Genomic DNA, 72,089 nt, shown 5'->3' on the forward strand with positions numbered 1-72,089 from the left:
GCTTCGGAGATTCGGCCGGACTTCGATACGGGTTCAACTTGGTTAGGTGGCTTCCTGAACATTGTTGTCGCGAAGGAGAGTGCGAGTCGTGATATCCACCTGTCGCAAGTGGGTTGATCGTGCGTGTGGGCACATTTGGGCACCCCTGCAGGGTTAAATCTTATCGATAAGTCGTGTCCGCGGTTATGGACGACTTGGAGCTGTATGACTCGACCATAGACAACTTACACTTGTTGGTCATTCATAATAACTTGCGTAGTAAGTTAGCACAACTTCAATAATAAATGGTTAAAACTTGTCTACCGTGTGAGTGCCCTTATAAGTACTTCCTTGCGAGGGGGAAACGCATCGGCTGTGTTATGTTTGCAGAGTATAGAACTGCTAGTTATGCGCTCTCTCACCTTCTCTGTTTAGACGAATGTTGTAGAGTGTCTCTATAGGTTTTTAGTGCTTGCGCGCTGCCGCTTAACCCCACCATATTGCCTATGACGTTCCTCTTGCGTCCTCTAAGTCCCCTGCGTGCCTCAAGTACAAAGGACGACTGGTTGACGAATGCTTATACGTCTTGAAGTCTTGTTAAGTACGAACCCGTACTTATTGCTGCTTCTACGGGATATAACCGGGCAGGTGTGAAGATCGATACGATGAAGACGACGCTAGCAAGGTTACCCTTCCGGCTTGGCCTGGGCAGGGTTATGGACGCCACTGGTTATCTTCAGGACTCTTAGTCCAATTTGTATCTTGTCCGTACTCGGATGTATTTGATCTTCTGTATGATTTGGATCTTTGTATTGTATATTTGTATCTTGACTCGTTGGAGTCGTTGTTGTAATATATGTTTCTTGTGGGCTCTATTGTAATCCTGTTGTAATGTTACCTCTCGTGATTGATTCCACCCGCATCGCGTGCATGCTTCGGCGTGTACGAGGCGCTTGGTGGTGCGTCTCCTAGAATCGATATCGTGCGGATTTCGGCGGATTCGCTGGGATCCTCATGGTACCGGTTTTAGGGCGTCACAGGGAGGCTCTTGAGATTTGTGAAGAACAAGGGCTTACTCCTTTGATGACTTTCTCCCACAACTACTCCAAGGAAGTGATATGCCAATTCTATGCCACCGCTGTGTTTCTTGAGGATGAAGGTGGCTTCCGCACCTTGAAGTGGATGACTCGGGAGCATGTGATGGAGGCCACGTGGGAGGACTTTGCTAGGGGCATTGGATATGAGCTTCCCGACTATGACATCAACTACTTCCGGATTCATCTTCAGCCCAAGCCGATGGCCAAGGAGAAGATGGCCAACCTCTACATCCCCGGAAGGATGTTGTGTGGAAGTGCTTACAACCTCCTTCCCGTCTACGACATCATGAAACGCATCTACCGCAGCACCATCAACCTCAAGCACACCAACCATGATGAAGTGCATGGGTTTCTTGTGAACCTTCTTGTGCGCACTGATGAGATGAGGGGCCGCGGCAAGCAGCTGGACGTCATGGACTACATTTGGCATGAGATGCGTGATTGTGCCTTTCTACGCAAGCTTCCTCAGTATGCGCCCTACGTCATGAAGCTCATTTGTCTCAAGTGGGAGCAAGAGGGCCGTGGAGATCTCCTAGAGCAATGTCGCCCCAACATCACTATCCATAAGGAGAAGAGCCCACTTGTCAAGAATCATGATCTTCCAAGGTTTGGCAAAAATGCCCCCAAGGACAAGGAGGAGGAGGAAGCCGATAGTGATGACTCCGACTTCGTGCCCAACTCCGTCAAGACCAAGGGCCTCTTCGCCAAGCTCACCGCTCGCCTCAAGAAGTCCTTTTGCTTCAAGAGGGACCTCGAATATAGGATGTACCAAGCCCACCATGACAACAAGAAGATCCGCCAACGCCAAAAGGCGATGATGAGGCACATGCAGCTTCCCATCTCCGAGGGCTCCGAGGACAACATCACACTTCCCGGTGAGTGGACGTCGAAGCTTACTTGGTCAAGTTCCGAGGACTCCATCCCCGAGCCACCTCATGGAAAGGGCCATGCTCAAGATGAAGACGAAGATGAAGAGGAGGAGGAGGACGATGATGACGAGTGATCCCCTTGGGGCGTTAGTATGCTTCTTCTCCCTTTTTGGTGTTTGGATGCCAAAGGGTGAGAAGTTGATCTATTAGGACGGGTATTTGCATGGGGATGCCAAGGGCTTGGTGCTTCATTTTGGTTTTTCGGCCTTGGCATCATATCTTATCCCTAGTTATTTGGAACTCTATTCGTATGTGTGCTTGCTACTCTATTTGTGGATCTCCCGATCCCCCGGTTTGTATTAAGACTTAATCGTTGGTAGCCCATATTGGTCTTCACTATTTATCTCTTTATTGGCTACATCAATTCTATGGAGGCACTTATTGTGAGTTTGGGTTTTTCTCAAGGCAAAGGTAAGAAAAATTCACCCAAAGCTTCTTATATGATCTTGTGTTGCCTCCATAGTTTGCATATGCTATATGTTCTTGTTATATATCCTTCTTAGCATATGTGCATGGTTTGTAGAATCTAGGGGGAGTTTTCCATCTAGGATGTGTGCATTTGTATACAAATGCATATTCTAAATATGCACACATCTAGGGGGAGCTCCGTCTACTTTTGCAAATCAAGAACCTTATCATAATATCTTATGCTTTATTGCAAATTCTTGTGTTGTCATCAAACACCAAAAAGGGGGACATTGTAAGAGCAAGATCCATATCCCGTGTTTTGTGTGTTTGATGACAACACTTGAATGAATTTAACCGTGCGCAAAGATTGTCTTTGATAGATTTGCAAGTGCACGGTGCCCTCGCTGAACACATTATGATTGGAAGACTGAAGCGTAGCTCTTAGGTATTCTGGTTTTGTGTGTGTGTCGCGAGGTAACAAGGTAGGAGAGGAAAAGAGCAAAAAACAGTATCAACCAAAGCGGTACTATCGGTACCAGGAGCGGTAGTACCGCTACCCTACTGGTACCGCTCAGAAGTACCGCTCTGGAGGTTTCTCACGCAAATGTCTCACAGAACAAGTTACGGTACCTCTATGGTACCTTGAGCGGTAGTACCGCTTGAGAGCGGTAGTACCGCCCAAGGTACCGCTTAAATACCGTAACTTAAGTTACGGCAGTACCGCTGTGGTACCGCTTGGGATCCAGTAAGGTTTGGAGGCCATTGCGGCACCTCGGGCGGTACCGCGAGCGGTAGTACCGCTATGTGTCCACGTGGATAAGTTCTGTGGGGATTTCGAATCCAGAGTGGTAGTACCGCTTACCAAAGCGGTAGTACCGCTTAGGCAGAAACTGCACATAACGGTTGGATTTGAGGAGACCTATATAAAGGCCTCTTCTTCCCCAGCTCGTTTTTAGCTCTTCTCTCTCTCTCCTCCATTGTTGCTGAGCTCAAACTGAGTTGATCTCCCTACCTACCCAATCAATCTTGCTCATACTTTGAGGAGTGGTGGAGGAGACCCCGATCTATCGTTCTACCGAGAGAAATTTCACCAATTCGTGGTAGTCCTTAGTGGATCTTGGTGATAGGGTTCCTATGGTGGGTTCTTGGAAGAAGTGCACCTATGGAGGCTAGCTTGGTGTTGTGCAAGCCCCATAGGTTGTTGGGAGCCTCCTTGTGTTGTGGAGCTCGCCCCAACCTTGTGAAGGAATCACCGCCTCGACCGGTGCCATAGTGGAGAAGGGGGAGCACCTTCGTGGAGCTCTCTCGAGGAAGAAGGTGAAACCTTCCTTCGTGGTGTGGCCGCCTAGCCTCTTGTGTGAGGCTAGCACCTCCTCAACGCAGACGTACTCCATTTTGTGGGAGGAACTTCGGGAAACAAACCTCGCCTCGTCTTCGCGCCCTTCGGTTGTCCCGCTCCTTACTCTTACTATCTTGTTTGGTTCCTTTACTTGTTCCACTTGTCTAGGATCATACTAGGATCACCTTGAGCATCAAAGCTATCACCTTTACTTCCGTTGCACTAAAAATTGAAAAAGGCTAAAACTTGGCGTAGCGTCCATTCACCCTCCCTCTTGTTCACTACAATCCATTCACCTTATGATGAATGGGGAAAGAAAAGACCAACACTCTCCTACCTACGAACTTGGGGATGTTTGGCTAAAGTGAATTTTCCAATCACCAAGAAGCGAAAGCTTGGACCAAAAACCGTGGACTGTGTCTTTCTTGGCTATGCTGCCCATAGCATTGCTTATAGATTTCTTGTGGTGAAATCTGGAGTGGACGACATGAATGTTGGCACCATCTTTGAATCAAGAGATGCTACATTCCTTGAGGATATACTTCCTATGAGAGATATGCATGGCATATCTAGTTCGGAATCTGATCCAATACATGAAACTCCTATGGAGTCTGATGAGGAATCTGATGATGAGAGTTCAGATTCTGATGAAGATGACAATGAAGCTCCCACAAGGATCAAGAGACAAAGGATTGCAAAGTATTTTGGTAATGATTTCATTGTGTATCTTGTGGATGATACTCCCACTACCATCTCAGAAGCTCTCGCATCTTCTGATGCAGACTACTGGAAGGAAGCGGTTCAAAGCGAGATGGATTCCATCTTGGCTAATGGAACATGGGAGTTAACTGAGCGTCCTTATGGGTGCAAACATGTAGGATGTAAATGGGTATTTAAGAAAAAGCTTCGAGCTGATGGTACTATTGAGAAGTACAAAGCTCGGCTTGTAGCAAAAGGCTATACCCAAAAGGAAGGCGAAGATTTCTTCGATACATACTCACATGTGGCGAGATTGACCACCATTCGAGTACTACTGTCATTGGCTGCCTCACACGGTCTTCTCGTTCATCAAATGGACGTTAAGACGACATTCCTAAATGGAGAGTTGGACGAGGAAATTTACATGACACAGCCTGATGGTTTCGTACTAGAAGGTCAAGAAAGAAAGGTGTGTAAATTAAAGAAATCTTTGTATGGTCTCAAACAAGCACCCAAACAATGGCATGAGAAGTTTGAAAGAACTCTGACATCTGTGGGCTTTGTTGTTAATGAAGCTGACAAATGTGTGTACTACCACCATGGTGGGCGTGAGGGAGTTGTCCTATGCTTGTATGTGGATGACATACTAATTTTTGGGACAAGTCTCAAAGTTATTGAGGAGGTCAAAACCTTCTTATCTCAGTGTTTCGAGATGAAAGATCTTGGAGAAGCTGATGTTATATTAAACATCAAGTTACTGAGAGATGGGAATAATGAGATTACACTTGTGCAATCTCATTATGTTGAGAAGGTGTTGAGCAGATTTGGCTATGCTGATTGCAAATCTTCTGTCACACCTTATGATCCTAGTGTCTTGCTTCGAAAGAATGAAAAGGTAACTGATACGTCTCAAACGTATCTATAATTTCTTATGTTCCATGCTAGTTTTATGACAATACTCACATGTTTTATACACATTTTACATCATTATTACACATTTTCCGGCACTAACCTATTAACGAGATGCCGAAGCGCTAGTTCCCGTTTTGTGCTGTTTGTGGTTTCAGAAATCCTACAAAGGAAATATTCTCGGAATTGGGCGAAATTAACGCCCAGAGTCTTATTTTTCCACGGAGCTTCCAGAAGACCGAAGAGGATACGAAGTGGGGCCACGGGACGCCCAAACCACAGGGCCGCGCGACCAGCATGGGGCCCGTGCCTCCCTATGGTGTGGGGCCCTCGTGCCTCCACCGACTCTGCCCTTCCGCCTACTTAAACTCTCCGTCGCGAAAACCCTATCACCGAGAGCCACGATACGGAAAAAGTTCCAGAGAGCCGCCGCCGCCAATCCCATCTCGGGGGATTCAGGAGATCGCCTCCGGCACCCTGTCGGAGAGGGGAATCATCTCCCGGAGGACTCTACATCACCATGATCGCCTCCGGACAGATTTGTGAGTAGTTCATCCTTGGACTATGGGTCCATAGCAGTAGCTAGATGGTTGTCTTCTCCTCATTGTGCTATCATGTTAGATCTTGTGAGCTGCCTATCATGATCAAGATCATCTATTTGTAATGCTACATGTTGTGTTTGTTGGGATCCGATGAATATGGAATACTATGTCAAGTTGATTATCAATCTATCATATGTTGTTTATGATCTTGCATGCTCTCCGTTGCTAGTAGAGGCTCTGGCCAAGTTGATACTTGTGACTCCAAGACAGAGTATTTATGCTCGATAGTGGGTTCATGCCTCCATTGAATCTGGGATAGTGACAGAAAGTTCTAAGGTTGTGGATGTGCTGTTGCCACTAGGGATAAAACATCAATGCTTTGTCTATGGATATTTGTGTTGATTACATTACACACCATACTTAATGCAATTGTCTGTTGTTTGCAACTTAATACTGGAAGGGGTGCGGATGCTAACCCGAAGGTGGACTTTTTAGGCATAGATGCATGCTGGATAGCGGTCTATGTACTTTGTCGTAATGCCCTAAGTAAATCTCATAGTAGTCATCATGATATGTATGTGCATTGTTATGCCCTCTCTATTGTCAATTGCCCAACTGTAATTTGTTCACCCAACATGCTATTTCTTATTGGAGAGAGACCACTAGTGAACTGTGGACCCCGGTCCATTCTTTTACATCTGAATACAATCTACTGCAATCATTGTTCTCTGCTGTTCTTCGCAAACAAACATCATTTTCCACACCATACGTTTAATCCTTTGTTTACAGCAAGCCGGTGAGATTGACAACCTCACTGTTACGTTGGGGCAAATTATTTTGATTGTGTTGTGCAGGTTCCACGTTGGCGCCGGAATCCCTGGTGTTGCGCCGCACTACACTCCGTCACCAACAACCTTCACGTGGCCCTTGACTCCTACTGGTTCGATAACCTTGGTTTCTTACTGAGGGAAAACTTGCTGCTGCACGCATCACACCTTCCTCTTGGGGTTCCCAACGAACGTGTGCTTTACGCGTATCAAGACTATTTTCTGGCGCCGTTGCCGGGGAGATCAAGACATACTGCAAGGGCAGTCTCTCACATCCAATCTCTTTACTTTGTTATTGTCTTGCTTTACTTTACTTTATTTTCTGTTTTGTTTGCTTTCTATATCAAAAATACAAAAAAATTAGTTACTTGCTTTACTTTATTTACTGTCTTGTTTACGTTCTCTATATTAAAAACACAAAAAAATTATTTACTTGCATTTACTTTGCTTAATTTAGTTTGCTTTACTTATTTTTACTACTGCTAAAATGGGTACACCTGAGAACACTAAGTTGTGTGACTTCACAAGCACAAACAATAATGATTTCCTATGCACACCTATTGCTCCACCTGCTGCTACAGTAGAATTTTATGAAATTAAACCTGCTTTACAAAATCTTGTTATGAGAAAGCAATTTTCTGGTGTTAGTTCTAATGATATTGCTGCCCATCTTAATAATTTTGTTGAACTTTGTGAAATGCAAAAGTATAAGGATGTAGATGGTGACATTATAAAACTGAAATTCTTTCCTTTCTCCTTAAGAGGAAGAGCTAAAGATTGGTTGCTATCTTTGCCTAAGAATAGTATTGATTCATGGACTAAATGTAAGGATGCTTTCATTGGTAGATATTATCCTCGTGCTAAAATTATATCTTTGAGAAGTAGCATAATGAATTTTAAGCAATTGGATAATGAGCATGTTGCCCAAGCATGGGAAAGAATGAAATCTTTGGTCAAGAATTGCCCTACCCATGGTCTGACTACTTGGATGATCATCCAAACCTTTTATGCAGGATTGAATTTTTCTTCGCGGAACCTATTGGATTCAGCTGCTGGAGGTACTTTTATGTCCATCACCTTAGGCGCCACAACAAAGCTTTTTGATAATATGATGATCAACTATTCTGAATGGCACACTGAAAGGACTCCACAAGGTAAGAAGGTAAATTCTGTTGAAGAAACCTCTTCCTTGAGTGATAAGATTGATGCTATTATGTCTATGCTTGTAAATGGTAGATCTAATGTTGATCCTAATAATGTTCCTTTGGCTTCATTGGTTGCTCAAGAAGAGCATGTTGATGTGAACTTCATTAAAAAATAATAATTTCAACAACAATGCTTATAGGAATAATTCTGGTAACAACTATAGGCCATATCCTTCTAATAATAGTAACGGTTATGGTAATTCTTACAACAATAATAGGAATGTACCCCCTGGTCTTGAAGCCATGCTTAATGAATTTATTAGTACACAAACTGCTTTTAACAAATCTGTTGAAGAAAAGCTTGGTAAAATTGATGTTCTTGCTTCTAAGGTTGATAGTCTTGCTGCTGATGTTGATATTTTAAAATTGAAAGCTATGCCTAATGAAACTAAAGATATTAAGTCATTTTTAACAGCAAACGCTATACAAGTTCGAATTAATGAAAATATTAGATTGATGGCTGAATTGCATGCTAGGTGGGAAAGAGAAGAAAAATTTGCTAAAGAGAATAATGTAGATAAAGTTTGGACTATTACCACTACTAGTAATGTTGATGCTACACATGTTGCTAAACCTCCTACTATCAATAGTAAAATAATTGGTGTTGGCAATGTTTCTACTCCTAATGCAAAGTGTGCAAAACTGCACAGCTGCTAAAGCTACAAAGCGCTTGTGATAAAACTACTGAAATTTTTCAAAATATTGGGGACAATGATCTCATTGCTTTAGATCATAATGGTTTAGATTTTGATGATTGTCATATCTCTAAAGTTATTAAATTCTTACAAAAACTTGCTAGAAGTCCTAATGCTAGTGCTATAAATTTGGCCTTTACAAAACATATTACAAATGCTCTCATTAAAGCTAGAGAAGAGAAACTAAAACTTGAAACTTCTATTCCTAGGAAGTTAGAAGATTGTTGGGAGCCCATCATTAAGATGAAGGTCAATGATTTTGATTGTAATACTTTATGTGATCTTGGTGCAAGTATTTCTGTTATGCATAAGAAAATCTATAATATGGTTGACTTGCCACCATTGAAAAATTGTTATTTGGATGTTAATCTTGCTGATAATTGTATAAAGAAACCTTTGGAGAGGATTGATAATGTTCGCATTACGGTTAACAATAACCTTGTCCCCGTTGATTTTGTTGTCTTGGATATTGAATGCAATGCATCTTGTCCCATTATTTTGGGAAGACCTTTTTTTGAACTGTTGGTGCTATTATTGATATGAAGGAAGGGAATATTAAGTATCAATTTCCTCTTAAGAAAGGTATGGAACACTTCCCTAGAAAGAGAATAAAGTTACCTTATGATTCTATTATTAGAACAAATTATGATGTTGATGCTTCATCTCTTGATAATACTTGATTCACACTTTCTGCACCTAGCTGAAAGCCGTTAAAGAAAAGCACTTATAGGAGACAACCCATTATTTTACTTCTGCACTTTTGTTTTATATTTGAGTCTTGGAAGTTGTTACTACTGTAGCAACCTCTCCTTATCTTTATTTTATTGCATTGTTGTGCCAAGTAAAGTCTTTGATAGTAAGGTTGATACTAGAATTGGATTACTGCGCAGAAACAGATTTCTTGCTGTCACGAAATTGAGTAGACCCCTCTGTAGGTAACTCAGAAAAATCTACCAATTTACGTGCGTGATCCTCAGATATGTACGCAACTTTCATTCAATTTGAGCTTTTTCATCTGAGCAAGTTAAGTGCCGCTAAAAAATTCGTCTTTACGTACTGTTCGGTTTTGACAGATTCTGCCTTTTATTTCACATTGCCTCTTTTGCTATGTTTGATGGATTTCTTTGTTCCATTAACTTTCAGTAGCTTTGTTCAATGTCCAGAAGTGTTAAGAATGATTATGTCACCTCTGAATATGTGAATTTTTGATTATGCACTAACCCTCTACTGAGTTTGTTTTGAGTTTGGTGTGGAGGAAGTTTTCAAGGATCAAGAGAGGAGGATGATACAATATGATCAAGAAGAGTGAAAAGTCTAAGCTTGGGGATGCCCCCGCGGTTCATCCCTGCATATTTCAAGAAGACTCAAGCATCTAAGCTTGGGGATGCCCAAGGCATCCCCTTCTTCATCGACAACTTATCAGGTCACCTCTAGTGAAACTATATTTTTATTCCGTCACATCTTATGTGCTTTACTTGGAGCGTCTGTATGTTTTTATTTTTGTTTTGTTTGAATAAAATCGGATCCTAGCATTCTTTGTGTGGGAGAGAAACACGCTCCGCTCATTCATATGAACACTGGTGTTCTTAGCTTTACTTTTATTGTTCATGGCGAAGGTTGAAACTGCTTCGTTCATTGTTATATGGTTGGAAACAGAAAATGCTTCATGTGGTAATTGGTATAATGTCTTGAATAATTTGATATTTGGCAATTGTTGTGCTCAAATAGATCATGTTTAAGCTCTTGCATCATGTACTTTGCACCTATTAATGAAGAACTACCATAGAGCTTGTTGAAATTTGGTTTGCATGATTGGTCTCTCTAAAGTCTAGATATTTTCTGGTGAGGTGTTTGAACAACAAGGAAGACAGCGTAGAGTCTTATAATGCTTGCAATATGTTCTTATGTAAGTTTTGTTGTACCGGTTCATACTTGTGTTTGCTTCGAACAACCTTGCTAGCCAAAGCCTTGTATTGAGAGGGATTACTTCTCGTGCATCCAAAATCCTTGAGCCAAAAACTATGCCATTTGTGTCCACCATACCTACCTACTACATGGTATTTCTCTGCCATTCCAAAGTAAATTACTTGAGTGCTACCTTTAAAATTTCATCTCTTTGTCTTTGCAATATATAGCTCATGGAAAATAGCTTAAGAACTATTGTGGTAAAGAATATGTCGCTTATGTATCTTATTTCTCATAAGTTGCTTGTTGAGCGGTAACCATGTTTCTGGGGACGCCATCAACTTTTACACCTTTGTTGAATATCATGTGAGTTGCTATGCATGTTCGTCTTGTCTGAAGTAAGGGTGATTTATCATGATCAAATGGTTTGAGTATGCATATTGTTAGAGAAGAACATTGGGCCGCTAACTAAAGCCATGTATCATGGTGGAAGTTTCAGTTTGGACATCAATCCTCAATCTCTTATGAGAATATTATCTGTTGTTGAATGCTTATGCATTAAAAAGGAGTCCATTATCTGTTTTCTATGTTGTCCCGGTATGGATGTCTAAGTTGAGAATAATCAAAAGCGAGAAATCCAATGCGAACTTTCTCCTTAGACCTTTGTACAGGCGGCATACAGGTACCCCTTTGTGACACTTGGTTGAAACATATGTTATGCAATGATAATCCATGTAAATCCAAGCTAATTAGGACAAGGTGCGAGCAATATTGGTATTCTTTGCCTGAGGCTTGCAACTTATAGGATGTCTTATGCATAACACATATGAATTATTACTACCGTTGACAAAATTGTTTCTATGTTTTCAAAATAAAAGCTCTAGCACAAATATAGTAATCCATGCTTCCCTCTGCGAAGGGCCCATTCTTTTACTTTATATTGAGTCAGTTCACCTATTTCTTTCTATCTTAGAAGCAAACACTTGTGTCAACTGTGTGCATTGATTCCTACATACTTGCTTATTTGCATTCATCATATTACTTTGTGTTGACAATCATCAATGAGTTATATATCCATGAGATATACATGTTGAAGTTGAAAGCAACTGCTGAAACTTATATCTTCCTTTGTGTTGCTTCAAAACTTTCTACTAAGAATTTATTGCTTTATGAGTTAACTCCTATGCAAGTCTTATTGATGCTTGTCTTGAAAGTACTATTCATGAAAAGTCTTTGCTATATGATTCAGTTGTTTATTCATTGTCTTTACCATTGCTTCGAATCACTTCATTCATCTCATATGCTTTAAAATAGTATTGATCAAGATTATGATAGCATGTCACTTCAGAAATTATCCTTGTTATCGTTTACCTACTCGAGGGCGAGTAGGAACTAAGCTTGGGGATGCTTGATACGTCTCAAACGTATCTATATAATTTCTTATGTTCCATGCTAGTTTTATGACAATACTCACATGTTTTATACACATTTTACATCATTATTACGCATTTTCCGGCACTAACCTATTAACGACATGCCGAAGCGCCAGTTCCTGTTTTGTGCTGTTTTTGGTTTCATAAATCCTACAAAGGAAATATTCTCGGAATTGGACGAAATCAACGCCCAGGGTCTTATTTTTCCACGGAGCTTCCAGAAGACCGAAGAGGATACGAAGTGGGGCCACGAGGCGCCCAAACCACAAGGCCGCGCGGCCAGCATGGGGCCCGCGCCGCCCTATGGTGTGGGGCCCTCGTGCCTCCACCGACTCTGCCCTTCCGACTACTTGAACTCTCCGTCGCGAAAACCCTATCACCTAGAGCCACGATACGGAAAAAGTTCCAGAGACGCCGCCGCCGCCAATCCCATCTCGGGGGATTCAGGAGATCGCCTCCGGCACCCTGCCAGAGAGGGGAATCATCTCCCGGAGGACTCTACATCACCATGATCGCCTCCGGACTGATGTGTGAGTAGTTCATCCTTGGACTATGGGTCCATAGTAGTAGCTAGATGGTTGTCTTCTCCTCATTGTACTATCATGTTAGATCTTGTGAGCTGCCTATCATGATCAAGATCATCTATTTGTAATGCTACATGTTGTGTTTGTTGGGATCCGATGAATATGGAATACTATGTCAAGTTGATTATCAATCTATCATGTGTTTTTTATGATTTTGCATGCTCTCCGTTGCTAGTAGAGGCTCTGGCCAAGTTGATACTTGTGACTCCAAGAGGGAGTATTTATGCTCGATAGTGGGTTCATGCCTCCATTGAATCTGGGACAGTGACAGAAAGTTCTAAGGTTGTGGATGTGTTGTTGCCACTAGGGATAAACATCAATGCTTTGTCTAAGGATATTTGTGTTGATTACATTACGCACCATACTTAATGCAATTGTCTGTTGTTTGCAACTTAATACCGGAAGGGGTGCGGATGCTAACCCGAAGGTGGACTTTTTAGGCATAGATGCATGCTGGATAGCGGTCTATGTACTTTGTCGTAATGCCCTAAGTAAATCTCATAGTAGTCATCATGATATGTGTGTGCATTGTTATGCCCTCTCTATTTGTCAATTTCCCAACTGTAATTTGTTCACCCAACATGCTATTTCTTATTGGAGAGACACCACTAGTGAAATGTGGACCCCGGTTCATTCTTTTACATCTGAATACAATCTACTGCAATCATTGTTCTCTGCTGTTCTTCGCAAACAAACATCATTTTCCACACCATACGTTTAATCCTTTGTTTACAGCAAGCCGGTGAGATTGACAACCTCACTGTTACGTTGGGGCAAAGTATTTTGATTGTGTTGTGCAGGTTCCACGTTGGCGCCGGAATCCCTGGTGTTGCGCCGCACTACACTCCGTCACCAATAACCTTCACGTGGCCCTTGACTCCTACTGGTTCGATAACCTTGGTTTCTTACTGAGGGAAAACTTGCTGCTGTACGCATCACACCTTCCTCTTGGGGTTCCCAACGGATGTGTGCTTTACGCGTATCAGCAACTAAAGATCAATTAAGATACTCTCAAATCATTGGTTCACTCATGTATTTAGCTTGCGCTACGAGGCCTGATATCTCGATTGCTGTATGCAAACTTAGCCGGTTTGTGGCCAACCCGGGAGATGATCATTGGCATGCTCTTGAGAGAGTGATGCGCTATCTAAAGGGAACCATGAGTTATGGAATTCATTATACCGGGTATCCAAGAGAACTTGAAGGGTATAGTGATTCCAATTGGATTTCAGATGCTAAGATGAGGGCCTCAAGTGGATATGTTTTCACTCTTGGTGGTAGCGCTGTTTCCTGGAAGTCTTGCAAGCATACCATCTTAACGAGGTCAACTATGGAAGCAGAACTCATAACATTAGATAGAGCTACTGTTGAAGCGGAATGGCTTCGTGAGCTCTTGATGGACTTGCCAATGGTTGAAAAACCAATACCGGACATCCTCATGAACTGTGCTAATCAAACTGTGATTATCAAAGTGAAAAGTTCTAAGGATAATATGAAAAGTTCCAAACATATCAAGAGGAGATTGAAGTCTGTCAGAAAACTGAAGAACTCCGGAGTGATAGCATTGAATTATGTCCAAAGTGCGAAAAATCTGGTAGATCCTTTCACAAAAGGACTATCAAGAAACATGATAGACCTTGCATCAAGGGAGATGGGTATGAGACCCACCTGAGTTGCCGAGGGGGTAACCCAACCTATGTGATCGGAAATTGTAACACCCCAAATTTCAATAAAAAGAAAGTTAGAGAAATCCAGAAAGCAAAATTTCAAACCAACAAAAACTTTTCTATTTGCATATAGTACCATGCATAGGACTTGTGCATTTGAGTGATATGCCATGATGATTGTTATTACTTGTATTTGCTATGCTCTAAAACCCTATTGTGATCATATGAAGATCACCAACCAAATAAATCAAAGAGGAAGAAAATCCATAAAATGCAAAACCCTAAAAACCCTCACATATGCCCTATGGCATTTTTATAAATTTTGACCCTAGACCTATTTGGTCTTCACAATTAGTTGAGTAATGTTATTAAACACTTACTACAACTTTTGGAATCAAAGTTTCACAATTCAAATGGATTTCAAACACAAATCCCACTCACATATGATAATGGTCAATTTTGACAATTCTAGTCTGATCACCACTTTGAGCCCTTGCCATTCATTTTTCCCAAACCAATTCTTGCTAACTCTTTGCACCATTTCAAAGTCAACATCAAGGTGAACAACTTTGATGAAGATCACCATGCCAAAATCATCTTGGATCAAGAGCCATGCTCATCCAAAGTCCCCACTTTTTAACATATGGAACATTCCTCACTTAGCCATTTCGGCCAATTTTTGAATTCTAACAATTCCACCACCACCTCAAAGCACCTCTGGTCAAATACAACTTATATCAACACTCACTTTTCAAACACCTTCACCTTTTGAATTATTTCAAATTTGGACAATTTTGTAAATTCCAAAATCGGGCACTATTTGCAACTATTGCAAATAGTGATCTACCTCACCTAATCTACCCCAACTCTAATCTACCTTGTCCCCTGGTCCCCTCTAACCCTAAGTGCTGCATAGAAACCCTAGGGAGAGAGAGAGAACAAGCAAAGACATGGCCATGCCGGCCCATGCCGGCCATGTTCTTCTCCCCCTCTCATCCTTGTACCCCTGCCCTGGCCACCTCGCCACCGTGTGCCACCGCATCCCCTACGCCACCTAGCACCGGCCATTGTCGAGGTAGACGCCGTAGCTCGCCGGAGATCGTGCGCCCAAAATCGCCCGGCATGCCGCTCGCGTCGCGACCATGCGCGCCATGGACGCGCACTGGCCACGCGCCGCGTAGCCACCTCGCCCACGCCCTGGACCCCCTGCGAGCACCTTGAGCATCGCCGTGACACCGCAACAACGTTGGACAACAGCTCGACCACGACCCGCGCCCGCCGTCGCCGGAGAAGCCAACCCTGGTCCGCCGCGGACGCGACGGACATGGAAGAAACGCGACACCGCCAGGCCCTCCCCGACCAAGCTGTCGCCAGCCAGAGGACCGTGGCGACGCCACGAACACACCTGCGCCCTCGCCTAGCTCGATAGCTCGCCGGAGCAGCCGCGCCCATGTCGCCCACCTCACTGCCCCGCAACCCTCTCTCGATTCTATAAATAGGAGGTTCCCTGGACCAAACCAACGACACTAGCTCACTCCCCACCTCTCACTGCCACTCAACCACCCCACCGTTCGTCTGATTCACGCCGGAGAAGGGCCAATCGGAAGCTCACCGCCGCGGAAGCCCTGCAGCAATCGCCGGTGATCCCGACCACCTCAGGCGACGCCACCTGTACCAGGAGAACCGCCGTCGTCCACAACTTCGTCAAGCACACTGCCAACCCTAGCTGGAGCCGCCGTAAGCTCTCCGACCCCCTACTGCCGCCACTGCACCGTCGGGTTCTCGTCGGAGACGACGATGAACCACGGCCGTCCGATCCCCTTCTAATCCAACGCCTCCCATTCATCCATACCGCTTCGGGTTTTAAGACTCGCTGACATGCGGGACCCCCTGGTCAGGCAGCCCACGCGGGCACAGACGCGTGGTGGGCTGGCCTTGGGCCGTTTAAATTTAATCTGGCCCGTTTAGTTTTCCCGCCGGCCTGTTTAATTCAAATCCTTTTTAAACATTTCCAAACTTTCTCAATACTGCCCAAACTTTGAAATTCAATAGATTCAAATTGGCTAAACCAAATTTAGTGAACTTTATATGGTTGGAAAGCTAGAGAAATTATCTAGCCAATGCCACTGGCCTCATGGCCAGATTCTTTGTAGAATAAATGTGATAAAAATAACAAGACAGGGACTTTTCCCTATTCAAACAATTATTAAAAATCAACCAAAATAGATATTAAGTTAATTCCAACTCTAATAGCTCACATTTGACTTACACTAATTGTTTATGCAATAAAATGGTGTGGTCACCTTGCATGATCATGCCCTAGTTTAAGTAATGGATCATTTGACTAGTTTAACTAGTTGATATTGTCCAAAACTATTAAAGTAAATTATGTGGAGTCTTACACTTCATTTAAAACTTGTCTCACATGAATTCATGGGATGTTTGGACCCCTGGTCCCAAACTCTCTTATATGAATTACTTGAGATTTAAATCAAATGTAGGGTTATTTAAATAGTATGAGGTGATCTACCTCATTTAAATCCTTTTCACAAATGATGATGATGAACATTTGACTTAAGTCAATATGAGTTCATACATGATTGTTTGAGAAATTAAATCTTAAGAAGATTTCAATGAGAGGAAATTATTTCTCAAGAACCCTATGGAAACTATCATTTACATATGAAATGCAAAGAAGCGAATTCTATTTAACCCCCACAACCCATGCACCTAAGTAGATTATTTTGTGTGCATAGAATAGTTTGTGTGTTATATGTGATGTATGGAATAGCCATTGAATTAGTGAGTAATTATACTCGTATTCAAATTTAGACGGTAGCACCGGAGAGTACGCCGAAGAAGAAGGTTGCTACCAAGAGGAGGAGGAGGAACAGTTTGAGAACTACCAAGGCAAGCTACTACCAATGCAAGCTACTATTCTTGCAAAGTGCAAAGCTCCTTGGGGCAAGGCACCATGTTTCTTATCTTTTCTTATATGAACCCATCCCAAGTTTTTACTTTACAAGTTTTTACTTGTTTTCTAAATGAGTTACTTTTATAGTTAACTTTGGTCAAAGTACAAGTTGATTACTAGAGTAGTGAGTTAGTCTCTCCAAGCAAAGCAAGATAGCACCCCTCATGAATTAGAGCTAGTGCTAATGAATTAAAACTTGACTACTCTAGATGGGAACAATGTGATTTTTGAAATGGATTTGAAACCTTGGAATGAAGATGCATTCCATTGAATGATTTTTGAAGGTGAATGTGAACAAGAGAAGATGGTGATTTTTGATAAAACAATGGTGTTGGTTTGAATGCGATACCTTTCCAATTATTGAGTACCCCCACAATACCTGATTATGGGTAGGGCTTAACTGGAAGTTTATGCGTCTTAGTATGGGTTCCCTCTAAACAAGCGTCATCGGGGTTATGCCGAAAGCTGCCTCTACCACAAAAGAAATGATGCGAAATGAGGTGAATGTCCGGCCCAAGCCCTGTGCAGTTCCCAGGCTGACCGTCTGTCTTCACTGGGAGGCCAAGCTCATGGGGAGAGGTGCTCATACTAGGATTCGTAAGTGAAAGGTTATGGTTGATGATCCGCGTACTGTGTTACGATGATTCGGGGTAATCCCGACGGATGAAATCAAATGTTGTGGCACAAGTGTGCAACCTCTGCAGAGTGTAAACCTATTCGAATAGCCGAGTCCACGGTTACGGACGGTTGGAAAGGCCATACAGTTTCCGATGTCGTATTTTTGAAAATGATGTTGAAAAGGGTGATGGTGAAATGACTTGTGGTGAATTGAATTGAAATCACCACTTGAATGGTGGGAATGACACTAATGTTCCCACTTGAGTTAGTTAGCACTTGATTAAGCTTTTCTCAAACTTTGTGAACTAAAACTAGCTTTATGCAAATAAACTAGAGCTTAGCAAACCATACTAGAATATCTAGCACTTACATTAGTATTAGTTTGCGAGTACTCAACGTACTCACGGCTTTGTCCCTGGCTATTCAAATGGCCAGAGTATGAAGATGAACAAGGAGATGACCAGCAGGACGCCTACGACAACTAAGCGTCTTCCGACGTCAAGCGTTGGCCTGTGGACTAGAGAGTCCTTGTATCTTACGCTTCCGCTATGTTGAACTATGAACTTGTGTTTGTTCGTTGATCAACAGATCAACTATTCGTGTAATATGGATCATGTGATTCCAATTTGTAAGACTTATGGTTTGTAATGAATGATGACTGTGATACTTAACTATTATGCCTCGCAACAACAATATTCCTGGGATTGCGATGTATGACATAATAGGCATTCGGACTTTAAAAATCCGGGTGTTGACAAGTTGGTATCAGAGCCATTGTTTGACCTTAGAAGACCTTAGTTAGAATGAGCATTCTGAAAACCTTAGCTTTGAAATCAAATGAAAGAAACTATTTGTGAAAATTTACTACACTCTTGTCTTTGAGACTTTGCCAAAATTTGATGAATCATTTCTATCTTATTTGAATCAACTTAAAACTTTGCCACACTTTCAGATGGCGCTGAATGAACCCATCAACACCAAGTTTTACCAGCTTGGGAACGGAGGAAGCTTGATCTTCGAGCACGACCTCAACGCCCTCTCTGACTTCCTTGGGCGCACACACCCCGAGTTTCACGGGGTTCAGCTGGACGACACGCCCAGAGGAGAGTTGCAGTGGGTGATCACTGCCGACTTGAGGGGCAAGATGGAGCCTCCCACTTCGGAGAGGATCCTCTTCTCCTTCCGCGAGAGCAACTGGCTCGACGGACTCGCACGTGGCCTTCAGGAGGCACTTGCGCGCCTCTGTGGACAGAACGTGGTGAGCATCCTCGCCTCTCGCTACGCCCACCTTGTGAGGCGTGATGCCGCGGGAGTGCCCATGGAGCTGCAGCCGCACCCGGAGTTGAGGCACCATGCTGAGCACCTGGACTTCATGCTCTACCAGACTCAGAGGGACCTCGACGCCACTCGCGCTTACGCGAACCAGACCCATGCTCACATCACCGAGCAGGGTGAGGCGATCAAGCTACTCAACAACGACCGCAAGAGCCTTCGCCAGCAGCGTGCCAAGAAGGACGCTACGATTCGTCGCCTTCGCGCCCGGATCGCGTCACTTGAGGCCACTGTCAAGGCCCAGGAGGATCAGATTCGTCAGCTGGAGGATGACGATGGAGGCATCGACATTCAGGGAGGAGACGCCTTCCTGAGCGACGACAACGACTTTGAGGAGGACGAGAACACCGAGGAGGAGGACTACGAGTTCCTGGAGGCAGGACCCGACGACTACGTCCCGATCGATGTCGATGATGAGGAGTAGTTGCACTAGTTCCACTTATAGTAGGTGTGAGTTGTATCCCGTCCTTTGTATCGTAGCATGAGAATGGTTCTTAAAACCATTGGAGAATGTGTGTAGTTTGTACTATGTGTTGCATGAATGAATGTTATTTTTGTCATGAAAAGATTACAAGTTTCCAAATGTTTTTCAAACTTAACCAAAATGAACCATAGAATGTTCCCTCTTATCTCATAATCTGCTACATCTTCAGATGGCCCCTCCAAATCGCACCAACGACGCGATGCTGCAACTGCTGCAAACCATGCTTGCAGACCGGGAAACCGAAAGAGCCGAATGCCAAGCCAACCTCATCGCCTTGCAGAACATCGCCAACCAAGGCCATGGAAATCATGACCACCCCGGATCCAAGCTCAAGAACTTCCAAAACACCAACCCTCTGGTGTTTAGCAAGACCGAGGAGCCCCTCGACGCCGACGATTGGCTCCAGACTATGGAGAACAATCTGGAGGTAGCCGGAGTGGAAGCCAACGAGAAGGTCTTGTTTGCCACTCACTATCTCGCTGGACCAGCCCGCGCTTGGTGGACAAGCACCCGTGCCATGAACGGAGGTCAATTCATGACTTGGGAGGATTTCAAACTCAAGTTCAGCAAGTACCATGTACCCCCGGGTCTTATCAAGAAGATGAGGGATGAATTCCGTGAGCTGAAACAAGGTCGCATGACGGTGGTTGAATACCGCGACAAGTTTCTCACCTTGTCAAGGTATGCCCCTGATGAGACCGACACCGTTGAAAAGAGGAAGGAGAGATTCCTGAACGGACTGCATGATGAGATGCAGACTGTCCTCGTCAACATCCCCTTCGCCGACCTCAAAGCCCTTGTTGACTCCGCCATCCAGATGGAGGGCAAGTTGAACCAAGCCAATGAGAACCGCAAGCGCCGCATGGCGAATTAGAGTGGATCAAGCCACCCCCAGAAGTTTCGCCCTAGCTCAAGCGGAGGTTTCACTCCGAGAAACAACAAACCCCAGATGCAGAACTCTCGCCCCGGTTATCAGAACCGGAGTGGAGGACACTCCAAGCCAGGAGGCTACAACAACAACTACAACAATAACAACAACTACAACCGCGCTCCACCCCGAGCCCCTAACAACAACAACACCAACACCAACACCGCTCCCAGAACCGGAAGCAATGCCGTGCCCGTTGCGAACAAGCAGGACAAGACCACTATCACTTGTTGTGAGTGTGGTGTAGTGGGGCACTACTCCAACGAGTGTCCCAAGCGTCTTGCCAAGCTCGCTGGCAACACCGCTGCACCTGCTCAGCAGCAACGCCGTGTCTCCACCAGCAAGAAGTTCGCCCCCAACAACCCCAACAACCGCAACGGCCGCCTCTACCACATGAACGCCGAAGAAGCCCAGGAAGCACCCGATGTTGTACTGGGTATGTTTTCTGTCAACCACCTCCCTGCCAGAGTGTTGTTTGATTCCGGAGCATCTCATTCTTTTGTCACCGAAGACTTTGCATCAACAAGTAAAATTCAACCTCTCAGTTTGAAACATGTTATGATAGTCCAAATCCCCGGATCAACCACCAAAGCCAGAAAATTTTGCAAAAATGTGCCAATCAAAATCCATGATGTAGATTTCTTTGCAAATCTAATCATACTTGGAACCAAGGGTTTGGAAGTTGTCCTAGGAATGGACTGGATGTCCAAGCACAATGGATTGATAGACTGCGCCAAGAAAGCCATAACCATGACTAGCAGCACCGGTATCGTAGTTGAGCACGTCTCTGAAAAACTACCCAGAAAATTTACCTGCAACCAAAGTGTATCCAAGCCAACTCTGGATCAAATCAGGGTCGTTTGTCGCTACCCAGATGTGTTTCCGGATGATCTACCCAGTATGCCCCCGGATCGGGATATCGAGTTTATCATAGAGTTAATCCCCGGAACGGGACCCATAGCCCAGAGAGCCTACAGCATGAACGCAACCGAGCTGGTGGAGCTGAAGAAGCAAATAGATGACATGTTAGCCAAAGGTTTGATTAGACCAAGTGCATCCCCCTGGAGATCCCCCATCTTGTTTGTCGACAAGAAAGATGGTGCAAATCGTTTATGCACGGACTATCGTAAGCTTAACGATGTCACCATCAAAAACAAATACCCCTTACCCAAGATCGAAGACTTGTTTGACCAACTCACCGGATCCCGAGTTTTCTCCAAGATAGATCTTAGAACTGGATACCACCAACTGAAGATCCGAGCCACCGACATTCCAAAAACTGCCTTTACCACCAGATATGGGTTGTACGAGTACAACGTCATGTCGTTTGGACTGACCAATGCCCCCGCTTATTTCATGAATCTCATGAATAAGATCTTCATGAACTTTTTGGACAAGTTTGTCGTTGTTTTCATCGACGACATCCTAGTCTACTCCAAGTCCGAAGAGGAACATGAACAGCATTTGGAGATTGTCCTAGAAACCCTTAGACAGCACAAGTTATATGCCAAGTTTAGCAAGTGTGAGTTTTGGCTGGAAGAAGTTGGATTCCTGGGACACATCTTGTCTGCAGGAGGAATTGCCGTTGATCCCGCCAAAATCAAAACTGTTATGGAATGGCAAGCCCCAACCACACAAACTGAGGTCCGCGCTTTTCTTGGATTAGCCGGATACTACCGCAGATTTGTAGAAGGTTTTTCGAGCATCGCTCGACCAATGACCCAACTGCTGAAAAAGGACAGAAAGTTTGAGTGGACCGACAAATGCGAAGAGAGCTTTCAACAGCTCAAGAGTAGGTTGACAACAGCCCCAATCCTGATCATGCCAGATATCGCAAAGCCCTTTGACGTATATTGCGACGCCTCCAATACTGGACTTGGATGCGTGCTTATGCAAGAAGGCAAGGTTGTATCCTACCTTTCAAGACAACTCAAGCAACATGAACAGAACTACCCCACCCACGACCTCGAGCTTGCAGCCGTGGTCTTAGCCCTGAAAGTTTGGCGTCATTACCTCATGGGTAATCGATGCGAGATCTACTCCGACCACAAAAGCCTCAAATACATATTCACCCAGAAGGAGCTGAACATGAGACAACGCCGATGGATCGAATTGATCAAGGATTACGACATGGAGATTCACTACCACCCCGGCAAGGCCAATGTGGTAGCGGATGCTTTGAGTCGACTGCCGTGTCTGTTGAACTCCATGCTCGCAACCGAACAGCCCAGCTTGCATCAAGAGTTTGAACAGTTCAGACTTGAACTTGTTAGTGAAGGATTCCTAGCCAGCATAGAACTGCAACCCACCTTGGTTGGTCAGATCAAGGAAGCCCAGAAAGACAACGCTAGCATTGACAGAATCAAGAAATAGATAGCCGCAGGAAAAGCCCCCGGATTCACCGTAGACGAAGCCGGAGTTCTTTGGTACAAAGAACGTCTCTGCGTACCATCGGACTCTGACTTGAAACAAGTCATTCTGCAAGAAGCCCATGACACCCTTTATTCAATCCACCCCGGAGGTACCAAGATGTACCAGGACCTAAAAGAACAATTTTGGTGGCACGGAATGAAGAGAGAGATCGGTAGCTATATCGCTAAGTGTGACATCTGTCAGAGAGTCAAGGCAGAACATCAACGACCCGCCGGACTGTTACAACCCCTCCAGATTCCGGAATGGAAATGGGACTCCGTAGGAATGGACTTTATCACCGGACTGCCCAAATCCAGCAAAGGCAATGATTCAATATGGGTAGTGGTCGATAGATTGACCAAAGTCGCCCATTTCATCGCCGTCAAAACCACCTATCAAGGCCCAAAGTTAGCTGAACTTTACATCTCCAGAATAGTCGCTCTGCACGGAAGCCCCAAATCGATAGTGTCAGATAGAGGATCACAGTTCACCTCAAGGTTCTGGCAGAAAGTGCATGAAGGACTAGGCACTCGCCTAAATTTCAGCACCGCCTATCACCCTCAGACCGATGGACAGACTGAGAGAGTAAACCAGATACTGGAAGACATGCTTAGAGCATGCGTACTGGAATACGGATCCAAGTGGGAAGACTGCCTACCTTACGCAGAATTCTCTTACAACAATAGCTATCAAGCCAGCCTACAGATGGCCCCCTTTGAAGCCTTGTACGGAAGGAAGTGCCGTACCCCCCTGAACTGGTCAGAAGTCGGAGAGAGCCAAGTTTTCGGCCCTGATGTTCTTCGTGAAGCCGAAGAGAAAGTCCACAAGATTCGCGAGTACCTCAAGACGGCGTAGTCCAGACAGAAGAGCTACACCGACAAGAGACGTCGGGAGATGACCTTTGAGATCGGAGACTTCGTCTATCTCAAAGTATCCCCCTTGAAAGGAATGCAAAGGTTCCAACTGAAAGGAAAGCTTGCACCCCGCTATGTCGGACCTTTCAAAGTCCTCAGCCGCCGAGGTGAAGTATCTTATCAACTGGAGTTGCCTGAAGAAATGTCGGCGGTGCACGACGTGTTTCACATCTCACTTCTCCGGAAATGCCTTGAAGTCCCGGAGAAGACCGAAGTGTTCAAGAACATCGATCACCGATCGGTGGATATCAACAAGGATCTGACTTACCGTGAAGTGCCGATTCGCATCCTGGAAGAAGCTTACCGAACCACCCGCACCCGAAGCATCAAGTTTTTGAAGATCCAATGGAGCAATCATACCGAGGATGAAGCCACGTGGGAACGCGAAGACTTCATGAAGAAGGAGTACCCAGATCTCTTTAGTACCTAACTTTCTTTTCGATCTCGGGACGAGATCTTTTGTAAGGGGGAAGGGTTTGTAACACCCCAAATTTCAATAAAAAGAAAGTTAGAGAAATCCAGAAAGCAAAATTTCAAACCAACAAAAACTTTTCTATTTGCATATAGTACCATGCATAGGACTTGTGCATTTGAGTGATATGCCATGATGATTGTTATTACTTGTATTTGCTATGCTCTAAAACCCTATTGTGATCATATGAAGATCACCAACCAAATAAATCAAAGAGGAAGAAAATCCATAAAATGCAAAACCCTAAAAACCCTCACATATGCCCTATGGCATTTTTATAAATTTTGACCCTAGACCTATTTGGTCTTCACCATTAGTTGAGTAATGTTATTAAACACTTACTACAACTTTTGGAATCAAAGTTTCACAATTCAAATGGATTTCAAACACAAATCCCACTCACATATGATAATGGTCAATTTTGACAATTCTAGTCTGATCACCACTTTGAGCCCTTGCCATTCATTTTTCCCAAACCAATTCTTGCTAACTCTTTGCACCATTTCAAAGTCAACATCAAGGTGAACAACTTTGATGAAGATCACCATGCCAAAATCATCTTGGATCAAGAGCCATGCTCATCCAAAGTCCCCACTTTTTAACATATGGAACATTCCTCACTTAGCCATTTCGGCCAATTTTTGAATTCTAACAATTCCACCACCACCTCAAAGCACCTCTGGTCAAATACAACTTATATCAACACTCACTTTTCAAACACCTTCACCTTTTGAATTATTTCAAATTTGGACAATTTTGTAAATTCCAAAATCGGGAACTATTTGCAACTATTGCAAATAGTGATCTACCTCACCTAATCTACCCCAACTCTAATCTACCTTGTCCCCTGGTCCCCTCTAACCCTAAGTGCTGCATAGAAACCCTAGGGAGAGAGAGAGAGAACAAGCAAAGACATGGCCATGCCGGCCCATGCCGGCCATGTTCTTCTCCCCCTCTCATCCTTGCACCCCTGCCCTGGCCACCTCGCCACCGTGTGCCACCGCATCCCCTACGCCACCTAGCACCGGCCATTGTCGAGGTAGACACCGTAGCTCGCCGGAGATCGCGCGCCCAAAATCGCCCGACATGCCGCTCGCGTCGCGACCATGCGCGCCATGGACGCGCACTGGCCACGCGCCGCGTAGCCACCTCGCCCACGCCCTGGACCCCCTGCGAGCACCTTGAGCATCGCCGTGACACCGCAACAACGTTGGACAACAGCTCGACCACGACCCGCGCCCGCCGTCGCCGGAGAAGCCAACCCTGGTCCGCCGCGGACGCGACGGACATGGAAGAAACGCGACACCGCCAGGCCCTCCCCGACCAAGCTGTCGCCACCCAGAGGACCGTGGCGACGCCACGAACACACCTGCGCCCTCGCCTAGCTCGATAGCTCGCCGGAGCAGCCGCACCCATGTCGCCCACCTCACTGCCCCGCAACCCTCTCTCGATTCTATAAATAGGAGGTTCCCTGGACCAAACCAACGACACCAGCTCACTCCCCACCTCTCACTGCCACTCAACCACCCCAACGTTCGTCTGATTCACGCCGGAGAAGGGCCAATCGGAAGCTCACCGCCGCGGAAGCCCTGCAGCAATCGCCGGCGATCCCGACCACCTCAGGCGACGCCACCTGTACCAGGAGAACCGCCGTCGTCCACAACTTCGTCAAGCACACTGCCAACCCTAGCTGGAGCCGCCGTAAGCTCTCCGACCCCCTACTTCCGCCGCTGCACCGTCGGGTTCTCGTCGGAGACGACGATGAACCACGGCCCTCCGATCCCCTTCTAATCCAACGCCTCCCATTCATCCATACCGCTTCGGGTTTTAAGACTCGCTGACATGCGGGACCCCCTGGTCAGGCAGCCCACGCGGGCACAGACGCGTGGTGGGCTGGCCTTGGGCCGTTTAAATTTAATCTGGCCCGTTTAGTTTTCCCGCCGGCCTGTTTAATTCAAATCCTTTTTAAACATTTCCAAACTTTCTCAATACTTCCCAAACTTTGAAATTCAATAGATTCAAATTGGCTAAACCAAATTTAGTGAACTTTATATGGTTGGAAAGCTAGAGAAATTATCTAGCCAATGCCACTGGCCTCATGGCCAGATTCTTTGTAGAATAAATGTGATAAAAATAACAAGACAGGGACTTTTCCCTATTCAAACAATTATTAAAAATCAACCAAAATAGATATTAAGTTAATTCCAACTCTAATAGCTCACATTTGACTTACACTAATTGTTTATGCAATAAAATGGTGTGGTCACCTTGCATGATCATGCCCTAGTTTAAGTAATGGATCATTTGACTAGTTTAACTAGTTGATATTGTCCAAAACTATTAAAGTAAATTATGTGGAGTCTTACACTTCATTTAAAACTTGTCTCACATGAATTCATGGGATGTTTGGACCCCTGGTCCCAAACTCTCTTATATGAATTACTTGAGATTTAAATCAAATGTAGGGTTATTTAAATAGTATGAGGTGATCTACCTCATTTAAATCCTTTTCACAAATGATGATGATGAACATTTGACTTAAGTCAATATGAGTTCATACATGATTGTTTGAGAAATTAAATCTTAAGAAGATTTCAATGAGAGGAAATTATTTCTCAAGAACCCTATGGAAACTATCATTTACATATGAAATGCAAAGAAGCGAATTCTATTTAACCCCCACAACCCATGCACCTAAGTAGATTATTTTGTGTGCATAGAATAGTTTGTGTGTTATATGTGATGTATGGAATAGCCATTGAATTAGTGAGTAATTATACTCGTATTCAAATTTAGACGGTAGCACCGGAGAGTACGCCGAAGAAGAAGGTTGCTACCAAGAGGAGGAGGAGGAACAGTTTGAGAACTACCAAGGCAAGCTACTACCAATGCAAGCTACTATTCTTGCAAAGTGCAAAGCCCCTTGGGGCAAGGCACCATGTTTCTTATCTTTTCTTATATGAACCCATCCCAAGTTTTTACTTTACAAGTTTTTACTTGTTTTCTAAATGAGTTACTTTTATAGTTAACTTTGGTCAAAGTACAAGTTGATTACTAGAGTAGTGAGTTAGTCTCTCCAAGCAAAGCAAGATAGCACCCCTCATGAATTAGAGCTAGTGCTAATGAATTAAAACTTGACTACTCTAGATGGGAACAATGTGATTTTTGAAATGGATTTGAAACCTTGGAATGAAGATGCATTCCATTGAATGATTTTTGAAGGTGAATGTGAACAAGAGAAGATGGTGATTTTTGATAAAACAATGGTGTTGGTTTGAATGCGATACCTTTCCAATTATTGAGTACCCCCACAATACCTGATTATGGGTAGGGCTTAACTGGAAGTTTATGCGTCTTAGTATGGGTTCCCTCTAAACAAGCGTCATCGGGGTTATGCCGAAAGCTGCCTCTACCACAAAAGAAATGATGCGAAATGAGGTGAATGTCCGGCCCAAGCCCTGTGCAGTTCCCAGGCTGACCGTCTGTCTTCACTGGGAGGCCAAGCTCATGGGGAGAGGTGCTCATACTAGGATTCGTAAGTGAAAGGTTATGGTTGATGATCCGCGTACTGTGTTACGATGATTCGGGGTAATCCCGACGTTGTGGCACAAGTGTGCAACCTCTGCAGAGTGTAAACCTATTCGAATAGCCGAGTCCACGGTTACGGACGGTTGGAAAGGCCATACAGTTTCCGATGTCATATTTTTGAAAATGATGTTGAAAAGGGTGATGGTGAAATGACTTGTGGTGAATTGAATTGAAATCACCACTTGAATGGTGGAATGACACTAATGTTCCCACTTGAGTTAGTTAGCACTTGATTAAGCTTTTCTCAAACTTTGTGAACTAAAACTAGCTTTATGCAAATAAACTAGAGCTTAGCAAACCATACTAGAATGTCTAGCACTTACATTAGTATTAGTTTGCGAGTACTCAACGTACTCACGGCTTTGTCCCTGGCTATTCAAATGGCCAGAGTATGAAGATGAACAAGGAGATGACCAGCAGGACGCCTACGACAACTAAGCGTCTTCCGACGTCAAGCGTTGGCCTGTGGACTAGAGAGTCCTTGTATCTTACGCTTCCGCTATGTTGAACTATGAACTTGTGTTTGTTCGTTGATCAACAGATCAACTATTCGTGTAATATGGATCATGTGATTCCAATTTGTAAGACTTATGGTTTGTAATGAATGATGACTGTGATACTTAACTATTATGCCTCGCAACAACAATATTCCTGGCATTGCGATGTATGACATAATAGGCATTCGGACTTTAAAAATCCGGGTGTTGACAGAAATTCCATGAACTAGGACCTGGGAAATCAAACCGGAGCAACTGAGTTGAGAGAAAATTTAATACTCCCACTCCGCTGCAGATGCAATTCTCTCATAGCTACTCTAAGGCCGGTTGACAATGTCTTAATGTGTTCTGAGCGGCCCATGATGAGCGAAGACGCTGTCCTACAGGGAGATCTTTGAAGAACACACCTATACGAGTGACACTACTGGTCATAGTGTGGGAGATTTGGGTGAATCTCTAGTAAGCTCATGAAGGGCCGAGGAGTATGACTTATAAGCTCCACCCGAGGGGAAGGCTATGGTAGCCAAGTACCATGCCGGCACTGAGTGAAACTTACTGCACAAAGACTGACAATTCAAGGCATAGTCCATTGTTCAGTTGTAGTTAAGCGCAGCTCCTTGCCTAAGTGAAAGTTCAACTTAACAGTCTTCACTGAAGTGCAGGTATATTAAACAGTGAATGGAACTAATATGTCATCTGATGTGCATATGAGATCTGGTGGGGGATTGTTGAATGTAGATGTGCTGTAGCCCAATAAGGCAGCCCATGTAGTCTACAATTTCTGAAATCTCAAGGTCCATCACGTTGGCAGCTTGGGACAACCTTGGGGGACAAAGTTTAAGCCCACATTGCTAGTTGGGAGAGAGTTGGAGTGGTATATAAGGGCTGCTGTTATAGTCCTTCCAAGTGAGTGAGAATAGAAGGAGCCCTCGTGCACTCCTCCTCCTCCGCCCGCCCTGCCTCGGCTCGGCACGTCACGTCACGCACGTGCGTCGCGTTTCGTGACTCGAGTTCGAGTTCGAGACACACTTAAGGAAGCCTAAATTTTTGCTTGGTGCACCAACTGAGTTGGGTACGTGTCGACCTGCATGTGCATGCTCGCCGCGTGTCCCTGGCTTCCTACGCGTGGCAACGCGGTCGGGTCGGCTCTCCTCCCAGGCCATACAAGGAGACAGATCAGATCTGGACAATACAGCTCTCAGAACTCTCTAGTCCGTCTCTCTGACGAAGTTCCTTTTGCTGCGCTACTCTCTAGTCTTTCCCATCCCGGCGACTGCGTGCACAGCCGTCCGGGAGAGCAGGCCTCCGAAACCCCGTCCGTTGAGATCCTGCATCGGAAGACGGGCGATAAGGTTTTTGGGGAGCGTCTCGGCGTGACTGCTCGCTGCTCTTCGTGCTCTTCTTCGCCGGTTCGACTGCTTCATCGACGACTCCGACTGTGCCATGGGAGACATCAACAACTCCCATGGTGATGCTGCTGCTACGACTTTCCCGGTCGCGATGTACGTGTTTTCCCTCTCCTACCTTGCACTGCTACTTGTTTCATGTTCAGATCTGATGCATGTGCTTAGTTTGATGTGTGTGGTTAAATATGCTTGTGCATCTGTAATGTTGCTTTCGGTAATTAAACTCACACGGAAATTGTCTAATAATCCAACACCTCCTTTCATCCACTTCTCGACATTGAGCTACAGAGGATCATGCGGCATTTCGCGGTAAAACTCTCCTTGTTTTCTTTAATTGTAGAGTATTACTGGCTATATTTTTGAGTAACAATGAGACGCGACGTTAGCGAGTGGACATTTTCATGCCTCACAAGACCACCGGAGACTTGCTTGGTTTACCAGGTCGTCGTCGTGGCTTTGTTAGGTCGTCGGATAGCTGATTTTGTTTCTGCGGTGGCTGTCAATTGCATGGCACGTCACCAGCCTTGACTAACCGTGGAAAAATGATCCACTCAGGTCCGCCCACCATTATCTTCAGCACCTTGATCGGTATAGGTGCCCACCATTATTTTAAAATAAAAAAATGCACAATCGCACTAGCACCTTCATCCGTATAGACGGCTGCTCGAAAGTATATGGAAATGGAGGGACCGAGATGTCTATAAATACGGCCATCCGGCAAGCGCAATATGAAATACACAGCTGAAACTTATCATCACAGGCCAGCCAGACTGAGCTCTGATGGGGTTCTTGGCCAGAGCTTGGCGTTTCATGGTACTACTCCAGATCGCTCTCTTCACCGTCTCCGCGGTGATGATGACCGGTTCCTTGACTGTGGCCCGCGAGATCAGTGGTTCCGCGGCAGTGGTGCGCGACATCAATGGTTAGTGCTTCCGAACTGTTGGTTTCATTTCATCCTCTTCGTCCTCATCTCCTCCTTGAAATGCTTACGCTCTGTACTTATAACGACTAAAAATCCATTGATGCTATGTGTATTTCTTTCCAGGTGGTACTCTGGACCCTAACCGTCCTGTGTGTGTCAACGGACCGTGCAGACCTGGTGAACCCTACATCCCTCGTCCTCGTCCATGCCGCACAATCTACGGGTGCCGTGACCAACCCCCCTCTCCCTAATAATGGAAGCAAGGATACAGCCTTTATGCATGCTTCGTACCAGTACAGGTTACTGCAGTGTACTGAAACGACTGTAGTATCCCCTCCTATGTGTGCTTACATCTTTAATACTCCGAATAAAACAGGAAGCATGTCCGGCCATGAAATTATTGTATGAACATGGAAGTACAATTCCGAATCTACAAGAGACGGAGTAACTCAGCCTCCTCAGTTTTGTTACCTTTTTTTTTCGATAAGGGGCGCTTTCATTACTTTCAGAAAAAAGTATTACACCTGGCCTCTGCATAAATTTTAGGGCATGAATAAACAAAATTTTAGGGCATGAAGGTTGTAATGAGTAGATACAAACACATACAGTTCACCGGTATCTAGAAAACCAGTTGCACACCGCTCTAGGAAGCACCCAACAATGTCTCAGACCTAGAGAAGACATAGTTCGATAAAAAGAGAGAAGACATAGTTTGATAAAAAAGAGAGAAGACATCCTGTAAGATATAGGAGGACTGATGCGTAGAGTCAAAGACTAAACCGTCATCATTTTATGTAAATTTCTTTACCTAGTTCTTTTCCCTTGCCGAGTGTTTCATTAGTAGAAAATGGGGCTTTCGTCCGGAGATTTACTCTCAGCCGTGTTTGGGCTCGGGACTAATATGTGCATTAGTCCCAGTTCTAACGGACAGGACGCTGCAAGGGCACGACCAGCTTTAGTTCCGGGTCAAACGAGACCTTTAGTCCCGGTTGGAGATACCAACCGGGGCTAAAGGGGTTGTGGAAGGTTCCGGTTGGAGGTCTATCTTTAGTCTCGTGGATCGCTTTTTTAGCTTTGTAAAATACAAAAGAAAATGGTAGAAAGTTCAAAACTAAAAATCCTTTCAAATGTACATAGGTTAGGTTAGGTGTTCTAGTTATTAATTTATTATGAAAAATAAAACATGAATTTCGACTTTTTTTTGCAAAAAATGCATTTTTCGGTAAGATGACTACAACTTTTGCATACGAACTCGAAAAAACGTTTAACATATGAAAATGTATCTATGCGAAAAGTTACATCCAAAAATTCAACTGCCAAAAGGAAATATGAAAAAAATTAAGATTTAGGTTTTGCCAAAAATCGAAGAGGTTAATAGAAGTGTGACATAATGACCAAGATTGACATGATACTGATATCAATAAGGTGTGGTGTACTTGGAAGCTTGCTTGGAAGAACTCAAAAGTTATGTCTGCTTGGGTTGGAGTAGTTTGATGATGGTTGACCGACTTGAAAGTTTGACCACGAGTAAGTACTTTGACTAGAGATTTAATGTAGTTAGAGACTAAACTGGTCAAATAACTAAAATACTAAAAATTCTGAATAAATAAATAAAAGAATGGAAAACACAAAAAAGATCCTCCAATGCTAGACCGCTCTCGACACGTAGAGGCCTTTAGTCCCGGTTGGTGTTGCCCCAGCCCTCGACTTGCCCACCACGTGGAGGCCTTTAGTATCGATTTGTGGACAACCGGGACTAAAGAGGCAGGCCTTTAGTCTCGATTTCATACTCCCAACTGGATAACCGGGACTAGAGCCCGTTACCAAATAGGACTAGAGGGCACCGGAAAAAAATATTTGTGTCATGTACAACGATCTTTGCCGACTGTATTTTGCTGAGTACACAACACAAGTGGCACAAGTGGCCTTTGCCGAAAGCCAAATCGAGATACATGGCAAAACAATCTGTGTTGTCTGTGAGCACTCGACGAAGAGAAAAAAACACGGCAGAAACATAAAAGTACACTCAGCAAAGGAATACACGCGGCATATAAATTCTTTGCCAGGTGTCTAATCCAGACACTCGGCAAAGAGCACGGCCATGTTGCATTTCTAGTGCGGCACTGATGCATGACTAACATCGTCGGTCTTTGCTGAGTGTCTTCCGTGAGACACTCTGCAAAGCACATCTTTACCGTGTGTTTTTTCATGGCACTAGGCAAAGACAAGTATTAGCGCCAAAATATTTCCAGGGGGAGTTGGGAGTTTTCCCGCCGTAACTTTGCTGAGTATGGGCATTCTTTGTTGTGTGTATTCCAGAAGATACATGGCAAAGACCCACTTTTCCTTGTATGACATCATGGCACTAGGCAAAGATGCGGCGGTCCTCATTTCGCGTGAAAGTTTTTTGAGAATAATTGCCGTATTCCAAATCTGAATTTTTCTTTCTCGCAACTCGGTCACATAAAATGAAGCCTTCCAAAGATCTCACATTTTTCTGATTTTTTAAAATTAGTTTTCTCAAAATGGGACCCATCGAACGTCCTGTTTCACACCGGCGAGCGCAGCACTGCACCTTTTTCCGAAACCCGCGAAAACGAAAAAGATCACCATATAAAATGACACGTACCGGAGCTAAAAATTATTTTCCCAAAAAATCTAGAATAATGAAAAGTAAACGCTTAGTGCAAATCCAGCCGGATTCCAACGGAATTGGTGAGAGACGGTAGTGAATTCTATGGATTTCCGGAGAGGGAGCACGCAAAGTTGGTGAGTGGAACACATTGCGTAGGTGTTCTTCTATTCGTTGTGGTAGGGTTCCCCTCAAACATAGTTTGCGCCCCTGTACGTGCTTCACACAAAAAAATTGTTTCGACACTTGTTGTGGAAGGGTTTTCGCGGCCACGATGGTAAAACCACGCACACAACGTTGATTCTCGTATCAAAGCGCATGCATGTGCGCCATATGGCCTCGTTCTAGCAAACAATGTCCATCCGTGGGCCATAACCTAGCCCGCTTAACCTAAAAAGCCATAGAACATCGTAGGCAGCAGCTCATTTAATGATTTTTTTCAGAATAACTGCCGTATTGCAATTTTGAATTTTTTTCTCACATCTCGGTCACATAAAATAACGCATCGCGATGCTCTCACATTTTTCAGAATTTTTGAACTAGTTGTGCTCAAATGTCTCGTTTCATTCCTGTGGTGCAACAATTCGGAAACACGTGAAACCCAAAAAGATCAGCACATCAAATGACACGTTCCGAAGCTAAAAAAAATGATCTTCCAAAAAATCTAGAGTTAGGAAAATTAGACGCTTAGTTCAAAGACCGGCCCAATTCCAGCGGAATCGGCGGGAGATGATGGAGGATCCTATGGATTCCCAGAGAGCTAGTGCGTGAAGCGGGTGTTTGTAACGTGTTCCATAGGTGTTGTTCTATCGTTGTGCATGGGTTTCCCTCAACCGTAGTTTGCACCCCCTTCGGTATAGCCATGTTCAACGAGATACAGGTATGTTCCTCATGGGTCATTCACAATGTTTTGCATTCAAAAAATGATATGACATTACGACGTAGGTTAAGTTTGATGAAGATCTCCGTCGTGCTGAGGAGGACGACAGAGAACTTGCCAAGTGAAGGCGACCCTGCAAACCCACGACGCGAGGTTTGCTTCTTATGGGCAGCTAAAGAAAATGGATGTCGCCTATAGGGAGGTGAATAAGCTGTTCAAAACTTTTACAAGATGGGCCTAACAAATGTGGAATAAAATTAGCGTTTACTTTATCAAGCCCAAAACCTATATACTATGATTCACCTATGTGCACCAACAACTTGTGCTAAGCAATACAAGCAACTATGTGATATCAAGATATATATAACTTCAAGCACGAAGGCTATCACAAAATAAAATGTATAAGTAAAGAGCTCGGGCATAGAGATAACCGAGGCACGTGGAGACGATGATTTATCCCGAAGTTCACACTCTTGCAAGTGCTAATCTCTGTTGGAGAGTGTGATAGCTTAGTGCTTCCCGGGCGCCACAAGAGGCCTCACCTTGAAGTGTGGTTGCTCGATGCACAATAACGCCATAAAGGCCTCACTCCAAGATCTGGTAGCACATCACACACCGAACGCCACAAAGGCCTCACCTTACTCTCCGGTGACCCTCGCCACAAAGGTGTAGGTCATGGTTCCACTAACAGATTTCCTTCGAGGTGGAAACTGGGTCTTACACAAAGCTTGGGGCTCACATCCACAACTTATTCGGAGGTTCCCAGGAAATCTCCACAAAGGCCTCAAACCGTCTAGGGTTCCAAGAACCCAAGAGTAACAACCTTCTTGCTTTTACCACCACGAATCACCGTGGGGAACACAAACCGATGCACCAAATGCAATGACAAGAACACGAAAAAGATGCTCAAGTCTTTCTCTCTCAAATTTCAACAAAGCTACAAAATCTATCGGAGTAATAAGAGAGGAAAAAAATAGGAGAATATAAAGAACTCCAAGATCTAGATCTAGTATGTTCCCCTCACTTAGAGAGGTCATTGATTGGTGGAAATGTAGATCTAGATCCCCTCTCTCTTTTTCCTCAAATAGGGGCAAGAATTATGGAGGGATTGAAAGATAGAGCAATTTTCTCAAGGTCAACAATGGAAAAGAGAGAGAGTAAGAAACTTAACCAGATTTGGGAGAAGAGGGAGCCTATTTATAGCTCCCAACAAAACATGGCCGTTGGGGCTTCCCATACCGGATTATCCGGCTCCGACATGAAAAATCTGGCCAAAAATCCAATGACTATAGAGGGGCTCGTGCCCGAAAGTCCTTAGGCATTTTACCCAGGCCGGATAATCCACCTCCTACATGGGCTGGATAATCCGCCCCCCCTGAAAACTGATAGAAACAACAAAACGAGAATGACCATAACTTGAGCATCTGGACTCCGATTTTGATGATCTTGGGCTCGTTTCGAAGATAGAAACAATATCTACAAGATCACTCAGGAAACCATTATATTACAACAAGGTTGGATAGAAATAAATGAGGAAAGGTTTAACCTATCTATAAGAGACAAACCGGTAACACCTCCAATAAGGAAAATGTAACAACTTGAGTTAGGAAACTCGGATTTAGGTGAAACAAAATTTGTTGTAAATAAAATGACAAGAGATATCCCGTAAAGAATGAAAATATGAAGAACAAGTCGGGTAGATTTTTCCAAGAATTTAGAGGTGAAACCTCTCAATACAAAGAACCGAGAAAATTCTAATATTGAAATGTAACAAGTATTTCATGCAAACTCCATTTTTGATGAACTAGAACTTGTCATGAGATTAAGTACAAGTTCTAAAACAACACATGGATAAGATCCAAACAAAAACCAAGAAAAATGATGCAAGGATGCAAAGGTTTGAGCTTTCTCTCCGAACGATACGATCGAGTTACTCACTCGAGAGCCCTCTTGATAGTACGGCAACTAACATATAAACTGATATTCCAACTAAGCCACGATATTGGTAAAAAAATGCTATCAGGAGCAAACCTTAACCTTGCGCATTCCACTTGAGCTCAATGATGACGATCTTGACCGCAACAAGATGAAATGCCTTTCTTGATTGTGCTTGCTTGACGAAGACTTGCGGATTACTCCCCCATAATCCACTATGGGAGAGCTTCTTCTTCGGTGCATCTTCACATATCCATGATTACCATATGGACGATCATGTTGATGTATTGAAGATAAACTTGAGGGCTCACTTCATCTTCATCTTCAAGACATACTTGACACTTGATATTCTTTATCAATTTCTTCTTATTGCAACCTTGAAACCAACATATGGTTCAAGCATTGCCTATCACTACTAGAAAATAGCTATTCAGTGGCGCACCACTATTCCCCATCAGTGGCGCACCAACAGTGCGCCACTACTATCACGCCACTGCTAACTTTTAGTAGTGGCGCACTACTGGTGCGCCACAACTACCCTAAGTAACAGTGGCGCACTACGCCGTGCGCCATTGAAATGTCTAGTAGTGCGCCACTATTACTCCAAAGGGATGCGCCACTGTTGTTGAGAAGTAGTGCGCCACTACTGTCTGTTTCCGGTGCGCCACTACTGCCTCCTGGGGTGCGCCACTGTTACCTCGTGCTGGTGCGCTATTGTTGGTTGTCACGGTGCGCCACTGTTGTATCACAGACGTGCGCCATTGCTAGCAGCTTTGGTGCGCCACTGCTACTTTCGAAGGGGATCACCGAGTAGTGCGCCACAGGTTCCAGACTAGTGCGCCACTGCTACATCATGGTCCACCAGTGCGCCACTGCTAGCATATATTTCATTTTTATTTTTTGCATTTCTGGCTGGTATTTGAACAGGTTGTATAGAACAGTATAACAACACAAATACAGGATATATAACACATATAAACAACAGCACAGTATATCAATACATAGTTCTTCACATTAGCCTCTATGATTCACAAGATTTCAAATATTAGACGAGTTACGGAGTTACAAATTCACAAATGAGCTAGTGGTTACACAAGATCGATCATCGTTCTAAACTACCGTCACATAGAAGAGAGCTAGAGTCAGTACTAGCACCATCCCGATGATAGTGGTCTTCATCCGGTTCCTCCTCCGCTCCGTCCTCTCTCCCGCCAGATAGCGTGCGTATCTGTCTTCGGCCTCCGCTCTAGTGGTGTACCCTTTGTAGTTGTTACCGCTAAAACGGTGAACCTGTCTCCGACACTCCTCCCAGTCGTTGTAGACTCCGGGAACCTTGCCCTTGTACACGACATACCACGTCATATCTGCACATATATGAACAAGCCAAAGAAACATTAGTGCACGCTCATAGATGTTTGCAACGAATAAGAGCAAACTCAAAAACGATCCAAGTAGTATGAACTAAATGGAATGCCTCATACATTGTTGGTCGAAACAAATATAAACATCCCGGGATGGCGTCAGTGAGGCCAGGTAGGATGCACAAGAGATTGATATTTGTGCCAACACACCAGGCTCACTGGCGTCACCCCGGAGTGTACAGTTGACCAAACATTCTAATCATCGGCATTTTGAGATACCAAAGCAAATGGAATGACAAGGGCCTCATACATTGTTGGTCCAAACAAATATTAGACGAGTTACGGAGTTACAAATTCACAAATGAGCTAGTGGTTACACAAGATCGATCATCGTTCTAAACTACCGTCACATAGAAGAGAGCTAGAGTCAGTACTAGCACCATCCCGATGATAGTGGTCTTCATCCGGTTCCTCCTCCGCTCCGTCCTCTCTCCCGCCAGATAGCGTGCGTATCTATCTTCGGCCTCCGCTCTAGTGGTGTACCCTTTGTAGTTGTTACCGCTAAAACGGTGAACCTGTCTCCGACACTCCTCCCAGTCGTTGTAGACTCCGGGAACCTTGCCCTTGTACACGACATACCACGTCATATCTGCACATATATGAACAAGCCAAAGAAACATTAGTGCACGCTCATAGATGTTTGCAACGAATAAGAGCAAACTCAAAAACGATCCAAGTAGTATGAACTAAATGGAATGCCTCATACATTGTTGGTCGAAACAAATATAAACATCCCGGGATGGCGTCAGTGAGGCCAGGTAGGATGCACAAGAGATTGATATTTGTGCCAACACACCAGGCTCACTGGCGTCACCCCGGAGTGTACAGTTGACCAAACATTCTAATCATCGGCATTTTGACATACCAAAGAAAATGGAATGACAAGGGCCTCATACATTGTTGGTCCAAACAAATATTAACATTTAGGGAAGGTGTTAGCGAGACCAAGTAGGATGCACAAGAGATTGATACTTGTGTCATCGCACCAGGCTCGCTAACGCCTCCCCCAAGTGTAGTGACCACAAAATTTAATCATCGGCCAATGCAATTAAGAAGTGCCAACTCAAATAAGAGACAAGTAGCTAGTATGAACTAAATGGAATGCCTCATACATTGTTGGACGAAACAAATATGAACATCCCGGGATGGCGTAAGTGAGGCCAGCTAGGATGCACAAGAGATTGATACTTGTGCCATCACACCAGGCTCACTTGCGTCACCCCGGGGTGTACAGTTGACCGAACATTCTAATCATCGGCGCTAAAATGGAAGAAAGGCCAATGCAATTAAGAAGTGCCAACTCAAATAAGAGACAAGTAGCTATTATGAACTAAATGGAATGCCTCATATTTTGTTGGTCGGAACAAATATTAACATTTAGAGAAGGGGTAAGCGAAACCAAGTAGGATGCACAAGAGATTGATATTTGTGTCATCGCACCAGGTTCACTGGCCCGTCCTCCAAGTGTATAGGTGACCAAACATTCTAATCATCGGCATTCTGAAAAACCAAAGCAAATGGAATGACGATGGTCTCATACATTGTTGGTCGAAACAAATATGAACATCCCGGGATGGCGTAAGTGAGGCCAGGTAGGATGCACAAGAGATTGATACTTGTGCCATCACACCAGGCTCACTTGCGTCACCCCGGGGTGTACAGTTGACCGAACATTCTAATCATCGGCGCTAAAATGGAAGAAAGGCCAATGCAATTAAGAAGTGCCAACTCAAATAAGAGACAAGTAGCTATTATGAACTAAATGGAATGCCTCATATTTTGTTGGTCGGAACAAATATGAACATTTAGAGAAGGCGTCAGTGAAACCAAGTAGGATGCACAAGAGATTGATATTTGTGTCATCGCACCAGGTTCACTGGCCCCTCCTCCAAGTGTATAGGTGACCAAACATTCTAATCATCGGCATTCTGAAAAACCAAAGCAAATGGAATGACGATGGCCTCATACATTGTTGGTCGAAACAAATATGAACATCCCGGGATGGCGTAAGTGAGGCCAGGTAGGATGCACAAGAGATTGATACTTGTGCCATCACACCAGGCTCACTTGCGTCACCCCGGGGTGTACAGTTGACCGAACATTCTAATCATCGGCGCTAAAATGGAAGAAAGAGCCAAGTGGTATCAACTAAATTGCATATGCAAACAAAATAAAACAAACATAGCCGAACCAGTAATTAATAGCATCGATTACATATAAGTTCAACAACCATCGAAACTAATTAAACAAACATGCAAGTAAAGTGTTGGATAAAGTTTATTACAACACAAGCTCGTCTTTAGTTCACAACTACATAACTAGGCTCGCACATCAAGACTCGGCTAAACGAACGACGGAGCTTGGATAAAACCGCCGCCTTTCTTCAAGCACATCCATGAGCGGTAGTCATCACCCTGCATTTGGAGCATTGTGTCTATGTCACTGTTTGACGGCTGATAGCCGGCATAGAACTCCCCCGCGCTTCTAATGACATCTTGAAAGATGATTTCACAAAACTCTACTTGGATGCGAAAGAACTCTTGCTTGATGCCGTCGTCCCGGATCCGCGACAAGCCGTTGCCCCATTCTCTGAGATGCTCAGGCAGCGTAAGCTGCTGCTGGTCCCGTATGAACACCTCCATGTGGTGGAGGGCGTAGTAGGCATCCTTCTTACTAGAAGGCGGCTTCTTGACGCAGGGGAAATTTGTTATGTGCTTGAACACGTGCTTCCCGTACCTACGATTTGGCCTCTCCATGATGCCTTTAGCTTTGACGTAGCCATTGAGAGCTTCATCAAGTACAGCCTTGACATTCGTGTAGTCCGTGCTTGACTTACTACCCGCATCAAAGTATGTGGCCATGGAATATTTCGGGGTTATGGAGATGAGTGTGCAGGTATTGTCTATGCGTATAGAACACATAATGTTTAAGAACAGGACGATAGAAATCTAAAACAAACATGTGTTAAGACCGGTGAGGGGATGACTTACTCGGGAAATATAGGCAGGAGGAGGTTGTACTTCTTCTGGTTCGCTAGAAAGAAGCCTTTGAGGTACTCAGTCGCCACTTTCCGGTCACCGGCACGGCACGCATGTAGAAGGGGTCGGCTATCGCGATACCCGGGGTCTTGTCTCTAATGATCCGCATCGCCTTACTGATCGAGTATAGGTGAACGAAGGTGTAGTGCAGCAGATAACTGTTCAACATGGCGAAGATGTCATCATACCGCAAGAAGATCTTCTGGGCGAAGCCGCTATCGACAAAGCCATGGCCCGAGGGCACCTTGGCCACATACACCGGGTATCCATTATCTTTCTCCTTGAGACGCCGCTCCTCCATATGCCAAACACCGTCCACCAGAGATCGCATAGGACCGGGTGCAGCATCGTACAATCTTTTAATTAGCATCGGCTCACCCGACTCATGCACCCTCGACTCCATATCCTTGGGCACTGGTGGCCCGTCCTGAGCACGGATCGGTGCCGGCTAGCTGGCAGACTTGTCGTCCTTCTTCTTTCTTTTCCGTCGCTTCGGCTTCGTATGTATTGGGACTGCATTCTCCTCTTCGCAAGCCTTCTTCAGTGTGTTAGGACTGATAACACTTCTCACCTCGGCTATCGGCCGAGTCTCGGTGAAGTCGGCAGCTGGAGGCGTCTCCTGAGGACAGAATAGGCGCCTCTTGTTGCAATAGGTTTTCCCCTCCACGGCAGCTTGAGAGGGTTGGCCAAGGAGATCGTAGTCCATCGCAAAATTGAAGTTGCTGTCAAGGTTGGCAAACGTACTGTCCTCGTCCGGACCATCGTGAGGATCCTGTGCCATATGCATGTGCTCGTCGGCTGATGGCGGCACCGTTGTGGTGGTCTTGCCATGACTTGGTGCCGGCACGGCTTGGGGTGCCGTCTGTGGGGTGGTGTCACTCGCCCCCAAACGAATCTGGCTCTTTGGCCAAACCATGGACCAATTGAAGCATTGGTGGAGGGTAAGGACCTCATCTTCGTCGGCACCATGGGGTTGAAAGGGAGGTACCACGTCGTCGTAGCCACTAAGCACCCGAACCAGTTGAATCCTATACACGTCGGGTGCCATGGGTACACCGTGTAATTGGCGGTTCCTCGGTTGAACGATTTTGGCCTTGGCAACATCGATCAACTCGCCGTTCACAAAATGCAGGAGAGTGCATGGGACGTCGGCGGCGGCACCCTGCGGAAAACATGTAGGGCGTTAGGGATGGCTAGCTAGTCAAAGGCAAGGATATTGAAGTCATCGGAGACGAGGGTTGGTTACCGTGATGGCGTCCAGCTCGGCTAAGGTCGAGGCACCGCCGGCGGCGGGCGTGCCACTGATGGAGTGGCCGCTTGTTGGCGCGGTGCCGGGCGGCGTATTATCCGCAGCGACGGGTGCATTAGGCTGAAGTAATGGCGCCACGGGAGACACCAAGGTTGGCGCCGCGGGAGCCACCAAGGTTGGCGCCGCCGGAGCCACCAAGGTTTGCGCCGCCGGAGACACCATTTTTGCCACCTGCGGACTCACCGATGGCTCCACGTTGTGTGAGTTGCTGCTCGTGAAACTGGGAACCGGGGGAGGCCCCTTTTTCCTCCCCTATACCACGCATCCAGACCGGCAACCAAGGTAGGGATGATAGAGCTAAGCGTGTTGCCCACTTGGTCCTCCACTTGCTGCCGTTGCGTCCTCTGTTGGGTCTCCACGATATGTTGCACTTGTTGTCGCACTTGCTCCTCGACCAATGTCTCGACCAATGTCGGGATCTGCGCAACTTGTGCCTTGAGATGTGCGACCTCCTTCTCATCGATGGTGGCCTTTTTCTCCTTTTTCCCCGACTTGTAGTAATCCGACCATTTCATAGAGCATCCTTCGCCGACCACACGACCAGCCGACGTCGGCTTACTCAATGGATCCCTCTTCTTGTAGGCATTCAACGCCCTATTTAAAGGGTTGTCCCAAGGGGCACACTGCGAGGAGCTCGTGGACCCCGCGCCGCTACTGATTTCAGCTTCCTCCTTATCCTATGGGAGGAACATGCATGAACCACTTAGTAATTTGGATTCATCAATTCGAATGCAACCATAAAGGAGCTAATTAAGCGGGTGCACTCCTTACCAGAAGAGCCTGAAACTCCTTCACGTCCGGATTGGTGGTGAGCTCCTTTGTTTTTGGGTCAACACGGTACCGGGCCAGGAGGAACTGCCTGGTTTGCTTGTTTTTGTATTGTGAGAAGAGGGGTTGGAGGCCGTTCTTCACACGCTCCTTATCCTGGGCGTCCCATTTCGGTTGCGCCGCCATAAACCCGCCAGGACCAAGTTTGTGGGTGCCTAAGTTCAGACTCCGCATGTCCTTCCCCCACTGACTAGAATCCGACGTTGAGTCGCTCTCGCACTTGATCTTGAAATCATCGTAGTCTATCTCGGTGATAGAAGGATTTGTCTCCTTGATCTTCTCGTAACTCTCGCCCTTCTTAATCATTTTCTTCACTCGGTTCCGCCAACTAGCGAGGGCGGTGCTCATCTTCGTGAGGGCGGCATTGTGCACTTTGTTCCGTCCAAGGCATTTTTCTGAGCAGTCCACCGGGAACTCGTACCGTTCGTGCAGCTTCGTGAAGAGGAGGGAGCGCAAATTCGCTCGGTCGGGATGCCTGAGGTTCTCGGTGTTGATCGAGACCGTGCTCCGGAGGATGCACCCGAGTTGGGACGAGTACCCTTTGACCAGTTCAGGGGGCGCCGTTGGATGCCCACTGGCGTCCACTTCGGTGAATGCCTGCTTCACGGTGCGAATCACATTCGGGCGACGCTCCCTCCGTTGCTTCCTCGGCTCGCCGCCGTCCGTGTGTTCACCGCCGTCCATGTGTTCGCCGGCATCCGTGGTGTCATCCTCGGTGGCACCATCTTCAGTGGAGGCATCCTCGGCGGCATCATCCGCTAGGTAGTCTGGATCGGTGCCATCATCCTCGCCGTTGTCGCGGCGAGGTTGTGACTCCATCATGTCCACTTCATCGGTTATCATCCAGAACGGCTTGCTGCCGCTGCCGCCGGCCTCATCGTTGTCGGCCATGTTAGAACTAAGTAGGAAAAAATGCATAAAGTTAGCACAAATTTCCACGGAAAAATTGGGCATGACCTATGCTAATTTATGTACATATGAGTGCCCCATTTTCACCGAAACGGAAATGAATCAACATTTCGGCGATAATGGGCAACTCAGTCGATCCCTGCACAAGAATATGACAATATATAATGTTGATACCACCACATTCACACCAGCAAGCACTACCATTAGCAAGACACCGGCTAAGCGACGACAAGGTAACGCTGACAAGCTAGCGATGACATTAGCTAGCAAGGTAAACAGCTAGCAGTAGCATCATCATCCATCCATGAAGAAATTATTCATCAACAATACATCATCAACAACAAAATGCACTAAGTGCTTCTCCAGGTGCTGCTCCATGGGCATACATCAAGCAGCAAGCAGCAACAAGCAGCAAGCAGCAACAAGCAGCAGCAGTAGCAAGCAGCAGCAAGCAACAACTACCTTTCTGCAAGTGTGGCGGCAGTCCTCTGCGGCGTCAGCGGTCGAGGGCGGCGCGGCGTGCTTCTCCAGCTGCTGCTCCAAGGTACGCGTGGCGGTCAGGGCGGCGCGGCGTGCAACAACTAGTGCTGTAAATATCAAAATGAACACTGTGAGCAACCAGACTATTTATAAAAACAAAATACCAGTACTGTAAACTATTAAATGAATGGAAAGCAGCTAGCAAGCAAGCAACAGCAGTTAGCAGCTACAGCTAGCAGCTAGCAGCAACAGCAAGCAGCAGCAGCTAGCAAGCAACATCAGTTAGCAGCTAGCAGCAGTAGCAAGCAGCAACAACAAGCACCATCAGCACCAGCAGCAAGCTCACCGTGCGTCACGTGGAGTCGCCGAGAGGTGAGCTGTTGAAAGAACATCTCTCACATTATGTTTTGTGTGTTTGATGTCAATATATGTGAAACACTAATGTTTGTTCAAGTGGTACAGAGATTACATAGATTCATATTTATGTGTGTTGGATTTGGTCGGTCTGTCAAAAGTTAACAGCAAAAAGATGGCCAGGCCGGATAATCCAGGCCGGATATTGTTGAAATATCTGGCCCCCTGTTTTTGGCTCAGTCTTCGAGGGAAAAGCAGCGCAGTATAGGGGCCGGACATTTGCCCGGATATTGTCCCGGTATTGTACCGGGGCCGGAATATCCGGGCCAGATATTTTGGAAATATCCGGCCCCCTCGAATTTGGCTAAGGACTGGAAGAAAAGCTTCTCTGGCATAGGGCCGGACATTTGGCCGGATAAAGTCACTGTTTTGTCCTGAAGGCCGGATTATCCGGGGGGGCGGATTATCCGGCCCTCACTTAGGCCGGAATATCCGGCCCCCCGGAAGCTGCAACGGCTCAATTTTGAGGGGGGGTATAAATACCCCCCTTCTTCTACCTTGGTTGCTTGCTCAATCATTACACAAGAAATCTGCCAAGCCACCTCCATTAGAGCCACCTCAAGAAACTCAAGATTTGCAAGATCTCCTTCCTCCCCCAACCAAAGCTCTTGATCTTTGGAGATTCGAAGGAGAAGACACCGATCTACATCCTCACCGAAGCGTTCTTCATTTCCCCCTCTCTTGTTTGAGGGATCTCATGCTAGTGTTCCTATTTGGTTCCCTAGTTGATTTGCGTTGATGTATTGTTGTTGATTGTTGTGTTGTAACAGTTTTGGGAGCCTCCAATTTGGTTGTGGATGTGTGCCCCAAGAACCTTGTAAAGGCCCAGTTTCCGCCTCGAGGAAATCCCTTAGTGGAAGTGGGCTAGGCCTTCGTGGCGTTGCTCACCGGAGATCTGAGTGAAGCCTTCGTGGCTGTTGGTTTGGCTTTCGTAGCAACCACACTCCTCCAAACGTAGACGTACCTTCTTGCAAAGGAAGGGAACTACGGGAATCATCTCCGTGTCATCGCGTGCTCCACTCTCGGTTACCTCTATCCTATTCTATCTCTATATTACTTAGCTATATCTTGCTTAGTTGTTTGCCTTGTCATATAGGTAAATTCACTTAGTTGCATATCTAGAGAATTTACCTTTTGTGTCAAGCCTAAATTGAAAAAGAACTAAAAATTGGTTAGCACCTATTCACCCCCCCTCTAGGTGCGGCATACGATCCTTTCAATTGGTATCAGAGCCTCGGCTCTTATTTCGGGCTTAACCGCCTAAGAGTATGCCGGACGAGGAGTCCTCGGAAGGGGCCACCAAGACGGTCTCCATGGAAGACTTCAATTCGTTGAAGTCCTCCATGGAAGCCCAAATGGAAAGCATGAAAAAGATGATTGCCGAGCTTTTGGCTCCGGCCATTCCCAAGGCTCCTAGTGTAGAGGTAAAAGACACGGGTGCGTTAGATGAGGGAGAGGCTTCGGACTTACCCTCATCTACCAAACCCGTGGAAGGTGATAACTTAAACACTATCAAATCTCCCATTGCATCTCCTAAGGGAACTAGTGGAGGTGAAAGCTACAATCGAGTAGCTCCACCTTTCCTATCTCCCGATATACCGGTTCCCCATCCCCATTTGAACATTCGGGGCGACCCACCTAAGTTTTCTATTGATAATTTCGATACTTGGCAATTTGAGTTCCGCTCTCATGTTTGTAGTGCCTCCAATGGATTATGGAGAATCATCTTGGAGGGCTTCAAGCCATACAACCCTGACAAGTTGACTAGAAGAGAAGCGGTTGATAGTCAACTCAACAACACCGCCTTGCACATGATTCAAACTAGTGTGGGGACAAAGGAATTGCATCGTGTCCGGAACTACACCACCGCCAAGGAAGCTTGGGATGGTTTGACCGCTAGTTGCATTGGAAGTGAGAGCACAAGGAGGAACAAGTATAATGCTCTTAAGAATAAAGCCGAAGGGTTCATGAGGCTACCGGATGAAGATCATGAAGACATGTATGGAAGACTTCTCACCATTGCCGATGCCTTCCGGCTTATTGGTGCCACCCACATCAATGACTCTTGGATCAAGGAGAAGTACATTGAATGCATGATGCCATTTGTACCCATTGATGTCAAGACTCTTGTGGGGAGGGAATGCTATTCCTCTCTCACCTCTCAACAAGTCGTGCACGAGATGCAAGCTCTCAAGGTGCTTGAGGAAACCTCTCATGATTCTCGCAATCGTGCTCTTGGGATGGCAAAAGGTTCCAACCTTGCCTTGGTGGTCAACTCCGTTGAAGAAGTGATTCCTCAAGAATCTTATAGGGCATCTTGGAGTATGTCCTATCCAGAAGATTTGCAATGCCACTACCATGATCACATGGCCTTCCATGCAAAATCCTTTTGGGTTGATCCCTCCAAGGCCAAGGAAGACAACATCAAGAGGAACAACAAAAGTGGGTTCACTAGCTTTGGTCCAAAGACAAGATCATGCTACAATTGTGATGACAAGCGCCACTTCATTGCCGAATGCCCCTATGAGAATAGAGAGCTTCATAATGGGAGGCTCATTCCCAAGGACAAGAGCAAAGACTCAAAGGGCAAATATTCAAAGCCCCTCAACAAGAAATTCTACAACAAGAACAAAAAGGGCAAGAGGCCCTCAAGGATTGTGCTAGTGGCTAATGAAGAATACTCTTCCGATGAGATTGCAAGTGCTAGTGATGATGATGAAGAGGAAAGCTCAAGTGAAGTGGCCGCCATTGTCACCACCAACATTCCCTCTTCCTCTCTCTTTGATTCACCCAATGAGAACCCTCAACGCAAGAATGCACATTGCTTCATGGCAAGGTCAACCTTGGACACATCAATTGTGCTATCAACTCAAGAAGAGTACACCTCCGGAGATGAAGATGTTGATGATGAAGAAGATGCAACCTCAAATGGATTGGTTGCCCTTGCCTCCCTCGCTACTAACTCTTCATCAACAAGCGAATCTCCCAATGAGGTCATTCATGTGGAGGAAGAAAGTTGCCTCATGGCTAAATCTTCCGAGGTATCATCTCCTAACCCCTCTATGCCTAACATTGCTAATGATCTAGGGGTTGACCCCGATAGTCTAAAAGTGAAACAAGAAATGCTAGAGTTTGATGAGTTCATTAGTAGCCTACAAGGTAACACTAAGAAGCATGTTTCAAGTCTCATGGTTCGTATGGCTCAACTAAATGCTACTCTTGAGAAAAAGTGCCAAATAGAGAGAGAAGACTCTCTAGAAATACATGCTCTTAAAAATGCTCTTGAGGAATGTCAAGAAACTATAGCATCTCTTGAAGAAAAGCTAGAAAGTCTTGAAGAACCTCAAGATAAACTTAACAAGCTCACTAAAGCTAGAGATCTTGCTAGAGCTAAGACTAAAGTGCTTATAAAGGAAAAGGCCAAATTTGGTGTTGATCATGAGAAACTTGTGAAGGATCTAGATGAACTAGACAAGGCTCACAAAGCCTTGAAGCGTGAATACTCTCTCCTCTCCGAGTCTTATGAGCAACTTCAAATTAGGCTTGCTTCATATGACATACCTGGTACCTCTACTCCTTCATGTGATCATGCAAATATTATTGAGGAAAATGCTAGGTTGAAAGATGAACTTGCTGAGGCCTCCTCTCCCCAAAGTAAACTTTCCTTGGATGATCTTTTGAGTAAGCAAAGGTCAAACAATGGGAAGGAGGGACTTGGTTTTAATACCAAGGCTAAAAAGGCAAACAAGAAAAAGACCAAGCCCGCACATGAGAAAGCTAATGGTGAAACCCGAAAGGGCAACACCATTAATGATGATGGTGCGGGAATAGATAACCCTCACTATGTTCTCTTTAAAGATTATTATGGTGATGTCTATGCTAAATATGTTGGTCCATATGATGGTTATGTTGCTTGGTCTATTTGGGTTCCAAAGACCCTTGTTGCTAACAAAAGAGGACCCATTGAAAAATGGGTACCTAAATCCAAGAATTGATCTCATGTAGGACTATGCCGCCGGAGGTTCAAAATGGGTACTTGATAGTGGATGTACAAGTCATATGACCGGCGGCAAGAACCTCGTCAAGGAGTTGAGGCCCAACATAAATAATATCACCATCTCCTTTGGCGATAATTCTACATCCGAGGTATTGGCTTTTGGCAAGGTTGTGGTTGCACACAACATTACTCTTGTGGATGTCATGCTTGTCAAAACCCTTGGTTACAATTTGCTTTCCGTTTCCACCCTTGGCAAGATGGGTTTCGCCGTCTTTATTGATAAAGATATTGTGGTCCTCTTGTGGAGCAAGACTCTAAAAGTCGCATTCGTTGGGTATCGCGAACACAACTTGTATGTGGTGGACTTTTCGGGGACCACCACGACAAGTGCGATGTGCCTATTCGGAAAGGCGGACGTGGGTTGGTTGTGGCATGGCCACCTAGCCCATGTCAACATGAGAACTTTGCAAAGTCTTCACAAGGGGAACCATATTGTGGGACTAATGGAAAATGTGTCTTTTGCCAAAGATCGTGTTTGTAGGGCTTGTGTTGAAGGCAAAATGCATGACTCTCCGCATCCAAGCAAGACTATCATCTCTTCCAAGAGGATCTTGGAGCTCCTTCATGTGGATCTCTTTGGTCCCGTTACTCATGCAAGTCTTGGTGCGAAGAAACATTACTTGGTGATAGTTGATGATTACTCAAGATACACTTGGGTCTACTTTCTCAAGACGAAAGATGAGACTCAACAAATATTCATTGACTTTGCTACCGAGGTGCAACGCCAACACAACCTCCTCATTATGGCAATAAGAAGTGACAACGGCTCCGAGTTCAAGAACTATACACTCAATGATTTTCTTAGTGATGAGGGGATTCGACATCAATATTCCGCTGCTTACACCCCTCAACAAAATGGTGTTGCGGAGAGGAAGAACCGGACTCTTATGGATATGGCAAGATCTATGATGGCGGAGTATAAATCCCGCTATAACTTTTGGGCGGAAGCCATCTCCACCGCTTGCCACTCCTCTAACCGGCTCTATCTCCGCAAGGGCTTGAACAAGACTCCATATGAAATACTCACCGGGAACAAGCCTAATATCTCATACTTCAAGGTGTTCGGGTGTAAGTGTTTCTACAAAATCAAAGGGGTTCGTTTGTCTAAATTTGCTCCTAAAGCTTTGGAGGGTATATTTGTTGGTTACGGTGCCGAATCTCACACTTATAGAATCTTTGATGTATCCTTCGGGATTATCATTGAATCTTGTAGTGTGAAGTTCGAAGAAAATGATGGCTCCCAAGTGGGGCAAGTTGATGTTTGTGCAGGTGATGCAATACCTCAAGATGCCATAGTAAGAATGGGTGTGGGATTTTTCCGCCCCATTGAGGGACACGGTGTGGCGTCTCGGGAAGGACTATGCTCTACCACGGTGGAGCCCTCATCTTCTCAACATCAACAAACCCTATCAAGTGAAGTAAATGATGCACCAACCCAAGAACAAGAACAAAACCCTCCCTCTAGTGTGCAAGATCAAGGACAAGATCAAGGACAAGATCAAGGACAAGATCAAGGTCATGATCAACCAAGAATTCATGATGGTTCCGACGAGTATCCATTTGATATTTGCTCTGCACCAAATGATGTCCAAGATCAAGCACATGATGTTGAGCACTCACAAGAGATTGTAGTTGTTCAAGTTGAAGGTCAAGACGGGGACCCAAAAGATCAAGTTGATCAAGTGATACCTCCAAGGCCAAGAAGAACCAAGGAGGAGATCGAGGCCCGTCGTCTAGCAAGAAGAGAAAGGAACCTTGAGCTTCGTGATCACACTCATGATAAGGTTCTTGGTGATATAAGGGCAAAGGTTTCCACAAGAAGGCAATTGGCTAATTTTAGCAACCATCATGCTTATATCTCCTTAGTGGAACCCAAGAAAGTATTTGAAGCCCTTGAAGATTCGGATTGGTTGGAAGCTATGCACGAAGAACTCAACAACTTCAAGCGCAACAAAGTGTGGACATTAGTAGAGAAGCCAAAGGGGTGCCGCAATGTTATTGGCACTAAATGGATATTCAAGAACAAGCAAGATGAGTTTGGAAATGTTGTGAGGAACAAGGCAAGATTGGTGGCTCAAGGGTTCTCTCAAGTTGAGGGAATTGACTTTGGAGAAACCTATGCTCCCGTGGCTCGTCTTGAGTCCATCCGTATCCTTCTTGCTTATGCATCGCATCATAACTTCAAGTTACAACAAATGGATGTGAAAAGTGCATTTCTTAATGGTCCTATACATGCAGAGGTTTATGTTAAGCAACCCCCGGGGTTCGAGGATCTCAACTTCCCTAACCATGTCTACAAGCTCGATAAAGCTCTTTATGGTCTCAAACAAGCTCCTAGAGCTTGGTATGAGCACCTTAAGGAATTATTGGTAGACCGTGGGTTTGATGTTGGGCTAATCGATCCCACTCTTTTTACTAAGAGGGTCAATGGGGAGCTTTTCGTTTGCCAATTATATGTTGATGATATTATCTTTGGCTCTACTAACAAAGCTTTCAATGATGAATTCTCAAAGCTTATGACCGATAGGTTTGAGATGTCTATGATGGGAGAGATGAAGTTCTTCCTTGGTTTTGAGATCAAGCAATTGAGAGGAGGAACCTTCATCAACCAAGCAAAATATCTCCAAGACATGCTCAAGAGGTTCAAGATGACCGAGATGAAAGGTGTTGCCACTCCTATGGTTACCAAATGTCATCTTGCACTTGATCCCAATGGTAAAGAGGTGGATCAAAAGGTATATCGCTCCATGATTGGATCCTTGCTTTACCTTTGTGCATCTAGACCGGACATAGTGTTGAGTGTTGGTGTGTGTGCAAGGTATCAAGCTTCTCCTAAGGAGAGCCACATGATAGCTCTCAAGAGAATCTTTCGATATTTGGTTGATACCCCAAGATATGGTATTTGGTACCCCAAAGGCTCAAGTTTTATTCTCAATGGGTACACCGATGCGGATTGGGCGGGAGACAAGGATGATAGGAAATCAACCTCCGGGGTTGCCAATTTCTTGGTAGGTCCTTGGTGTGTTGGTCATCTAAGAAGCAAAATTGTATATCTCTCTCCACCGCCGAAGCCGAATATGTTGCCGCCGCAAGTGGATGCACTCAATTGTTATGGATGAGGCAAACTTTAAAGGAATACGGTGTCATTTGTGACAAAGTGCCTCTATTATGTGACAATGAAAGTGCTATCAAGATTGCCTATAATCCGGTGCAACATTCAAGAACGAAGCATATTGAGATCCGGAATCATTTCATTAGGGATCATGTTGCCCGGGGTGATATTGAGCTTATCTATGTTCCTACCAAAGATCAACTTGCCGATATATTCACGAAGCCTCTTGATGAAGCAAGGTTCACTTATTTGAGGAATGAGCTAAATATCATTGATTCAAGGAGTATAGCTTGACCATCTTGCAAACACACCTTCGTCTCAAAACTTTATTTGGTTTAGATGTGGGCATGGAGATAGGGGGAGTGCGGTTTAAATTATTGAGCTATCCCTCCCCCCATAATGCCAACATTAAGAAATCATTCTCTTTATATCATATGTTGATATGTGAGCTTCAATGATGAGTAGTGGCTTGGACCCAAGATATATCTTCGCGGTGCCATGCCACAACACTCATATATGGTGGCCTAGGCCACCACACTCTTCTTTGTGAAGAGTTGGAGTTATTTGGATCTTATCGCCTTTTATTTGACAACTCCATGTTCTTATGGGAAATCACTCTAGTTTGGCCTTATTTGCTCATATCTTGCAAACTTGAGTGATCATGTACCATTAACAGTTTGTATCTTCTAAAACCTAAGCCTACTCTCTCCTATAAGTCATTTCCATCTTGCTCATTTGTCATGTTTGGTAAAAACTTGGAGTTTGAGGTTTTTCGGTCGGATGATCTAGGTTGCTCCATCTTATTGGTAAATTTGCACCTTATATGTGACGTGATACTTTATTGCATCACATATGGGTCATGCAAATAACCAACGAAAGATGGGCCGGATTGCCGGTGATTCTGAAATTTTCCAGAACCCCGGATAATCCGGCCCCAGGAGACCCCGGAAAATCTGGCCCGGCTGGATTATCCGCCCTAAGCTAGGGCCGGATTATCCGGCCTGGGCAGATCTTGAAAGGGTTGAGGTCGAGGCCGCGGGGGGGCAAACGGTTCACACCACCCCCCACGCGCCTCTCTCTCCTCTTTCTCCTCTCAAGATCGCCGGACCTCCTCCTCCTCGCCGGAGACGCTCCGTCCGCCCCCTCTCGGAGCTCTTGGGTGGATCGGGTGCATCTCCTCCCTAGCTACCTTCTCCTCCAAGCGGTTTCCACAATGGATGTGGGTATGATTCACAATCTCTAACCCTAGATGTTGTGTTTTATATGTGCTATTTTCTTGGTGGAATTGGTGTCTAGTTGTTCCAAATCACGTGTAGTGTACTCCTCTTGCATGCTATGAGGCCGATCTAGTCTTAGACAAGCTTTTGATTGGAAAACTGCAACTTTCGCAGGGCCGGATTATCCGGCCCCCGCGCTGGCCGGATTATCCGCCCCCTGGGGACCCCGGATTATCCGGCCTGGAGCTTCATCGCCGCTGCAGTTTTTGCTTCAATCTATCATGTCTAGATTTGTACCGACTTATAGCATGTCTCTCGAGTATGTTACTGTATCTTACATGACTAATGAGCATTACCTTCTCTTTGCTATCCGCCTTTGCTTCTCACAGGTGGTGCTTCTCGGGGTGGTCGGAGACGCGCAAGGCATGATCGATCCAGTGACGAGTATGCACCCAATGCACCTCGCAAGTCCGTCGCTTCAAGGCGGAAGAACAAGGAAGTGAGGGAGAACTACAAGGCCATGGACTCAGTCTCTTATTCCGCTATCCGCATGAAGAACTGGTATGAAGATGTTCCAAGGGATGAAGAGATAGAGGGCAGGAGATACTGGTGCATGGAGCAGGAGTTCATCTACAAGGACGTCTGTGAGCCCATGAAGAATCTGAGACCCATGCAAGCTATCAATGTGGACATTCTGGCTGTCAACAATCACTTTGAGGATGCAATCTGGGTAGCTGGAAGGATGGGCTTGCTTGATATCATGAAGATTCAATGTGACTATAGCCCAGATTTGGTGAAGCAATTCTTTGCCACTTTGGCAATCAAGAAAGATGAGGAACGCACTATGGAATGGATGACTGGCTCCACTCACTGCAGTGCCACTCTGCGCCGTTTTGCTGGTATTCTTGGAGTTCCTGTTGATGAGGGTCGTCGCCTTCATGGACCACAACAGACAGATAAGAATGCCCTTGTGGATCTCTATACCTCAGCGGGGAAAATTGGTCTTGCTAAGGGGCTGCTTCCCATATACAGTCAGTTGCTTCGGTTCTTTCGGGCAACCATTTGCCCAAGTGGTGGTAACAATGATGCTCTCCGGGGAGCCCTTGTGGACCTTATGCACCTCAGCTATAAGTGTGCTCGTGAGCTTAATGAGGAACGGGACTACACTCTTGATGTCATGGACTTTATCTTCCACGAGATCCATGATGCCATGGTCTCCCGGACCACCATACCATATGCACCCTACATCCAGCTTCTTATCAACAACTCTGTGGCTGTGAGTGGTGAAGACTTGAGTGGGTATCCTCTTGTGAAGCACAATGTCAAGAAGGCCTACAGGCTTAAGCCAGTCTCTTCAGCGGTTCCTGCACCTGACACTTTCATGGGTGATGCTCGTTCTAGTGGTTTTGCTCCTGCTCGTCATCCTGATGTCCCGGCTATGAGGAAGCAAGTGAGCCGGCTTAGTTGGTTTCAGCGTCACATCCTTTGCATGAACATTGAGATCCATAAGGAGAACTATGCAGCTAGCCGAGAGCGTTCTGAGATTAAGCATACTCAGGCGGTTATTCTACACAAGCTCAGTGGTGATCAAGGTCCCCCGCCTCAGCCTCTAGCTCACCAGGGTTACAGTGGATGGCACTCTGCACAGGTTCCATGGAGTGATCTTGATGATTGCCTTCAAAGGTCCAACACCTCTCACCGCTCTCCGGATGCATCTGACACTGATGAGGAAGAAGAGGAAGCGGCATACCAGTCCGATGATGAAGAAGCCTCCGAGTGATTCCCATGGGACGTGTAGCATCGCGCTTGTCCCCTTTTTGGCGTCTCGATGCCAAAGGGGGAGAAGTGTTCTATTAGGATTCTCGGGGATTTGCATGGTTTGGGCACAAGCATATGCGTTTATCATTCTTATATTGCTTGTGTTCCCTCTTATTTGAACTATTTGGTTTGTTTGTGTGCCGTTCAAAACTATGTGCTATGTGGTGTGAGACATTGTTATGGTTTTCGGATTTCTATTTGTTGAGATCAAGGATATTACATTATGTGTGATGCTATATCTCCGCATTATATGGGTATGATTTCTTGCATCCTATCTCAACTTCATATGTGTCAATGTCTATTGTTAGAGCTCATGTAGGATATCTCTTGTGTTGAGGCACCATACTCCTATGTGTTGTGTATTTGTATTCAAATGCAAATTACTTATATGCACACATGTAGGGGGAGTGCCTCTATGTTTTGCCATCATGCTTGTCTCTATAGTGATTCTCTTGCAAATCCGTATATTGTCATCAAACACCAAAAAGGGGGAGATTGAAAGAACATCTCTCACATTATGTTTTGTGTGTTTGATGTCAATATATGTGAAACACTAATGTTTGTTCAAGTGGTACAGGGATTACATAGATTCATATTTATGTGTGTTGGATTTGGTCGGTCTGTCAAAAGTTAACAGCAAAAAGATGGCCAGGCCGGATAATCCGGGCCGGATATTGTTGAAATATCCGGCCCCCTGTTTTTGGCTAAGTCTTCGAGGGAAAAGCAGCGCAGTATAGGGGCCGGACATTTGCCCGGATATTGTCCCGGTATTGTACCGGGGCCGGAATATCCGGGCCGGATATTTTGGAAATATCCGGCCCCCTCGAATTTGGCTAAGGACTGGAAGAAAAGCTTCTCTGGCATAGGGCCGGACATTTGGCCGGATAAAGTCACTGTTTTGTCCTGAAGGCCGGATTATTCGGGGGGGGCGGATTATCCGGCCCTCACTTAGGCCGGAATATCCGGCCCCCCGGAAGCTGCAACGGCTCAATTTTGAGGGGGGGGGGGGTATAAATACCCCCCTTCTTCTACCTTGGTTGCTTGCTCAATCATTACACAAGAAATCTGCCAAGCCACCTCCATTAGAGCCACCTCAAGAAACTCAAGATTTGCAAGATCTCCTTCCTCCCCCAACCAAAGCTCTTGATCTTTGGAGATTCGAAGGAGAAGACACCGATCTACATCCTCACCGAAGCGTTCTTCATTTCCCCCTCTTTTGTTTGAGGGATCTCATGCTAGTGTTCCTATTTGGTTCCCTAGTTGATTTTTGTTGATGTATTGTTGTTGATTGTTGTGTTGTAACAGTTTTGGGAGCCTCCAATTTGGTTGTGGATGTGTGCCCCAAGAACCTTGTAAAGGCCCGGTTTCCGCCTCGAGGAAATCCCTTAGTGGAAGTGGGCTAGGCCTTCGTGGCGTTGCTCACCGGAGATCTGAGTGAAGCCTTCGTGGCTGTTGGTTTGGCTTTCGTAGCAACCACACTCCTCCAAACGTAGACGTACCTTCTTGCAAAGGAAGGGAACTACGGGAATCATCTCCGTGTCATCGCGTGCTCCACTCTCGGTTACCTCTATCCTATTCTATCTCTATATTGCTTAGCTATATCTTGCTTAGTTGTTTGCCTTGTCATATAGGTAAATTCACTTAGTTGCATATCTAGAGAATTTACCTTTTGTGTCAAGCCTAAATTGAAAAAGAACTAAAAATTGGTTAGCACCTATTCACCCCCCCTCTAGGTGCGGCATACGATCCTTTCAGCTGTTGCTCCGGGTCGAGGAAGATGCGGCAGCGATGGTCAGGTGCTATTGTTCCAGGGCCGTGAAAGAATGACCATATGGTAGTAAAGTGAGGTTGTATGATCACTATAACAGAAAATAAAATGCTGATACGGTAGCTGCAGTGTAACAAACACCACTCAAAACATTAGTGAATTCAGTTGCTTTAAACAAACATCAACTAAGCTAATTCTCATTTCTTGTACAGAATATCAACTAAGCCATTTCAGTTATAGGTGTTAGTTTCAGTTAACACTTAGCCTTTTTTTTCTTCAATCAAGGCTTTACCCTGATCTGTTAGGGTCTAGCAACTAGCAAGCACCTAGTAGCAGCAGCACCTAGCAATGTTTGCAGCAACAACACCTTGCAAGCACCAGGAAGCACTAGCAGGCACCAACAAGCAGCCTTTCAAGCAGCAGCACTGGCATTTGGTGTGATTTTTCATCTATTTTGATTTAATTAACAGTATTGGCACTTGGCTCCAATATTTGGCTCAAGCTATCATCCAAGGCAACATCTTATAAAAGGAAATTAGTAACTATTAGCTACTAAGCAACCTAGCAACTAAAAGCAACCTAGCTAACATCAAGTACCTAGCAACTAGCAAGTAGCAAGCACATAACAACTAGCAGTAGCAAGCTAGCAAGCACATGGATGAACAACATCATCAACATGGGCTCAATCAACATGGTCCAATATTTATTGCTTCCCCTAATTAGTGTGCTAGAAAACTAGAAACAGTTTTAAGTACAATTGTGTTGAATAAACATGTAAGGGAAAACCATATGCAGCAAGAACTAAATGATCAATGAACTAAATGATACACATATGCAGCAAGAACATCAAGCTTTCATCCACTAAGCTAAAAAAACTAACTGCTTTAAATTGTAAGCACATAGCAGCAGCAAGCAAGCTATAAGCTACTGCCACCTAAACCTAAATTTCCTAAACCTAGCAAGCACATAGCAGCAGCAACAAGCAAGCACATAGCACAGTGGATGAACCTAAGCTACTGAGGAGCAACTAGGTAACAGCAGCAGTGGATGAACCTAAGCTACTGCCACCTAAACCTAAATTTAAAACCTAAATTTGCTACTGCCACCTAAACTAAATGAAACTGCTAACAAATCCTAGCAGTAAGAAATCCTAGCTATTTCTATATCACCAAATTAAATGAAACTACTGCTATTAGTAGCAATGAAACTAAATGAACCTGCTGCTAGCAGTAGCACCACTTTTAATTTGAAACATTTCGAATATTTCATTTGCAAAGTTTTAGAGAACATTAGCTAGTAGCTAATTCATAGAGAACCTACTAAGGGGAGAGGGGAGGGGAGAGGAACCTACTTCTAGCAGGGGAGAGGGGAGGGGAGAGGGGAGATGGGGCAGGAGGCTTCGCTCACCCTCGAAGATGATGGCGTTGTGGTGGAGGTCTCAGACGAGGAGGCCGACGAGGTCGCAGACGAGGACGCCGACGAGCTCGCAGACGAGGACGCCGATGTGGAGGAGCAGGGTTCCGTTGTGGAGGCGCCGATGTGGAGGAGCAGGGGGCGTCGGCGACGATGCAGAGGAGAGGCACCCGCCGGTGGTAGGAGGGAAATCGAGGGGATCTGGCCGCCGGAGATCAAGATCGAGGGGGCGTCGGTGACGATGCAGAGGAGGGCGTCGCCGGGGTGGCAAGGAGAGGAGGGCGTCGCCGGGGTGGTGAGGGCGTCGGAGAGGTGGCGAGGAGAGGAGGGCGTCGCCGGGGTCGCTCGCGTCACTCAGGGGAGGTGGCGTCGTCGTCGGAGAGGAGGCAGTGGTGCGTGTGGGATTTGGTCGGGACGGGGAAGAAGGGAAGGGGATTTTTCTGCTAAGTCCCCGACTCCCCTTAGCAATAGCGCACGTCTAGGGGTGCGCCACTATGAGGCTTAGCAATGGCGCACCTCTAGGGGTGCGCCACTGCCTCTTTAGGTTCAGGTCAAAAGGAGCTCGGCACCTACTGTTGACAAGAACCTCACTGTACCGCAATGGCTAGCTCCCCCTCTATTCGGTGTACCCTGGCCGGCCAGGTTCGAACCCTGGCGGCCCCAATTTTTTCCCTTTTTTTAAATTGATTTAATACTATAATAAATAGCATAATACACCAACATAAAAGGCATAAATAATTATAATTATGTAGAATATTTAAAATACTATAGAATCTAGAAAATATCCAAAAATATAAATTATATGTCTATTTTGATCGGTACAATGTGTAGATTAACAATATGACATCCATTATTCATACAAGAAAATGATACATAATTATCTTTTCACAATCTTCTTGCCCTTCTTTCTCGCGGTTGAATAATTTAGCCCCGGAACTCCTAGACTTCTTCTCTTGAATGGACGGCCTTTAGGTAGGGTGGTCCTGCTTCTTCTTGTTGTGTATGGTTTTTCATCATCGTCGTCGTCATCTTCCATCTTCGGATCGCCGTACTGGTCAAAGTCTAGCTCGTTGGCGGCTCCATCCATTCCGATGATGCTCCTTTTGCCTCTCCTCACGACAACTCGGCTGGGCTTTTGCGGGTCGGTAATGAAGAAGCATTGGTCCACTTGGGATGCTAGTACCCATGGCTCATATTTCGCGGTGACCTTTGCGCCCGCTGTCTTGGATTTGGCTTCGGGTATAACCATGGTGGTGAAATGTCGGTCTTCTTTTACGACGTTCTTGGCCCACCTGACACGGAACATCGGCACATTCTCTTCGGCGTAGCTCAGCTCCCAGATCTCCTCGATCTTTCCGTAGTATCTCTGCTTGATGTCACCGGTGTAAGACTCCATCGTTACCCAGGAGTTCTGATAATCGCTCTTCATGTACTTTTCCTCGGTGTAGAATGTGTAGCCGTTGATATCGTACGCCTGAAATGTCATCAGGTTGTGTTCGGCGCCCTGTGACAAGGCGAAGATGAGTTTTTCTTCCGCAGAAGAATCCTCGTCTATAGGGTACGTCAGCATCTTGTCCTTGAACCACCGCGTGAAGGTTGAGTTGTGCTCTTTGATTATATCTCTGTCCGTCCTCTGTTGGCCCTGATCATTGTACGTCGTGGCGATGAAGGTTTTGTGCTCTACCACCCAAGGATCGACCACGTCTATGTGTTGTAGCGCGACTAGGTTTGCTCTTTCAAAGTCGGCGATTCGACCCTTGAAGTCGACATGCATTTCGTGGCTACCCTCGAGGTGACCCCATCCAGCGAGCTTCCCGAGTTGCCTGTTTACGGGCAGACCGACGGGATTCTCGATTTCTAGATAACTCGTGGAGAAGGAAATGCACTCTTCGGTCAGAAAGCCCTTAGCTATGCTTCCGTCTGGACGTGCCCTGTTGCGAACGTACCCTTTGATGACACCATTCATCCTTTCGAACGGCATCATGCTGTGCAGGAACGTCGGCCCCAGTTGGATGATATCCTCCACGATATGTACCAGCAGATGCACCATAACGTCAAAGAATGCGGGCGGGAAGTACATCTCAAGCTCGCACAGTATCACCACGATCTCTTCCTGTAGCCTTCTAAGTTGCCTCACGCCAACAGACTTCCGAGAGATGACGTCGAAAAAGTTGCATAGGCCAAAAAGCGTTTCACGGACGTGCGCGTCCATGATCCCACGGATTGCAACCGGAAGTATCTGCGTCATCAGCACGTGACAGTCGTGAGACTTCATCCCGCTGAACCTTTGCTTCGCTTTGTCTAGGTACCTGCTTATCTTCCCTGCGCAACCGTAAGGAAGTTTTACTCCTAGGAGACAGTCGAAAAACTGCTCGATCTCCTTCTGACTTAGAGTGAAGCACGCGGGGGGGGGGGGGGGGCAGTAATATTCGATCTTTTTGGCCTTTTTGCCCTTGCGACGACTTTGCGTGTCCTCCGCCTCATCATCGTCATCGTCATCATCATCATCATCATCATCATTAGGGCGTCCCGCGTGAAGCTCCTCCCTGATCCCAATTGATTGCAAGTCGTACCTTGCTTTCGGCCCATCTTTGGTCTTCTCTGGCATGTTGAGGAGGGTACCAAGCAGACTCTCGCACACGTTCTTCGTGATGTGCATGACATCAAGGCTGTGAGGCACACGGAGGATCTTCCAGTACGGCAAGTCCCAGAAAACAGACCTAGTCTTCCATACCTTAAGCAGCGGCTCCGGCGCCTTTCGCTTCTTTCCCGGCGGTGGGCACTCTTTCCAATTTTTCAATAGCTCGTCTATTTGCTCGCCGCTTCTCGTACATGGTCGTCTTTGTGGTTCGTCTTGACCATCGAACAGATCCTTGCGTTTCCTCCATGGGTCGTCCTCACGAAGCCACCTTCGATGTCCCATGAACACCGTTTTTGAGGACCCAGGATCTCTATCTAGCTGGCGGTACGTTGTGTCGTCCATGCACCTGACGCATGCATTGAATCCGTGGACCACCTGCCCCGCGACATATCCGTAACCGAGAAAGTCGTGGACCGTCGCGAGCAACGCGGCTCTCATAGGGAAATATTCTTCCGCGGCGGCGTCCCACGTGTTGGTAGGCGCGTCCCATAGCGTGGCTAGCTCCTCTTTCAGAAGCCCCATATACAGATTGATGTCGTTCCCTGGTTGTTTCGGCCCTTCAATTAGCATACTCATTTGAATGTACTTCCTCTTCATGCACAACCAGGGGGGAGGTTGTACATCCACACAAACACGGGCCAGGTGCTATGCGTGCTGCTCTGGCTGCCAAACGGATTGACTCCATCGGTGCTCGCACCCAGCCTTATGTTCCTAGGATCGTCCCCAAATTCTGGGTACTCGAGGTTCAACGCATTCCACTGGCTAGCATCCGAAGGGTGTCTCAACATCCTGTCCTTTTTCTTTTTCTTCGGATCATCTGCGTCATCTTATCCCTTCCTCATCTCCGCGTGCCAGCGCATTAGCTTTGCTTGCTTAGGATCCGCGAAATACCGCTGCAGACGAGGAGTGATCGGAAAGTACCACACCACCTTCCGAGGAGCTTTCTTCCCCTTCTTGTACCGACTGACGCCGCACTCCAGACATATGGTACACTCCGCGTGCTCGTTCCGATAGATGATGCAATCATTCATGCACACATGGTATTTCACATGCGGTAAATCCAGAGGACACACGATTTTCTTGGCCTCCTCGATACTAGTCGGACACGTGTTACCTTTGGGAAGACGTTCCTGCCAGAATGACATGTTGTCGTTGAAGGATGTGTCGGTCATTTTATGCTTTACCTTCATCTCCAGAGCCATGAGCGTTACTTTCAGGCGGGTATCCTCCGGCATGCATCCTTCATACAATGGAGTAACCGCGTCTACCTCCAGTTGATCCATCTTGGCTTTCTCTCGGGCGGCAGCTCTTGCGTTACTCATCTGCTTGAGAAGCAGCTCTTGAAGATAAGGGTCCTGCACCCAGTCCATCGACGATGGTCCATCGTCTTCATCTTCATGATCGTCATGATGACCTCCATCTTGATCTTCCTCATCATCAGGTCCAGGATCTCCTACATTGTGATCGTGATCATCTCCGGGATCTTCTACATCCTGATCATGTCCGAGATCTTCTACATCCTGATCACCTCCTTCCTTATTTCTTGTTGAAATCCCATGGACAAATTCATAATCATCTTCGTCGCCTTCCCACCGATAGCCATCCATGAAACCAAGCATGAGAAGGTGGTCCCGCACCATATCGGCTTTAGGGTCCATAAGACTCGTCAGCTTGCATCTTCGACACGGACATCTTATCTCCTTTCGGTTATTTCTAATCATCTCGGCTGTCGCGGCTTTCAAAAACCTAGCCACAACGCCTTCGCTCATCATGCGGACCATGGTCGCCTGCGGGTATAGAGAAAATGGATATCTTAGCATACCAAAAGAAAATTTTGGCATGACCTTCCCTAAAAATAGGACATATGTATATGCGTAGTATGCCCAACATTCGCCGAAACGGAAATGAATCAATGTTTCGGCAAAATATTGGCAACTCCATCGTATTTCAAATCCCTACAAACAAAAACACATGCAACACATGTGTGGAGGCTTCGCATATACAACACATGTGGATCCGGAGGCTTCGCATACAACACACATGCACGTGACGCTTTTCGCGCATGCGCACAACACATGATCATCGAGCTTCACACATAACATATGTGCACACACACGTGTACGTGACGTGTGTGCAAGACGATCGGAACCGGTCACACACAAAGCATAAAACCAACAAAGTTACCGATACGGCGAGACCTAGAGTGTTGGATGAGGTAAAAAGTTGAGATTGAGTAGGGTATTGAGCTAAGAAAGCTTCACCATTACTTACCTATGAAGAAAATTAAGTTTACCAACTTAATTTTGGTGAATGAAGAGGTGAAAATGAGGTGGGAAGGAGGGGCAACACGACCAGATCCAGATTTGGTGGGAGGTGGTGGTGGAAGAGTGTTTGGGGAAAGTGGGTGGAACATGTGAGTGGAGGGGTTAAAAGCAGGAAATGGTCCCAGGTTAGCAGTGGCGCACCACCTAGTCGTGCGCCACTGCTAGGGTGACATAGCAATGGCGCACTGCTAGGTGGTGTGCCACTGCTAAGCCTCTCATCTCTAAATGGGCTCTGGCCACCCCCTAGCAGTGGCGCACCTAATGACATGCGCCATAGGTAACCTATGTAGCAGTGGCGCACCACCGAAGTGCGCCATTGCTAAGCCTATCATCTCAAAACGGGCACTGGACACCTCCTAGCAGTGGCGCACCTCACCAACGTGCGCCATAGGTAAGAAATGTAGCAGTGGCGCACCCCGGAGACGTGCGCCACTACTAGGTTGGGGGAGGAACTGGCCTCCTGTCACCACTTACTTATGGCGCACCACAATCAAGGTGCGCCACTACTACTTTTGTAACAGTGGCCCGCCGTTTTGTGGTGCGCCACTGCTAAGTAGTAGTGGCGCACGGCAGTCATGGTGCGCCACTGCTGGAAGTCTTATGGCTAGGCCTTTTCCTAGTAGTGTATGGACAACTCCTATAAATATAACTCAATGCAAACTTTAGTCCATAGGGATTATCATTAATTACCAAAACCACACATGGGGGCTCCATGTGACAAGAGATTAACTTGTCAATGCCTACGGGTTGTAGACTAGGGTTTAGTTAGAAGTAGAGGGCAAGTAGATCTCGAAGGTTTCAGCCGAAAAGTACTCGACGATATAAAAACTAGGGTTTGTGAGACAATGAATCGATGCTTTCTTTGTCCCTCGACTCCCCCTTATATAGGAGGTGGAGCCGAGGGATTCGTGATGTACAAGTTACAGAGTCCGGGAAGGTTTCTAACTCCTCCCGTAATATTACAAGTGTTCTCTCCTAATACAACTCTAGCTTTCCTTAACTAGCAAGTTGGGCTTCCGAATTCTTCTTATCCTTCAGGTCGTGGGCCTTCAGTAAACCCCGGGTACCATCTTCGGCAGGCCCATTGGGGATGCCTATGTCAGTAGCCCCCGATATTTTGCTTGAATCGTAGAGTCAGGGAAAATCTCCACCTTTATATTTATTCGATAACTCTGATCTTCACCACATATCTTTGCATACGAATTTCTATATTGTACAGGGATAATGGTAGTTGGGGCTAGTTCATCTGACGGATCAGGTACTAGTTAACTGCTCTAGTGGCAATCCGCAAAAACCTACTTCAAGATCACGTCCCTGGACATGATCTCGGGATACTGGTGTAAACTTCGACAGGTGCCGCTTAAGGTCTTACCATTCTATCGAGTCCCAGTCATATTTATCGGGTACCTAACGCGTCCGTTAGGATTTTTCTTCATATCTGTTGATATGGAAAAAAGTAGCAAACCGACGCCAGAGACGGCGCCACGCCACACAGAACGGATCCGGGGTCTTACCTTCGCAAAGTTTTGTGGCATTCAGAAATTGTTCGCAACTTTGGCGTTCTGAGAATATATTGTTGAGTGCTTTTTCGGCTGTTGGAATAGCAAATTTTATTGTGTCAACGGATGACTTATATTGCTTTTCCGATGGGAGTATATGTCGAGTTATTTATATAACTCGAAATATACTCACTTTTTCTTCTTCTTTTTCTCTCTTTTTTCTTCCTTTCTTTTTTTTAATAATTTCATCGGGCACGCGAACAGCGTTCCCGATGGGACTAGCCCCCGAGGCTACAGCCAAGGACTTGTGCTTGGGTGTAGGCTCCACGCCTTATGTCGCTATATTTTTCATCTGTCGCATAGTTTTTCAAATCTCTCGGGTGCGCGAACAGCGCTCCCGATGGGAGTAGCCCCCGAGGCTATGAGCAAATACTTGTATTTGATCATAGGCTCTCGCCATTTCTATTTTATCTTTCTCGAATTTTTCATCTTTCCAAAGTAGCCCCCGAGCATTTGATCAAAAACTTGTATTTGATCAAAGGCTCTCAAAATGATCCATAATCTTCTGCTGTCGCCTTTTTATGAAGCTGTTGAGTCGAAATTTTCTCTTACTAAGGTGACATCATTGCTGACGATAGCCACGACCGCTGTTCCTGGAAAACGCTAGAAGTTCTCTCTCGCTGCCTTGCGGGCCCAAATTACGCATCGTATTGACACGTCGTGCAAGTGGGGGACACACGTCCTCCGCTTTTCCTGGCGCACGTACTGTAGCTCCTGTGCTTTTGCGCCTGTATGAAATTACTTTTTACCCCTTGACCACGTGTACACCATCTGTTCCGCAATCTCTCAATCCAACGGCGTGTCGATTCACCGCACCTCTATATAAAGGCATCGTCTTCCTCCTCTAGTCTTTTCGCTTGCGCCGCACCTCTGCTCCTCCTCTGCAAAATCCCCCATTGCTCCCATTGCTTCAAGCTCTCAACCACACTCACACCCTTCGCCGCCAAGCTCATTGATGCCGCCTCGCATCCGTTTGACTAGGCACAGCACTCCAGAGTCGAAGATGGCGACAGTGGATCTGGGAAGCGCCGAGTGGGAGAGATCCAAGATCTCTGCCCAAGACATCAATCTGCTGAAGAAGATGGGGTTCAACAAGAAGGAGAACTCGCTCCGCTTCCCCAAGTAGGAGAGCTATCCAAAGCCTCCACTCGAGTATCGGGTCAGTTTTGTTGACCACCTCATCCGAGGTCTTTCTCCCCCAATCCATGAGTTTCTTAGGGGTCTTCTGTTCGTTTATGGGCTTCAACTGCATCAGTTGACGCCCAATTCCATCCTCCACGTGTCGATCTTTATCACATTGTGTGAGTGTTTCCTCGGGGTCCAACCTAGTTGGGCTCTGTGGAAACGTATTTTCTGCCTCCGCCGTAATGGCTCCCACAACGTCGCCTACAACATTGGCGGCGTTGTTATCTGTGTTCGTTCTGACGTCGAATATTTCGACGTCAAATTCCCCGACTCTGTCCAAGGTTGGCGAAAGAAGTGGCTATATATCCGCGAAGAAAGCTCCAATCCAGTGGAGGACAACATCGCCCCTTTTGACGGAGAAGCCAAAATCCTTCGCCGCCGTTCCTGGGATGCTGAAGCTACCGAAGCTGAGAAGTTGGCGACAGAAGCGCTGATGACTCGCATCCACGAGCTTCAAAACACCCGCGGCAAGGAACTTTCGGGCATTGAGATTACTGCCTATTTCCTTAGGATTAGAGTGCAGCCTCTCCAGGCTCGCAAAAATCCCCTCTGGAAGTATGCTGGTGAAGAAGATGTCGACAGACTCTCAAAAGACCTTCCTTCTAAGGATTTTGAGAAGCTTATCCGCAAAATCTCATCGCTCAACAAGAAGGATCCAATTCCATCCTCTTGCCGCATTACGCCATATAGTGGCGCCAATCCTCTCCCCGAGATAATTTTTCCACTTAATTGCTATATTGTCTCTCCCGAGTTTTAATATTTATCGACTACTCTCTTGCTAGCTTCTTTTGCATAACTTCTTTTTTGTCGACACTTTTTCTCAGAACCACCCTGTTCTCGCTTCTCTTCCTCCTCTTCCCGAGGGTGGAGAAGTTGAAGACCGTACCGTTGTCGATGATGACAACCAAGGTACCTCATGTCCTGAAAGTGAAGTCGCGGGTTCTCACAAATCCGCGGCTTCTTCTGAAAAAGACACTGAGTCTGAGGCCACTGCCTCGACACACTCCCTTCCTCCTGCTATTTCTCCAAGAAACAAAAGGAAGAGGGATGAAGTTGAAGATTCCGGCACCTCCAAAGCCGAAGAAGCTGTTCCTTCAGACAAGAAGGCAGCTTTCAACCCATATGATGATGCCCTCGTCAGCTCGTAAGTTACTCCTTGCTTCTTACTGTTTTGCTCTTGTCATATTTTGTCTATCTTGCTTCTTATACTGTCGCCATTTTACTGCAGTGGTGACGAGGAAGAGGTGCAAGCTATTGACGCGACTGCTCGAACGAGTACATCGCGTACTTTAGTTGTGTCTGAAGTGCAAGTTGAAGGAGAAGAATCGTCGCCTCCTCAGCAAAACACTGATCAGCTGACTCCTCCTGCAAGCCCCCTTGTCCCTTCGCTAAAAAGGGCGAGGGTTGAATCAATCACGGAGCCTGCCTTACAATTGGGTGGCTCCACGACTCCTCTTATAGATGATGTAAGTCCCTTCTCTTTTTTCTTTTGTGCTAAGTACTTCCACATGCTATCAATTTTTTTTGTTTACTTCTTTTGGCTTTGTGCTGTCGAACTTTTTCTATGTTGACGCTTTCTTGTTTCTATCTTTGTTCGTCAGCCTTTGATTAAGGAATTCATCCGCTTCGGTGCCCAATTCGTCGGGTACCGTGAATATGCTAGCAAGGCTGAAGGTAACATTTTGCTGCTTCTCCTGGCCCATGACTTCTCACTCCTTTCTTGTCGTGATTTTGACTGATTTTGACTATTTTGGCAGAAAAACTTGCGGAAGCCAACAAGCGTGCCGATGCACTTGCTCAAAAATTGGAGCAAAGTGAAAAGGCTCGTAAAAATGCTAAATCAGATGCTAATAAGGCCAAGGCAGATGCTGAAAAGGCCAAGGCAGATGCTGCTGGCATCGAAGATCTTCGAAAGAGGCTTCACGACGCAGAAACTGCTTTGAGCGACAAAATAGCTGAGCAAGCTGCTCGAGAGGAAAAGATCCTCAGTCGCTTGGAGGCACAAAGTCGACGTTTTGTTAGTAAGTGCTCGAATCCTTGTGCATTTCCTTGGGTTGCTTCACATTTTCCGAGCATTCTTTATTTACGAGCTACCCTTTGCTTGTTTTCAGGGAGAACTCATCAAGAATACGAAGTGGATGGTCCTGAAGGCGACGAGCTTCTCGACGCGCTGACCCTTCTTGAAATCCATGGGGATGAAGCACGCGAAGGCCTTGCTGATGCTGAGGCAGGTCTGTCGAAACTTTTCCCCTACTTCTTCCCGAAGAAAGAGGAGCCCAACACTTTTGTTGCTCTTGCCAAAGGCTTCAACGTGCCGGAAGATCTTGGGCTCAAACTTCGCCAAGAGGGCCTGAAAGTTGGCGTAGAGGGCACTATCGCGCTGATTGCTGATAGCCAGCAAAATGTCGACTGGGCCAAGGTTGGCGACATAGGGCAAATGGAAACGAAGAAGTGGCAATCTCTAATTAGAGCTGCCAAACCTTCCTCAAAGCCAATCATTGCCTACCTTGGTATTAAACCAACTCCTGCTCCAAGCGCATCCAAGCCGGAGGTCAAGTAGACCACCCTTTCTTTCTTTTCTTTTTTCTTTTGATGCTGTCGCCAAAGTAGCTTTGGCGACGCCTACCACACTATTTTGTTAGGGCTTTTCCATTGTAATGTCTTGTAAATATTCTAAAAATCAATGAAATTCTATCTTGCTTGATGATTGATGTCGAGCCTTTTCTTTCGGTTGACGTTCGATAACTATACTCCAACTCCTGCTCCTTCCGATGTTTTGCCTACCTCTTCTCGCTCGAAGAAAGCGCTTGTGAATAGTGAACTTGATGAAGATTCCTTGAGTAAGAGTTTATCGCAAGATTTGGAAGAACTTCGTCAACAACTTCAGCATGCGAAGAAGCAAACACTTGTGATGATTGAGCAATCTCGCAAGGCATCCGAAAAAGAGAAAATTGCACTTCAACAAGCTCGAGAAGCCATAGCTGCCAAGGAAGCCACCATTTCTGAAGCTGAAAAGGCAACCACTCGAGAGAATTGTATGCTCGAACTGATGAATGAAGCCAGTGTGGATATGTCAGGTATGCTTTTTCAACTCAGAACTTCCTCTATCTTTCTGATGTACCCTTTTTTGAATTTCTCGTGCCGTCGCCAAATAGGTTCCTTTCTCGACGCTGCTGCTGAAGATGAAAGGGTAAACGTAAGGACAAATCTTCTCGTTAACCTTTCTCTTAACCACGGTTCTCTATTCTGGGCCACTCCAGAGCGGACCCGACAGATTGTCAGGTTTCAAGACCGCGCCTGTCAGGTTCGCGAGTTCCTTGATTTCTGCACTAGAACATTGTCCCTTGTTTACAAGACGATGTTTCCTCGGGACGAGGCACCCGACACACTTCTTGGTTTGATGGAAAAGTTTCGTGATGCCCCTCGTATTCATAACTTTGTACGAGCTCAATTGACTGCTGGAGCAAGATTCGCCATGATCATGATACAGATCTGCCATCGAAAATTAGATCTGACGACGATTGTTTCCAAATGCCTGGCCAAGAAGTCGAAGCGAAAAAGTAACGTCGACAAAATCAATGACATTGTGACTCCTGTAGCCGAAGAAATGATGGACGAACTTCTTCGGATGGACTCTGAATTCTTTGTCAAAGGGAGCTATGCTGATCATAAGACGACTGCTGCAAATAACAAAGGTCTATCCATAGATAGTATATTAGGCATTGACTGAGTTGTACTATATTGCGAGAAATCATGTCTATATTTTTTGTCGAATTCTTTGTGTTAATGAAGTTGTCTATATTGTGAAGTGTAATCTGTATTGCGAAGCCCCCGAGCCTTTGACCGGAGCTTGTACTATTTTTTCGTCTCGATGAATTTACTATTTTGCGAGAATATATATATTTTGCTGTCGTGGGTTATGAGCCCACGAGCCTGTCGACGAAAAAGATGTATATCACCAATATCTTTTACTATATTGCAGCACCGCGAGCCCGCCTCATTAAAAACCTTTTCAGCCCCACTCGGTGCCCTGAAAAGGAAAAGAGTGCGTCTGAAAACTCGCGGGCGTTTCAGTACATTGTATTTTTACAAAGGAGGACTATATTTCGACTCTAAGCGTAGAACCGCCTGAGTTGCGCTACGTTCCAGGGATTTTTCTCGGGAACCCCTATCTTCTTGTCCTTGATCCTGTATGCTCCTCCTTCGATTACTTCTGTGACAATGTAAGGGCCAAGCCATGGCGACTCGAGTTTTTCAGTACTCTGTTGATTGAGCCGTAAGACTAAATCTCCGACCTGGAAGGATCTTGGCCGCAGTCGTCGACTGTGGTAGTTTTTCAAGTCTTGCTGGTACTTGGTGACCCGTGATAGTACTTCGTCTCGAGCTTCATCGAGTGCATCGACATCATCCTCTAATGCTCTTCATGAAGTTTCTTCATCATATTCTGTGACTCTTGGGGAATCATGCTCTATTTCGATCGGTAATACTGCCTCAGCTCCATGGAACAGAAAGAATGGAGTTTCCTGTGTCGCCGTATTTGGCGTTGTTCGAATACTCCATAAAACACTTGGCAACTCTTCTGGCCAAGTATGTCGAGCCTTTTCAAGTGGTCCTAGCAGACGTTTCTTGATACTGTTGCAGATGATACCATTGGCTTTCTCGACTTGACCATTGGTTTGCGGATGCCCAACTGACGCGAAGTGCAATTTAATGCCCACCTCTGCGCAGTATGCCTTTAATTCCTTGGATGTAAAGTTACTGCCATTGTCCGTGACGATGCTATGAGGTACTCCAAACCGAAAAACAATGCTCTTCACGAATTTTATTGCTGACGCTGCATCTGGTGAATTTATCGGCTTTGCTTCTATCCACTTGGTGAATTTGTCGACAGCGACAAGCATATACTCGTATCCTCCTAGCGAGGCTTTGTGTAATTTTCCCACCATATCGAGACCCCATTGGGCAAAGGGCCAAGACAATGGTATTGGCATCAGCTCTGCTGCTGGAGAGTGGGGTTTTGCGGCGAATCTCTGACACGCGTCGCAGGTTCGCACTATCTCCTTCGCATCCTCGATTGCTGTCAACCAGTAAAATCCAGCCCGAAAAACCTTGGCCGCAATAGCTCGACTGCTCGCGTGATGACCACATATTCCCTCATGTACATCCTTTAAGATTATCCCTCCTTCTTCGCACCTTTGTAGCACGCCCGAAATACTGCGCTTGTATAACTCCCGTTTGACCACTGTAAAGGCTTTGGATCGTCGAATAATTCGCCTTGCTTCAACTGGATCGTCGGGTATTTCTTTCCTTAAGATATATGATATGTACGCTTGCATCCATGGGACCTCCACCATCATCACCAGCTCCTGGTCCTCTTCTTCTTCTGGTGCTTCTTTGAGAGCCATCGAAGTTTTCTCCTCCTTCTCCTTCTTCTGCGCCTTCTTTGGTTTGGTGGATCTCTCGGTTATCTCTTCCCAAAACACACCTGACGGAATTGCGAGGCACTGCGACCCGATGTTTGCGAGAACATCGGCTTCATCATTGCTTAGCCTGCTGATGTGATTTACTTCGCATCCATCAAATAACTTCTCGAGCTCGTTGTACACTTCCTTGTATGCCACCATGCTGTCATTGATTGCATCACATTGGTTCATGACTTGCTGAGCCACCAATTGCGAGTCGCCAAAGATTTTTTATCGGGTTGCACCACAAGCTTTCGCCATCTTCATCCCGTGTATGAGAGATTCATATTCTACTTCGTTGTTAGATGCGTTTGGGAACGTCATCCGTAGGACATACTTCAGTTTATCGCCTTCAGGTGATATAAGTATCACACCTGCACCAGCTCCTTCTAACCTCTTGGATCCGTCAAAGTTCATAGTCCAAGTTCTCGATAAATCTGGGGGTCCTGTATTTTGCAGCTCCATCCACTCTGCGATGAAATCTGGCAGAATTTGCGACTTTATTGCTTTTCTTTTTTCATACGTGATGTCCCGAGGGGAAAGTTCTATTTCCCAAAGGGAGACACGACCTGTAGCTTCTGGGTTGTTCAGTATATTTGATAGAGGTGCTTCATTGACCACTATTATCGGGTGTGCCGAAAAATAGTGGCGCAATTTTCTTGCTATTGTGAACACTCCATATGCTAGCTTCTGGTATTGCGGGTACCGCTGTTTTGAAGGCGATAATACTTCACTAATTAAATATACTGGCATTTGCACTCCATGGAGTTTTCCTTCTTCTTCTCTTTCGACGACTAGCGCCGTGCTGACCACCTGAGGTGTGGCTGCAATGTATAACAGCAGAGGTTCCTTCTCCTTCGGTGCCACCAAGATTGGTGGTGTCGAAATTGTGCGCTTTAAATCCTCAAAGGCTCTATCTGCC

The 72,089-nt window shown here is 45.8% G+C and overlaps 2 long non-coding RNA genes across 2 annotated transcripts in view; both read left to right on the forward strand.

Moving 5' to 3' along the window:
• Nucleotides 1-852, forward strand: part of LOC127313355 (uncharacterized) — a 3,390-nt gene extending 2,538 nt beyond the window's left edge. The window contains exon 3 of the long non-coding RNA XR_007858914.2: nucleotides 1-852. This exon is cut by the window's left edge and continues 789 nt beyond it. This is a non-coding gene — a long non-coding RNA (uncharacterized lncRNA).
• Nucleotides 853-30,473: 29,621 nt separating this feature from the next.
• On the forward strand, nucleotides 30,474-31,217 carry LOC127313352 (uncharacterized). The gene is made up of 2 exons (XR_007858912.2): nucleotides 30,474-30,765; nucleotides 30,889-31,217. It is a non-coding gene; the product is annotated as an uncharacterized lncRNA (long non-coding RNA).
• Nucleotides 31,218-72,089: the final 40,872 nt, after the last annotated feature.

Source organism: Lolium perenne, chromosome 7, assembly GCF_019359855.2.
Source record: "Lolium perenne isolate Kyuss_39 chromosome 7, Kyuss_2.0, whole genome shotgun sequence".
Classification (NCBI taxonomy): Eukaryota; Viridiplantae; Streptophyta; class Magnoliopsida; order Poales; family Poaceae; genus Lolium; species Lolium perenne.